Source organism: Anneissia japonica, unplaced genomic scaffold (genome assembly GCF_011630105.1).
Source record: "Anneissia japonica isolate Jap-2015-1 unplaced genomic scaffold, ASM1163010v1 scaffold288206_len369265_cov204, whole genome shotgun sequence".
NCBI classification, from domain to species: Eukaryota; Metazoa; Echinodermata; class Crinoidea; order Comatulida; family Comatulidae; genus Anneissia; species Anneissia japonica.
In genome coordinates, this window is record NW_022696227.1 from 278561 (window position 1) to 345553 (window position 66993).

A 66993-nucleotide genomic window follows, 5' to 3' on the forward strand; every position below is an offset into this window, starting at 1 on the left:
ACTGTACAATAGATACTCAACGTTACATAGGACAATTAACAATTGTAAATATAACTTAAAAACATTTTTCCCAGTGAAGGAAAATAAATAGGAAATATACCTGTACCCAATAATGTTTCTAATCAGGTAATTATTATTCTAATGAAAAGAGATAAGTTTTTTAAAATATTATACTAAAATAAATAATAATTGGAATTGGTTTGAGTTCAAACACTATGCCAGGAGTTGGATCTTCAGGAATGCCAACATTTTTTTTTTTTTTGGAGCGTTTACGCAAATGCTAACATGTACAGTGAAGAACTGTAAGGTACTTCTAGGCCTGCTACAACAATAATGGCTGAATGTAGATCTACTGTAACTTCTCACCCAATATTGGCCTACTGTTACATACACCTGGACAGTGGTTACATACAGAAGGCATTTCAGGGCTAGTTCTTGGATGGCATGCTTGTTTGTCAACATTGAGAGGTGGCTTCAATCAACACCTGCCTGACATTTTATGAGATGATAACGAGGCAAAGGTTGTCCTGATAACGCTTCAAGTTGTTTTACTACAGTAGTACATGGTAAATCTAACAATGGAAGAGATACTTTCTGTTAAAGGTTGTGTAGTGCTATAGAATATGAAAAAAATAAGATCCCTTTCTTTGAATGTAAAGTTATTAGCTTAAATTAATTTTTGCATAAACCATAGAATTTACTAATGGTAATCAGTTATAGATTTGTTTATAAAAAGTCTATCAGCAAACACTTTTTATCAATCTTTATCAAATGAAACTAAATAATTTATTTGGTCCTTTTTGAAATTAATTTTAACATAATTTTTGTTGTCTATCATGTAGCAAAGTACATTTAATTTTAGTCTAGGTGATTGGAGTATTTAATAGAAATAACCAAAAGTATAGTACTGTAGGCTAATTCAGAATAATCAATGCTTTGTTAATTAATACTGTATAGATTCTTGGGTCTTTGTTCCTCTTCTTACTGTACATCACCTTTATTTGTATTTTCTATCAACGTATAATATAGGCCATTCTTGTTTGTCATATGGATAGTCCTACAATTTGATTTGAAAACCCACTGTTTGATCTCTTTCTTGAATTTAAAGCAATCAATATTCAAAATTCCTGCATTAACAATAAGCCTACATATATGAATTCTATTGAGTAACATGAAAAAGTAGCTCGGGCCTAGAAGTTATTAAATGGTTGTTGATTCTCTAAAGACTGATCAGAATATAATTCAATGGAAATGAATGCAGTAAATTACATGGGGGTTTGACAAAAGATTAGCATCTATCAATAGTAGTGTAATTGTAAGTATTGTAGATCTTGCGATTCCTTCAGATGCTTTCAACACCATAACAGGAACCAATGTTGAGACGGAAAAGGATACTTTACCATATGTGACAGACTGGCTCTGGCAAAACCCGCCATTTGTCGCAATTTATAATTTTGCACAGATACCCAAAACGTTCAAGAATCAAAATTTTAAACTTTTTCGGGTTTTTGCATTTTTTATAAAGGAAGATATATATATATATTTTTTTTATTCTGCAAAGTATTAGCATAACATAACATAAAAATATATTAAAATTATTTTTAAAATACAAATATTGATTTTGGAATCTTTGGAAGCTGTTTCCTTAAAACCTACATGGCTGATATCTAATGTAAATATTCATATTTTCGCTTTACTGAACCAGTTTCCATCAAATAAACACTGTTTCTAAAAAGAATTCATGCAGAATCTAAAAATACCAAAAACTCAATTGAATTGAATTTTACCACAAATGGCTGGTTTTGCCATGGAGCCGGTCGCATTTTATCGTAAAAATAACTAAAGTGATAACCGTTATATCAGTGATTGAAAGTGGAATGTATACTAACGAATACTTGAGGTGTCATTGATTTGAGTGAGTCATCATATAGGTTTATTAATTTGAGCTAATTAACATTGTAATCAATGCCTTTATCTTGGTAATCAATATCATGTTTGTTGAGTATGCCGGCAAATTATTCTGTGTGGTTTTTTCTTTTTACTCATTATTTTCACATTAGAAAACTATTATTTTTCTTTCCTTCACTTATTAATTCAGAATTATCTAAGCAAAGCATCTATTCAATGCAATAAACTTTTTTACCTAATGTGAAGAAAAACAGCTTTATTACTGGTACTTTTCCTGCTCAACAAAGCCAGCATTGCAATTAAAAAAATTAATAATTTACAAAAATAATCATCCCTAGAGCAAAATCCACTTTCATATAAATGTTTCAATTTTAATTTCATATATTTCACAGAGAAGACTTGATAACTAACCAGTCTGCATTTTCTTCCTACCCATTTCCCTTAGACATAATATAATAGGCCCTATATATACTTTTATTCATAATTAGAAAATCCTATATTTCAATATTGTTGCTAAGGTCCTGTTAAAACTACAGTGTAAATGCATGAAAATTTAAGGGACATGTGCATTAAATTTAACTAGCAGTCAGGAATAGTCCATTGTTTGCAAGATTAACATGTCTTTGTGTATAATTAGTGTACAGGCTATTATTCATCTTTCATACCATAGTCATAACACTGGATGTGGATAGGATCATTTCATAAATATTTGACCAGCGAACATGATGGACGTAAATAATAAACAATCCTAATTGGTTTACATAAAATCAGTTGAGGCAGGTCAAGTAAATCAATTACTTTAGATCATGAAGATAAAGTCAGCTGTTTCATTAAATATAAATCTTTACACTGTGGAAACACATTATGAAGGCTTATAAATCTAAACTACAAACAAATAAATAATTGTTATCAATTATAATTTATTGTCCCTTGAAAAAAATCATAGCAAATAGTTTTGAAATTAACTTGTCCAGTTTGCAGTAACATACAAATTTATAAATTGAGCATAGAAATTATTGAATTTTAAAAATGTGTACCTTGATTTTTAAAGTTGATAATTGTAAAAATAATAAAACACCTCCAGTGATTGCAAGTGTTTATATCATTTTCCACTGTACTAATTGGTAAACATTTTTTAAATACACTAATTACTATGTTCAAGTTGACAATTTCAGAAGAGATTTTTTGGGGTACTTTGCAAGGCACATTATTTAGTTTGATTCATACTATTAGAAGCTTTCAGTGGTGCCTGTACATGCCAACCAACATTGATTTTAAAACCAATGGGAAAGGTGTCTTTGTTTTTTGTTTAATCATAATTTCTCCTTGTGGGATATTATTTGATTGTTAGCTTTTATACCGGAACCTCATAACGCGCTTTCCTGCTTCCTTGGTGTGCGATAATTTCCATGTTTGTCATGTTGGCGAAATAAAAAATTATGAAAGGAAATAACCAAGAAGATAGGATACAGTAGATTACAGCCTTAGCCTATGTTGTCAAATACTGTACACCTTAAAGCCTGGTTTCCATAAAATCGCTACACTGTAGTTAATGTAGTGACTAATCAGTACACTGAGTAGCTGTCCCAATCGTAATCAGGAACAGTTGAGCTTCAACTGACCAATCAGCATTGCCAAAAAATGGTCAACGATAGTGTGTAGTGATTTTATAGAAGCCAGACTTACGATCTAAAGTGTCAGTCAGTATGGATTTTAAGGAATATTTATGTTGTATTGTATAAGCTCTAAACCAAAAGGAATAAATAAATAATGCGACTTTATGGTGAAGTGTGTTTGCTTTATGGTGCCTCAGTCTGTCAACAACTGCAGACAAACAACCTAAATGTTTAACCATAGATAGATAGTTGTATGAACTTTCCTCTTATGTGGAACACAAGTTAATATCAAATTATTATTTACAACTGATATAGTATTTTTTATTTGTGAGCTTTTTTTAAAGTATAATAATACCACAAACCTTTGTCTGGGACACTTGACAAGGATCTTTTAGGTGTGTTATAAAACAATAATGAATGTTTTGTATTCGTGCAATGGAAGGAATATTTTCATTTTTTGAACGATTGACTATTCCATTCAACTCGGCTCCGCCTCAATGAATGGAACAGCCATCTTTTAACTCACGAAAATATTCTTCCCATTGCACTCATCAACATTCATTATTTGTATACTATTGACATTCCACTAAATTTTATGATTATCCATTACTAATAGTTTTTGCATGATCTTGCTGACAGCAGAGACAGCGGTGAATACATCCTTCTTGGCTGAGGTAATAATTAATAATTGTTTTGATCATATCTACAGTATAACAGTTGTGCAGCTTACTTGTATAGTGTCATTGCTTTAACCTCGTAAATAAATCTGTATGGACAGATAGTTGGAATTACTGAGAAGTATACTATGACGTATTTTGTACTGCAGATTCTTCCATTATAATTAATCATCACCTTAAGTATTCTTGGTACCGTGGTTCCTTTATTGGAGTGTTTCACCTGATCTTGCTTGATTAAATCTATTATGTTGGCCAAGTTATTGGCAGCAGTCATTCATCACAATTATAATGATGACTCAGGTACTGATGAAAGTGGTTGGAGGAGAGATGATCGCATCTTCATCCCCAAGGCCAGCGGCGAAGTCTTTAGGGTGAAATTTTATCGACCTGTTTAATGCTAAAATTGGACCATTATGAAACAGATAGGCCTAATGCAGTGTGACTTAACTATTGAATTGCTTATGAAATGAACTCCCTAAGTTTAAAAGTGCCAGTATATATTTTGTTCACTATCTAATAGCTTTTCCCCTTTTTTGTCAAGGTGGAATGTTAACACAAACTTTTACATTATTGATTATGCATATTGATGTGATGTGATTTTGTTTTGTGTGTTGTGTGTGTTTTTTTTAAATTTTTTAAAAATTTACTTGGTATAAAACACATAGAAATAAAAATACAAAAACATATCAAAATATGCCTACCATAGAGAAAACAGGCACGAAACAAGCAAAAGACAATACAGTTGAACTTGCCTAAGTCGACTTTGCCCTTTGCCTAACTCGTATAATTATTAGTTGATCTAATTTTACATGCCAAATTTTTGTTTTAAATTAATTAACAAGATCTGCAAGTCGAACAATTTTTCAATGTGATTTTGGATTTGACTTACCGTAGGCAAATCCAAGTGTACAATCAAAAGTAAAGCCTACAGTAAATTATTGGGAAATAACTATTTTAAAAATGCAGTATTTACAATTATATAAGAATATATTATATTTTATTATTATAAAATATATATTATTTTATATATTACACAGCAAATTGATTATTAATGAAGCTTGTTCTTTTGTTTTCTTCCATTGGTTGTAGTTGAGCTTTGAAAACAGTGATAATATCCCTTTTCTTCCAAATGAGTATGTTAACATAAAAAAGTCATTCAAGTTGTGTGGATCGCTTTTGGGAATAGCCTAAGCTTTGCTTTTTGTCATTAGAAGCATTGTATTCTAAAGCCTGTATTGATTCATCCACTAACCAATAGAATACTTTAGAATAATAACAAGTATCACATTAGTGCAACTGCCGCTTATAAGTTTAAGTATTACTGTAGTTGCTTTTAGTGCGTGGGGGTCTGTACTTAATTTAAAGGTGTGATGATGTTTCTATTGGTCTCATTGATAGTAGATAATGTCTTTGTGATCAAGAGGTTTTTGACTTGAATCTTTTTCTCCATATCCTAAAGGGATCTCAATAGACAGAGCTAGTACGTATGTTACTGCATGGAAGTGTACTGTAGGTTACTGCAATATTGTGAGAATATTCCCGACATTCCCTTCATTTATCAGCATAAGCCTATAGTGCTGTGTTTGCTTCTGAACAAAGACCTCTCCCAAAACATGTATTGTCGCCAGTCTCTGTCTTTTGTCAGTCTTTTTCATGGTGTCATTTTCGTTTCCCTTGCCTGCTCATCTCTCCATCTTCATCACTTTAGTCTTCCCATTTTTTTTCTATTTAGGCCTACAGTATGTTAATAACCATTCTGTTGTTATCAACCTTACTTGTCATACTTTTTTTAAGGAAGATTTCTAGCCAATCCGCTTTTATTTACCCATCTCTAATAGCTTGCCTATTTCCTGATACGTTTATTTGTTTTTTGGTTAATGTATCCTGCTGGCCATTGTTCTTTCCCAGTGGAATATTAATAACTATCAGAAAAAAAAGTATTTCTATTTTTTAGAATGAAATAGTACTTTCAGAGTTTATTTTTGCAGTTTCTAGGTCTACAGTGTAAACACATCAGGCTCAGTGTATGTGTTAGCTTTAATACGAAAGTGTTAATAATATACAAAACTAGAGTGCAGAAAAACAATGAATGTAACTATTTATGGTTTTGTTATTTATTTATCTACAAAATATAGGCCTAGTGTAATAATTACTGAAAAAATAGAAACTCAAAGCAAGATTGTCTAATGTGCTATTGATGAGGTATTAATTTAATGTTAATTATAATTTAAAAGCAATATTGCCACCAGGCCCTGTGGGTAGTTTTCACTCCTTTGTATAATACTAATTACCTTCTAGTGTATGGAATATGAATACTACTTGCTTATAGATTTGTGAAAAAAAAAATTGAAAGTCAAGGAATTATTGTTGAACTCTTATAATTATCGAAATTCTGAAGTCTATGGTAATGGACAATTAAAATCAGTTTGATTTACATCATATAAGGTATTCTTTTCCTGGCTTCTTAAATAAATGAGTTTGGAAATAGATGTTTACCATAAAGATATTTGTGAGGGTCAAAACATGAGTCATCAAATATTGATTATATAAAACACTGGTGATTATGTGTGAAATTAAAATGCATTTGAAACATAGACATGCAGTTTTAATTATTATTTTGAGTAAGCATTTTGTACAGTAAACATTTTATTATAACTTATACGGCTTTGTTGCAATGAAATTAGTGTAAGAAAGCTGGAACATATTGTAGGCAGAGCTCTCATATCTGATTAAGTACCCCAGACATAAAACATTCTGAGCAGTTGATAAAACAGGAATTAATTTTTATTTATCCCAGACAAACTCACAACACTGTAGCATTACTGTTAATATTTTAAATCCCAGAGTTAATAACTTCCAACATTGTGATGGCATCTTGAATTTAAACCAAGTAAATGCGAAGTAGTCACATTGGTAGATACCAAGTTGTAATAGCATTATGTACATCGCTGTATACTGTATGATTTATTGAAGTTGGCTATGTTTGTGTGTGTTTGACAGGTAAAATATTTAGGGATTATTATTGCATTCTTAAAAGGCTTAAGCACTCCTGTAGTATAGCACTAATACTATACCTACTTCACAGATGCTGTAGGGTAATTATAGATATTTTTGTTAAAATTGATAAAATGAACTTAAATTGTCAGTAACAAAATCGTGATAGTATTTTTGTGCAAATGAACAATCTGGAAAATTGTTATCTAGTATAGAATTAACTTTTTTTGTTGTTGTGTTTATGGTGTTATTCTACCGTACACTACCAGACAGTATCATGTTTTATCTGCAATTCTATAACAGCAGATCCTATATAAAAGCTGTGGCAAATGAAAGAAAATGGATATTGGTAGTCGGGACCCCAGGGCCCCTTAATGGGGGGAATTTGCCCTCCTATTGAGAGATAGAACACAAGAAGGAAGAACTTAGAAGGAAGAAACAAAATTTTATGATTTTTATAGCATATGAGACTCAAAGAATCAAAAATGTTTTAAATCACGTTTCGAACCTATGGGTCGCGACCCAGTGTTTGGTTCGCGAAAAAAAATTGATGGGTCGCATAATCTCTTCAGATCGTGAAAAATTTAATTAACACGAACGAAGACAAATGGAATTAAATAACAGTAAGCGAAAGTGCAATTTTCGTATGTCAGTTTACTTTTGTTATGCTTGCGTAGTATCACAGTTTCATGTTAAAAATATACTTATCAAAACATTTGTACTTCAGGTATGACAACTTTTAAGTATTATTGTTCATTTCAATGTATTAGGCTTTCAGCTGCAAATTATATTGAGAAAACATTTTTAAATTTAACGCATAACCCATAAATCTCTGCAGCACTGGAATTTATAATAAAATGTCTGTAGATCATTAATTTTTAAAATCCTTTAAATTATTGAAAAATTTGGTAACTTGTGTGGTTTTGTTAAATAAGTACTTCAAAGTTTGTTTTTTTTTTCATATTTTGGGTGATTATATCTTTTAATAAATTCACAAAAGAATCGGGTGGACAGACGTTTTATTGAAATTGGGTTCGATGGGTCGCGTCTGAGTGCTTGACATATAATTTGGGTCGTGGAATAAAAAGGTTGCGGAACGGGGTTTTAAATCAATAAATTGTCAAAAGTTTTCTAAGGCTTCACCCCCCCCCCCGGATCCCCTCTGGTGGGCTTTCTCCTGTTCATGGGTCCCGCCTACTACTTCCATGGGAAAAATTGTCTCGCTTCTCCCCTCCTTTCCCCTCTTGTCTGAGACATTGGAACCCAGATGGCCAAAACCTGGAACCACCTCTGAGAATGAGATTTTTTTTCTTTCACAAACGTAAGATGGCAAATTTACGTGTCTGAATGTAGACTTGGGCCACAGTTTTTCTAGACACACAAAGATAGTCCTACACATTATTATAATGATTAGATTTTTACAAAATCTATATAGTACTAGGGATTTGTGAGTTGCTGTATAATTTAAATGTAAACAAAGGCTCTAGGCAGGAGGCAAGTCTTAACTCTAAACTGAAGCCTTGTAGTTGTAGACATTGGTGTTAAACTGTTTGGATAAACTCTTAAATTCCCTAAAGGAGTTGAGCTCTGTCAATAAATGCTTTGCATACCAATTATAATATTGGCACATACTAGTTGCTGAAAAAATACTCCCAAAAAATTTGTTAACCATGACAACAATTGTATTACCAGGAATCTAGAATGGATTTTTCTCTTTTTGTTAGAGATATTAATAATGCTTTCCAAATTGGGCAAAATTACAGTCACGATATACAAATACCAGGATACAGTAGGCATGCTAGAACGGACTAGGAAGAAATGATAACCAGATAACTTCACTGCTAGTAGAAATTCAAGTAGGCCTTCAATATAGGGCTGTTTTGAATAATATGGCATCTGTTTTATGCAGTTGATATTAAAATAAATTTCAGTGGCCTAAAGATACAGGTCAATTAGGATATGATTTCATGCACACCACCTAGCCTGCTTGTAGGCGTTGGATGCCTTGGGCTCCAGTCGTGCAATTCCTGAATCATGGGCAGTTTTTTCGTTCTCTTGTTAATTTCCACAGTGTTCGAATTCCTATGGTTTTACTAAACACCAAATCCTTTGGTTGAGTCAGTTTGTAAAATGACTCAACCAAAGGATTTGGTTGAGAAAGGATTTGGTTTCAGATAGAAACAAATAACAAAAAATTTGTTGATATAATTTTTATTTTATAAAAGTTTTGCTGTCAGAGACTTGCTGACTACATTACATAATTTTGTTAACTAATTTTATGCAAGTATTTCCTTGTGGTTAACCTATAGACTGTTATTTTTGTTATAAAATTTAGGTAGTGCTGCCTGATTGATTTACGTCTGTCCTGTTTGTTTTTGTTGTATTTTGTATCTGTAATGAAAAGGCGAGATATATGATATATATATATATATATATAATATGATATGAATCATTTCATATTAAATCCATGTTTTGAATAAGTGCTCAGCTAAAAAATAGACAAACTTCAAAAATGTTATTTTAAATGCTATTTAATTACCAAACTTTAAAAAATTAATGTACTTTTACTCTGGGTTTGTTATACTTTTTGCATTAGTTAAGTTACTATCATTTGATTTTATTTACTTTTGTTTTAACTAATAAACAGTGTGTTTGTATTGAAAGTGTGTTTCAGTATAAAGAATCAATAATATTGATAGTAAAAGACAATGAAGAACTTTTGTCAAAAAAGTTTATTTGTGTTCTAGCAAGCAGTTATCAATTAAAGTTGTCAATTCAGCCTGAAACTTCTAATCATATACTAATTTGAGAAAGGAGAAATGTTTGTGACGATTTACCATCCATCCTCCGTGCACATTTATGGAAGAAATATATCGTACCACCATTCTTTTAAATGTCTTATCTTTATTGGCTCTCTTGAGTTCCTATTTATGCCCATTAAAATATTGCAAAAAAATAATTTTACAATAACACCAGTCTACAAAATATATATATTGGACAAGGCTTATCATGCTACAAAGTAACACGTGAGAATTCATTATTCCAATTACGTTAGTACAGTAACAGTGAAAGGAGTACACAGTATAAGTAAGTGGAACGTACCACTTCAGCGATTGCGGCTGATACAAACTCGTATATGTTCACTAAGTAATGGAATAAAAATATTATAAATTGACCTTGTTAATCACTAAAAAAATATAAGTCAATACATGAGGAATAAGGAATGTTTACATCCATCACATTTTAACATGTATTGTATAATCCATTTTTTACTATATTCTTTACAATCCCGTAGCCAGGATTTTCAAACAGTGCGGGACAATATCAGGGTGGACCCACTTTATGCGTAAATTCAAACAATGTAAACCCATTTTATGCAAAAATATGAAAAATCTGGACCTATTTTCTTAAATTTTGCCCATTTAAGGCTAGATATGAGAAATCTGGACCCATTTGTCAAAAAGTGGAACCATTTTATGCATAAAATTACATAATTTGGACCCATTTTTTTAAATGTGGACCCATTCTTTGTGGACCTATTAGAAAATTGTGTGAGAAAGTCCCATCTGTCCCAATAGCTGGCTACGGCATCGATTCTTTACCAGTACAGTATGCCTGCCTATATTGCCTACTTTAACATTATAAACAAAGTATTTATTGGTTCATGGTCTTCTTTACTTAAAAGGTAATTTGACTTTCATTTGCAAAGGTCCTGAAAATTATAGTTAAAGACGTAGGAGTATTCAATATTATGTTTAGAATATTCTGATACACATGGCAATACTTGCAGAATTTGGTCGACTGGGCTTTACTGGATGAGCTTTTTTTCTTTAGGGGTGGGGTCATTTATGAGAATAATTTTGAGGCTAATATTATTGTTGAATTTAAGTCTCTCGAAAGGTGGGAGGGTGACAAGACAGAAGACGGCTCCCCAATTCATTTTAACTTACATTATTTATACAGGAATTCCCCTCTCTGCACCCCCCTCCTGCAAATATCTGGACCCATCCCAATCAGGGGGTCTGGGTTCAAATTTAGGGTGTGGGGATCAAAATGTTTCCCAAAAACCTAACAAAGGAAGGGGATCCAGGGGTTCCCCTTCCTACCGGTTCCCCTTCCTAGATTGTGTGAAATAAGCTTTTTCGACTTATTCTTTTCTTATTCTTATTACAGTAAAATAGGCCTATTATGTGTAAACCGGTATACATACTTTGCATATGTATTCTTTTTTTCATGATTCGATGAACCCCAAAAAGTAAAAGGTGGTCGGTGGTCCTCCCCCGAGAAAATTTTAATTCCTAGATAGCGAGAAATGAGCTTTTAGGACTTCTAATTTTCTTATTGTAACAAAAAAAGTTCAGCTCACGTGTCCTGAAAAGGTAGGTCTAGATTTCTTTAAATTTTTTTTTAAATTTTTTTTTTGATTTTTTGCCCAAGGCCCCAGATCCGCCAATGAGAATTGCGAAAAAATGTAACTCGGTCGGGAACTGGATAAACACTCTTTTCCCTCCCTCTCTCTCCTCCTTCCCTCTTTCTTTTCTTGCATTTCTTTCCGATTATACAAAAATCTCCATACATATATTTTCTGACAAAAAGTTGATTGGCCCCAGTTTGCGCCGGCCATGTATAGTATGTCTGTTATACTTAGAAATTACTCCGGAAATAAACATACTTTATGTGCCTACAGCTCTTTACATAGGCAACTAATTGGCATTACTAATTATGTTAACACTACGGATAGTGTGTAGGATGGTTCTAACAGATTCAATTAATCATGACGGTCCCGCATATCAAAGTCTTTTTGGATGAAACACGAATTTTGCAGAAACACATGCGTGATCATAAATTTGTCATGCATTTACCACAAGTTTATGTGTGATAATGAATTATCACGAATTCAGGGGAAAATGTATTAAAAATTAGAAGAAATTGGTGTTATTAAAGACTTAAACATGGTCATGCAGTAACTTGGTCATTAAAGAATCAATTTAACGAAAAAATTTCTTTTTCCTGTTTAAACATTTGTGTAGGCCTACATACAGTAGTTCAGGTGCTTAAATTAGACATAGGCCTACATTGAAACTTGAATCGTACGTTGCTTTATTAAAAATATTTTTGTTTATGTATACAGTGTACCCGGTCAATAAACACTCCCTGAAATTGTTTTAAAATGCTTAAAAATGCTCAGGATCCCAGTGCTGGCCTGGCTGACACCGTGCCCCCTTCCCTCTCCCCGGCCAACTGATAGTCACTCACGCATTTCAAATCTCTCAGGTTGGTAAATATGGCACATCATGACTATATTTGGGCATACAACAGTTTTTTGTCAAAGAAGATTTGAGAGTGTGGACAGGGCCTTAAACCACAACCTTTTCTCATAGTTCATTCAGACTCAATTTTGTTTGTCCAGTATCGAAATAGCAATATGGAATTCCTACTGCTAGTGTACTCAAACAGTTGGTGAAAATAATGTTCTTCGTCGGCACATCATCATTAATCAAGAATATCCTGTTGTTCAAATCAAATAATAATGGTATAATTGTGATCAACTTTTTTTTTTTGCATGGTCTAATTAAAATTTTAAAAGTCAATGTAAAACTGAATTGTGTCAGTCTGTCATAAATTATTTAAACCTTTTATATGACGGTGTGAAGGTTTTCAAATTTTAATGGCAACATCATCATCATTACCATAATACAAAAATACCACAGTATATTATATGGTGCCACTTTGTTGACCAACAAAGCTTTTCCTACATGTATCAGTTTTTGAAGTATATATCATTCATGCTTACAAAGGTACTGTATTAAGATGCCACCTTCAAATAAGGTGTACTCTAGTGTTTTGTGAAAATGTAAAGTAAACAACATCAATCACAGCCTAGTTGAGATGTCTGTGGATTGTTATTGTCATCAGGAAAGTATTTCCCCTTAAACTGAACCCATTACTATGAAATTGGATATTGTAGGCCTATCCTAATACTGTACATACTAAACGCAACAAATTTCCTTTAATACCAGGAATTATATAGCTGTTTTTTATTGGCTTATTGAGATCGTCGTATAATATACTCATATATAAATTCATAACTGATTTATTATATTTTTTTAGTGTTTATTAATTTTGTTACATTTTTTAAATATTTTGATACTGTATCCTGTATACTAATGAAAGTTGGTTGAATAAAAAAAATTTATTGCATTGTTTTGGCTCTGGGGCACATGCAGGGGGTGGGGGAGGGAGTGCAGATGGTATGATTGCACCCACTAAATTGTATCGAGATAAATAATCTCTGTATTATATAATACTGATATATTATTTTTATAATTATGAACATTTACAGGTAAGATTTAAGTATAGAGTGCAATTTTCAGGCACCCACAGATCCATATTCTCTAAATGTTTACACCTCAGCCCCAACCATGAACTCTACCGCACCTACCACCAAATCCTGCATCCACCTCGGGCTAACTATCACAACTCAAATAAACTCGGTGTGTTAAGAATATATCTCTTTGAATTAGTAGAGTTGCACAAACATTGAACATTGAAAGGTAACTTTCTTCTAAATGTTCCATGGTGGAGTTTAAACTAGCTACAATAGGTATCCTGGAGTATACCAGCTACGTAACAGTATGTTTAGAGAGGTCATACAAAATTCATATTATTATAAAATGTCAATGATATTAAATTTGTGTCACTTTGTTGATAACTGCTAGTATAATTATATAGTCCATTAAGAAATTGTTATTGCTTTCCTTACAATAGATATAAAGCAGTTATCAATGTGATTACTGAACTGAATACGTCACAATGTTGCATTGGTGAATAGTAATTTTGGGAGCAGACGGCTCTAGTATTGCTTTTTTAACCTAACAGGCATTTATGTTTAAACTTTATTTTTCCATTTTGCTAAGTCATAAAATAAACTTTATTATTGTTATTATTTATTCCCATCTCCTCTGACAATAAAATTTGTGCTATTAGTATTAAACAAGGTAAAAATACACTTTTTTTAATTATAAGAACACCAAGGATGAAATTGCTTAAAAATGAAGAACTAAATAAGAACAAAATTGAAGCTGAGGTAAAATGTTAAATCAGAAAAACCAACAAGTCTTTGTCAGTGTGCCTACCTTACTGTATGTGCAGTAGGAATGACTATGTAATACCCTCTATAATATAGTACAGTAATATACTGTGCTGTGTTTCAAATATGTGTGTAAAAACAAAAACATCATAAGAAAATTTTGAGCCTTAAATTGGCAAAAAAAAAAAAAAAAAAAAAACCATCTGGTTCTTAAAAAATAAAATGTAAAGCCTTCAGTTGTATATTTTCCTTGTCTGTCGCAAGTTCTTTGTTTATAATGTAGAATGAGGATTTCTGAGATTGTGTAATCAAAGAGATAAAAATTCCATATGTATTTTTGAGTCAGCAAATCTAGTTAAGCAGGTACATGTTCTTGTCTTACCATTTAATCACTTCCAAGAAATGATATATTGCCTGGCTTCTAATTTTTATGTCCTCTCCGGAGACCACTCAACAATTCTTCACCAGTGCTTTAAATAATTAATCTTAATCCACTGGTAAATGACAGTTCTCTTTATGGCCTTGCATCGCTCCTCTTTCTCGTGTGTATACAATTTTAATTTTGTTTTTTAGTGTAAATTATCTCAAATGATCATAATTATATTAATAATTAAATCTTAATAGCTAAAAAAATTAATACTTGCTTATCAAATAGTTTTAGTTTATCAATTTCAATAAATATTCAAAGTGTAGTTTACCTTTTTAATGTTTTTTTATTGTGAAATATTAAAAAAAAAATTCCTTTCATTTAGTTAAAATTAATTTAATTTAATTATCAAAACTAAATCACACAAAACTTTATTTAAAAATTTGTCTAAATTTAATATTGATATCTAAAATTAGAGTAATGTTATTTTATTGTGAATTTTTTTTTAATAGGCCTAATTACAGTATTTACATTTAAGTGAAATTTAATTAATTTAATTTTAAAAAACTTTTTTAAATTTGTCTCATTTTAATGTTATTTAATTTGATATTTTTAAATGATTAATTCATTATTTCAATTTATTTATTCAAATATTCAGGGATTTCAGTTAAAGGATGATTTAATGATGATGCCTCAAATCTTGTATCTCATGAATAACTAATGATTCTTAAATTACCTTTTCCCCATGAGACTTTGCAGTGAACGTCTCCATGAGTCTAGAGATACGCATTGCTATTATTGTGAGTATATGAAGTGTGAAAGTTAACGCTGTAAAGTTGTGAACCGTATAATGGATTTTTAAGTAACATTTTTCATAGTATAATATTGAGGCATAGTGAGGTTGGTTGTAGTAAGCAACTGTACCAAACTTTCTTGACTATGTTATGATACCTACTAAATTTGATTTAATTTTTTATAATGACGGATAAATAATGATGGCACTGTCCTTATTCTGAATGTTTTGCTGTCATTGTTTCTATGTTTTATAATGTTTTTAATATTGATTGGTTACTGTATTTGTAAACTTCGATTCTGTTTTCAAAATTGCAATTAAGAATAGAAAGAAAATTTTAAATTGTATGAAGTACCTTTGCTGTGTGTGATTGTATGCTTTTGCCATTTGTTATTTTGCTTTCATGTTGTGAAGTTTTGTCATTGGTTTCATCCTCATCTTGTATTTAAGGCAATAATATATATTATTATGGTTCCTACTACTTGACACTTTTAGAATATTATTTTAATTATCAATATTCTTATTTTCATCTCACATTATGCTATTTAAATTGTCTTTGCATTCACTTTATATCCCCTGGAAAAGTGTGATATTAAATAACTAGTTAATAAATAATTTTTTAGATGAAGAAATTCTTTAAAGATGTACTGTCCCTTGAAAATGACTAAAATTATAAAAAATAATTTTAAAAATAACTTGCTCATTTTGCACTAACATACAAATATATTAACTTGAGCATAGAAATTATTAAATTAAAAAAATGATTTTTTAACTGGATAATTATAATAAAGATAATAAAATGCTTCCAGTGACTGGAAGTGTTTCTATCATTTTTTTCACTGTAAAATGGTTTTTATGGGTAAGCGAACTGTTATGGTTCATCTTAAAATAAAGTCAGCCTAAAAATGTTATCCCTTTTTGTAATAGGCATATTATTTTTGTATTTGTGAATTATAATTATAATAGCTCTTATTAAAAAATTTCATCTGGTTTCAATAATGTAATTTACCTGGACATTTCAATCACCATCAAAACTCTTTGTCACAACCAAAAAAAATACACATACAGTAATTAGTTGACAAAGATTGGTGATTGTGATCGAAATTCCAGATAAATGTTGATGTTAATTTGGTTCGATCAAAAATAATTTTAAAATCTTTTACAACAGAAGCATTTTTTCCAAACGAGGTCTTCTTCCACTAAGCCGTATTGTACAGTATCTTTTATACATCGTGAAGCAAACTTACTATAAAATGTACAACTAAATAAGAACTCACTTCTTTAGTATGATTATGATTATGGTTATTGTTAAATGACTCTTCAATACATAACTTCCAATAAACATAAAATATCTTCCTTCTTCCGTCTATTTTTTCCTGCCCTTCCAAAAATACAAACTTAAAGGAAAAATACAAAAACTAAAAATTTAAAATACAAGAAATTACTAAATAAGCTGTACTTAAAGTTATTAAATTTATATTGAAGTTATTCTTTTAAAAATGTAGTACTATATGTTATTTGTTATCTCATTAAGATTGCAATTAGTTATAATTGTAATCTGTTTTCCAGGTCTTTAGTATGATTATGGTTATTGTTAAATGACTCTTCACCTATTTTGATCTGTTTGGTCTTTCTTTTTAATCTAATACATAACTTCCAATAAACATAAAATATCTTCCTTCTTCCGCCTATTTTTTCCTGCCCTTCCAATTCTTTCTTTTTCGTTATTACTTCCTTCTATAAACATATTTTCTCTTAATACATTCTTACCTTTTATGAAGTGTCAGACCTATAGTATTTATATATTAAATCATTTTTAATTGATAAAACTGTTTTATTTTGTTATATATAGGTTGCAATCAGTCATTGTAAATCTACTTGTGTTATATTATTTGTTGTTTTGTTTACAAGTGAATTTACCTTTAAAACCCTCAATCCTGACTCATTGTGATGTTTTCACCTTTTAACTGATTCCAGGAATTTATAGCGATTGAACCCAGAAAACTGTACATTCCAAGTTCGACTAATTTGTAGGCGCAAGAACCCTTCCCCTAGGGGGTGTCCGGGACAAAATTGTATCTGACATGATTTACTCTGCCAGAAAACTGTAACACGTACAATGTGGCTGGCCTGCAATATTGTAGGCAGCTCCATTTGATTGGATCAGTGGTGGCGCTAGGACCTGCCTGACGGAGGGGCTAAAGGCCCCGATGGGGGGGGGGCTAGTGGAGCGAATCGAGTCTTGCTTGGCTGGGGGCCAGGGGGCCGCCTAGGGCCCACGGGAAGCCACAGATATTTGATGAATTATGGCGAATTTTTATTACTTAGGCCTATTTGATAGGCATCGAGTTACTATAATATGACTTCATGTAGGCTATAGTACTTTCTGATGTTGAGTTGAAATCAGCTTCCAAAACCAAAACATTTTGAATAAAGCAAGAAACAAAGAGTATGCAATGTAACCATCTAATTTATTTTCAAATCCTCATTCTTGAAAGTGAAATTCTATATTTTGGAAATTTTGCATGAAATCTGTCAACCACGCTCTCATGGTCGAGGTATGCTTCCCCAACGGGGGGGTTGTAGTCCCCAGCCCCCCTCCCCCCTCTGGCGCCACCACTGGATTGGATGGGAGCGTTACTTAGAATAGAAAGCCAACCCAATTATAAATATAGGGAATATTACATTTATGCGCAAGATTTCAATCCTTAAGCATGAGAGCGTGAGACAGACCTAGAATGCGCAAGTCTCATGCCGAATGCGTGAACCTTGGCGTGTATGGAAAACTTGAATTAAGGTGGAAACCTAAACTAATAATTGGTCAAACTATGCATCTTTATTGGTATTTAAAATGTTTGGTTATGTAATTAAGTTGGTAAAATATACAGAACGAAAAAAATTCCAGTACTGTACTGTAAGTCTAAGCTATCAAATTTTATTTGACAAAAACATGTGACATGCCTAATATGGATATGATGATGTCACATCATGACCATATATAGGCACATCATGACCATATATAGGCACATCATGACCATATATAGGCACATCATGACTATGGGCATACAACAGTTTTTTTCATAGAAAATTTGTAGACAGAACAACTACAGTCTTAACTGGAGAGAAAGAAAAGAATGTAGATTGCAGTGACTGACGTGCAGAATTTTATCAACATATTTGGGCAACTGAATGTAGATTAACAGATATTTTTAAACGTGCACAGGCAACTCATAATCACCAATGGCAATCAGTTTAATGTACAGCCAGCCTTAGAATGTAATTTCATAATGCGACTTGCCAAACAATAACCATTATTTTGATATTGTATGACTAGAGAACAAAGATAGTTGAAATGAAATAAAAGAACAGCAATGAGAATAAAAGAAAAGGGAACAATAAGATTAAGGGAAAAAAACAAGATACTTGAAACGAAGAACAATGAAAATAAAATGAATCATATGATTAAAGAAGAAAGAACTTTTCTTTAATAATATAATAATAATAATAGTAATAATAATAATAATAATAATATGTGTATATTACTATGTATTATTATTACTATGTATAATAATAATAATACATAGTAATATACACATAATGCACGAAATTATATGCTCTTCACATCATAACAAAATATATACAGTATATAATAAAGAAAATACATTTTCAGGCTAATGGCAAATCTTTCTCATCTTTTTTTTTTTTTTTAAACTGACAATCCTTGTTGAGCATTTATGCAAAGCATTATAAAGTACAACATGAAGTATTTTGAAAAACGCAATCTTCCTTTTAAAAATTACTGTTTGCTAGCCGTTGACCCAGACAAGAAACACCAGATAGAACATTCTGCAGGAATAAAGTCCTGGTACATTTGTGCGGAGTTGGGAAGGGTGTGTACTGTAGTGGTAAAAGGTTTTAAAACTAAAATTGTAATATCCTTTTGTTATAATTTTTCCCATGCAAATTTGTAATTGGAATTTGATAGGGCATAACCAAATGACATTGATATTTGGAGAATCTTGGGTTCAATTGAGGACAAATGTTTATTATTTATATTTAATACATTGTGCTATAATTAAACATTAGGTACTGGATGGACTGGTTGTTACAGTATCAAGATATCTGGAAATAAAATTCAAGATGATCATATCATGGGCTCGGGATTGTCAAGGAGTAAATGTTTTCCAATAGTGGGTAGGCCAGCCTCACCTACTGTGCTTCTACTACTCAATAGGAAATGCTTGAACCTCCTTCAGTACCGTAGTTCTACTTTTTTTTTTAATATAAAAATTATTATTGCAAATATGGAAATTGCAGGGAAAATACTTCTACAGTTGAACCTTGTTTTTACCTACCCCAGTTATAAGAACCCTCTGTTTTACGTACGCCTCGTACCGATGATGACGTCATCAAAACCCTGAAAATATTCAAAACAAACGGCCATTTTCAGTGCCACAATAAGTAAAAAGAGATTTTTTACTTTCTGTCTGCTTATTATTTCAATACTATATAACAATAAACAAAGCGTGCAAAGTATATGCATTTAACAGCATGTTGATTGAGTCTTATACCGGGCTGTTATAATCTAAAACCATGTGAACTGCGCGAGGTTTAGAATAGCCATGAAGGGGAATTCCCAAGTTATACTTTTGTCGTATAGGTAATCTTACGATATTTTCATGTTCTTTAGTTAAATAAAAGATATAAAGTAATGAATTAATACACTAGACACATAGTGTTATTTGAACGCTTTAATGCAAAGCATTATAAAGTACAACATGAAGTATTGACATCATCAAGTGATGAATAAAAACACTAATAACACATGGGTTTATTCGTAGGCCCAGGTCTACAGTACAGTTGTAGGTCTAGCCTATGCCTAGGTAACATCGTTCGTTCATAGCATACGTTTATTCAGTGTTACATACGTATTAGGAAAGGTCACCACAAATTTAATCCAACCTCAATTCCCCCCAATTTACAGTAGGTCCCGTACCATACATAAAATCGAGATTCTGCTGTATAACTATGTACTGGCATGAATGAACATTGAAGATTACAAAAATAACAAATGACAATGCAACATGTTTTGCAAGTGGCCTTCTGCACATTTTTTGCATCAATAGTTATCAAACTGAAATTTATTTGAAGTAAGATTTCTTTGGCAGTACATATACAGGGCAATTTTAATACATTGACCTTCCTGTCTATTGTAAACAAATGTTAATAAAAACTAATTAATATCTCCCCCAAAATTTTTCATGTAAAGATTTAACAAAAATATAAGTATATGCCTTCATGTTTTTTTTTTTTTGTGAATCAGTAAGAATCAGAAAATGATGATTATATATTAATTATACATACAAACTACAACTTTTTTTCCTGTTTTTTTTTTTTTATATTTCAAGTGTGATTTTTTTATTTTATTAATTTTTTAGTGTGTCACTGTTTCAAAAGTGTAGTATCCAAATAAATTATTATTATTTTAATATAAGTGATTTTGCTTTTGTGAATAAATTGATATTATACTACAGTATCATGGTACCCGCAAAAACTGCATTACTTCTCTTGCATCATGGGCTCAAACATAGAGATCCCAGCTTTCAAATTTCTGATTACAGGAAGAAAGATCACAAAAATAATGATCATTGTAAGGCCCAATAAAAAAAATTATTAGTTTATCGCTCTCGCGCGCATGTCTTTTATGGTACTGGAAAAAATTTTCTTTTGAAAAAATTTTTTTTTTTGGACATTTTTTAAATTTTTTAAATTTATTTTTTTCATTTATTTTATTAAATAGTTAGTAGATATTGTTTGCATTATCTAAATCATGTTTTACTTTGAATATCAATGTACCAGCAAACAACCCAAGGGTGATATTTGGCTTTAGCAAAATAAAAAATAAAAAAAAAAAAAACCTCCCTCCCTCATCACTTTTCCTGCCCAGATAGGGTGATAAACTAATAATATTTTTTATAGGGCCTAATATCTGATTGGATGTTTCATGTGTAAAAACTTGTCTGAGGCTTATCAGTTTCAGAGTCCACCAGACAGGTGAAACGTGATGTTTGAATTTGATGTTTGCTTCGTTTGATCTGACCTACCTTAAAGGCACCACTTGTGGAGGGTGTATGGTGGTTATCTGCAGACCTTGAGTCATGTTGGGCTTAGTCTTTTCGTTGTTCTGTTGACTAATTCTAGAACAAACAAAACGACTGCATCTATGTTGTTGAGCTGTATTGACATAAAAAAAAATGTCCTTGATAACATTCTGTATGTACTAATGTTGAACCGCCATATAAGACCACCTCTTGTAGGCGACCATCTCTCTTAAGCGACCACTTGCCAAAAGCTCATTCTGTTTTCTATTTATTGATTTTTTAAAATTTATTTTTATTTATATATTTATTTATTTATTTATTTATTATTTTTATTATGGATTTAAAAGCCTTCTATTTCAGGTACAGCTAGGCACATTAGTTAAAACTAATTCACAATCAAAATTCAAGATGTCTTGAAATAAACACAATCAATTAAAACATTGAAGTTTATTTATTTATTTTATATTTTTTAAATTATTTATTTATATTACCATTCAATCAATGGTACTTTTCTTGGCTCATATGTAGACTATACAGTAGTGATGATGACTATGTGGTAGTGAGTGCAGGTTGTCATCTATTTGTTAACAAACAGATGATGAGCACTTGCAATAATATGTAGTTAGCAGAAAAGCATGATTAAATGATAAGGAATGAGTGTACTGTATGAGTAACAACTTAGGTGTGTCACCACATCCGTCATCCATATTTGGATAGTTCACAATTTCTACCTAGTGGCCATATATATATTATAAAAAATGTAATTCAGATAATTAAATAACAATCAAAATAGAAAAAATTATATTTACAGGCATCCAAAAATTAAAGTTTAAAGTATTGTTAATGAAATTGATTTCATTTACAATAGTATTCTGATTTGAAGCAACATTTCAATAAAGACATTCAGTGATCTGCAGTACTGGTCTTGGGCAGTGCGTTTTGCTGTGGGCAAACCAACGTCAAAAATTTCACTGCCCATGTAATATGTTATTTTGCCCATTTAATGTGTTATTTTTTTTAAATTCAAATTTTCATACCAAGATAAAAGAAAGACTGTCAATTAAACATCAAATACTACATAGATAAAACATGCAACATATACAACACAAAAAATAGATAAATAAAATTTAAATAAAGTAATAAATACATAGGCCTGTTTATAAGCTTAAACATCCCAAACATTTTTGACTTAAAATATTTTCAAAAAAATGCCAATATCAGTCATACAGAACTAAACTGATCATGTACAGTATCGCACAAACTAAATCAAAATAAAAATTCAAGATAGTCTTGAAATATAACACAATCAATTAAAACATTGAAGTTCACGTTTAACATGATCCAATATCAAAGATGTCGACCATTTCCAAATTTTACCACAGACGTTTCTTAGGTTCAGTACAGTACATGCATGAGTGAATTTCCTTGCAAAGCTGTTGGACAAGACGTTCTCATCTTACAGGCCTATTTGAAAATGTTGAAATAATCTACTGTCCACTCTCATTGTCATGAAGTAAACATATTTGAAAATCCCATGTGTAATTTAATTTAAAGTTCAAGACTTTAGATTAAATTAACGAGCTCGTCTTAATCCAATAAAATCTTTAAAAGCATTTTAACAAAGATTTCTACTCTATAGCAATTTGATTGTTAGGTAATGGCCATTGTGGGACTGAGGACACAGAAGAAGTCTGATTCAATTATTAGACATTTCACATGTAAACACCACTCATAGGCTTCAAATATTTTGACATCATCATCATCATATTTATCTTCTCAGTAATCATCATTATCATTATCATCCTCCTTATCATAATCATCATCATATTTATTATCATCATCTTTGTCATCATCTTTATAACCATATTTATCATCATCACCACCATCATCATCTTGTATCATCATCATTATAATCTTTATTATCATCATTATTTTATAATTAGGCCTATCCCCTTTATCATTATAATCTTTATCATCATCATCTTTATCATCAACCTTTTTATCAACATCAGAAATGCTATTTATTATGTTCACTTCAACTTGATTATATGTCATTTTTCAGCTCCTGTTTGCTATATTTTGAGTGTAGGCCAGAATAAATTAAATAATTCAAAAATTAATTATTTATTTATAATATGCGATTAAGAAAAACATTTTTACAGCATCCATGTACAAACATGATACTATTGATTGACCATACAATATTGATAAATGTTGAAGGTGTTACGTGATATGAAGTAATAATTGATTGAGCAGTTTGTATATATCTCATTATGGTATTGAATAATTCAATGAATTTTGTACAACTATAATTAATTTAATTCAACTTAATTCAATGATTTACTTAACAAAAACATCAATCTTTCAGTACTTGGACAACTGAGGGAAGGTACGTTTTGTTCAAATTCTAAGTGTTTCTTTAACTTGATCCAAAACTCTACCCAGCAGTAGCGCCAGCGTCTGAAATTGGGGAGGTAGGAGAGTCAAAGTCAAGTAACGGGCGATGTAAACATGATATGATGTAATAATTGATTGAGCAGTTTGTATACATCTCATTACGGTATTGAATAATTCAATGAAGTTTGTACAACTACAATTAATTTAATTCAACTTAATTCAATAATTTACTTAACAAAAACATCAATCTTTTAGTACTTGGACAACTGAGGGAAGGTACGTTTTGTTCAAATTCTAAATGTTTCTTTAACTTCATCCAAAACTCTGCCCAGCAGCAGCGCCAGGGTCTGAAATCTGGTGGAGGTGGGAGAGGCAAATAAAGGGCGATGTAAAATTTTATGGGGGAGGGGGGAGAAATATGCTGAGGGTGGCCCAAAGTCGGCATGGTGGGGCATTGCTCAAAATGTTTTGAAAGTGGTCCAGGTAGCCTAGTTTGGGTGGGAAAACTGGGGGAGAAAGAAAATTATCTGTATAAGAGACTGGAATTAATACACCTCAGGCCGAAACCAAGGTCCTGTTATATATGTGAGCCAAATCCTTCTTTTCAGAGTGAACTCCTCTAACAAACCGAACTGAAATTCACCATTTCCTTTGTAGAGAAAGCAGCAATCCCAGAGATCCACTAAGCTCTTCTGGATTGAACCAGAAACTAGATATCTCCAGGAGTGTACTACTCAAGCCCTCTCAGGATACCCCTCCTTTACTACATAGAATCCTGCTTCATGGCCTACTGTAGTACAGCATTTTAGATATATGAATTATTTGTTGGTCTGTGTTTCACTAATAATGACCTGGTGTATACAGTATGTAGCAAATAGAATTTTAATTGAATTTTGAATGAAAATTGTCTGCCAAAACATATGGAAAACTTATTTTAAGCATGCACTGAACTGAAAGCATTGCAGCTTTTAAAGCTAGGCTGTTGAGGGAAAAATGACATAAAAAGGGTGTTTGTGATGGAAAACTTGGGTACGGTTAATGACATACAGATTTTTAAAGATTTAAAAACTGGTGTGGAGGGGAGGGGGAATGGTGGAAAAAAGGTGGTTACATTCCTTTTCCATCATCTCCCCCTCTCCCCTCCCCCAATAGTTTTTAAAATATTCAAAAATCTACATGTCATTAATCATTCCCAAGTTTTTCATCCCAAGTTTTTCATCAAAAAAGCAGCTTATTGTCAAAAATAAGTTTGTCTTCAAAAAATGAGTTGCTCAACACATCAAAGCATTATTTTTCCAATGGAGCGTTACTTTAATGTGAGCCAACTAAAAATATGAAGACAGGTTGCTAGACATGTGCTGTAGGGAAGCAAGGCGATATTAACTACCTGGATGGGAAGACACATGTGTATGATATCAGAGAGTTTTAATAAGTTTTCTACTGTGGATAATCATTACCACTGGAACCCTCCGGGGACGTACATCAAAAGCCAATGGTGTAGTAATAAGCAATGTATTATAGAGAAGCCTGCCAGAGGGTTAATCGTCCTTTTTTTGTAGTGTTAGCCAACCAACCTGAATCAACATTTAACTGAGAGGGATGAACAGATGGCTGTTCTCCAGGGAGGCTTATCTGAGCCTAGTAATTTTGATGACAATTAAAAAAAAAAAAAATCTTCATGTTGTTTCTATAGCTTTAATGTGATATTTGACCATATATGGATGGGATGACATCATATCCCAATATGTCGGCATATCACAGATATTTGTCACAGAAAATTTAGTATAGTAGTGTGGAATTTAAAGAGATTTTTATTATTTGTTATATTTTACATTTTCTGGACATCTTTTATAACTTTTTAATATATTTTTCAATATTTATATCAATAAGTTAATGTCTGCATTTGATAATGAATTAATTTGTTATGGAATATTCATTTTGTAATACTATTTTTATGGAGATTTAAATTAAATTTAGAATCTCATTTTCACGGAAGTTTGAATATAATTAAAAGCTTAAATTTTTTATTTATTTATTACAAGAATAATGCATCTTACCTGTATATTTATGGCTTGTTATTTGTTTATTGAAATTTGAATTTAATTTTTAATAATATTCTGTGTAAGCTTTTAGCTGGTTAGTTTTGCATAATTTGTTCATTGTGAACAGCCCAGGAAACTTTCCTCTCACTAGTGAAACTAATAAGACAAGCAGTTAGTTTAACGAATGCCTAGTAAAACTGATCAGGTTAGTTTTACTGAGCCGAAAATTCCAATGCAAACACGTTGAACTTCCCGAGTCATTCAAGCGTTGCTAAATGGATTATATCAGAGATCTACGGCCCTGGATTATGTCTTGGATTAGTACCCCTTGATACCACTTTTTTTTTTTTTATAAGAACACACTTTTTTTTTTTATAAGAACACATTTTATAAGAACACTGAGGCTAAAATTGCTTAAAAATTAAGAACAAAATAAGAACAAATTGAGGCTGTGGTCAAATGAGACTTTTATTTAAGAACAAAAATAGAAAACCAAAAACAAAAAATGATATCTGTACTTTATGTGCAGTAGTGACTATGTAATAACCTCTATAATACAGTACATTAGGTGTGCCTACTTCATTTGGGCCATTTTTACTGGGGCCTTCTTTCTGGGGCCATCCTTTCTAGGGCCTTTTTTCAGGGGCGATTTTTCCTGGTCCTACATTTCAGTACAGTGTATACTGCTATAAAATTATAATTTTCTATGTTTGAAAATTGTGTAAAATAAGAACAAAATAAGAAAATTTTGAGCCTGAAATCAGCCAAAAAATAAGAACAGTGAGCCTGGGCAAAATTTACTGGTTCTTATTTTTTAAAAAGGTGTGGACAGCGGTAAGGTTCACCCTTTGGAATATTACCCACAGTCGCTGTAAAATCTTCCCTTTTTTAGTTTAGTGCGATTGCAGCTTAGTCATTAAAATATAATATAATATTCTAGCAATAGTGCTTCCAATGTGGAACTCCAGACATAAAAATCCGATGAGTCCAAGTGAAATATAACATTGGTTGCAATCTCATACAGTGTTGAAGTTGCCTGAAATGTCATGCTATCCTTGGGCATATGCACCTGCTCAGGAAATTCAAGCAAGATTGACTTGGGTAGAAACAATTTAAAACAATGCATGCTTTTTAAATGTGCGATATTGTAATAACAATGCACTGGTAGTGTGTCCAGTTGCTTAATAAAAGTACAGTTGACCCCAGAGATAACTAATTATTTTTTACGGGAAGATTGAAGTGATTCTGTGCCTACAGGATTTAGAACATAATAAGAATTTTTGCCACTGTAAATTTTAAATTTGAATAATTATTTAAGTTTGATTACAAAGAACACATATCCCCATTATTCCATCATTGTCCCCACCATTAATTTAAAATTTCCTACCATCTTTTACTCTGTTATACAAAGTCTCCAACCATACCACTTTAAGTATTGATTGTAGGTGATGTGAATAAGCTTTTTGGTTGGTCATGGCATTAGTTTAACATAATTATTTGTTGATTTTGTGATCTTAATGGATTCTGAATTTATTATAAATGTACTGTTAATACATTATGTGTGATTTGCATAAAGGGTTATAAGCTGCTTTTTGCTTCCATTTTAATGCTAGTCACACATTGACAGTCTGTACAATGCATGTACAGTACTTGTAAGAGATGATTTTTAGATGAGATTAGCTATTGATACAGCACAAAGGTAAACTTAATTTCACCTACTACCCCCAGGTCTTTATATCTACCTTATAGTAGTAGTAGTGCTGTTTTTCCCTTTGGCTTCTTTTGATTGCACTTCATTTATTTATTTTCCTGTAAATTTTAGTAGGAAAAACTGAAGTTCATCCATTTTTAACATTATAATAACTTTAATAAATCAATGCATCAACACAGACACCCTAATGCTCTTTTCTAATGTAGAACTGGAGACAGACGAACTAAAACCTACAATAAAGGTTGTCACGGCACAGTGGAAACTCATTTAAGGTTTGGGAAAGTTTCATCTGAGCGAGGATGATAATGATATCCATATAAAACTATATGGCTGTTGCACCTCTTTGTTGTAAAAAATTCAAAAAGTTTTCATGGCATAGGAGAACTTGCAACCACCAGCACTAATGCCGTCAAGGTGTAGCTTAGTAGAGTGGTCAATAGTTACGTATTTTTATAGCACCTTCCACAGTAAAAACCGTCTCAAGGCGTTTTGTAGCCACAAGAAACTAAAATTTAATAGATATACACGCGCAAATGCGAAAGGGAGGAAGAAGGTGCACACCCCCGATTTTGAGATGTCATCGCCATCACTACTGTGTACGCGCAGGTAATTCGGTGTCAGTATGCTGGGCTCTCGGTAGCGTCCACCTCTGGCTCTACTACTGTGCACTGCTAAGTTGGCAGTGACACCTCAAGTAAGGTGCAACTTTTTCAGGGTGAAATAATTAACTAAAAGGTACCCCAGCATGGTCTGAGACCATGCTGGGGGCCCGAGACAAAAATGTACAGTTTTTTGCAGATCTAATTTTGATAGTAATCATTTAAATTAAGTATAGGAAAGTTTCTAGCTGTGGGGAATTAGCCCATATTCCCATCGGGACTCTGCCCATGGGCCTCTGAACCCCATCATTAGGGCTTTGGTAGGTGGCTACACTGCCCCAGGGCCCAGGGACATTTTTGGCAGTCCCGACTTTTGAACATGTAAGAATTAAAATATTTTTTTACAGATTGCATCTGATACCAAATTTCTACATGTGTGGTTAGGAGCATTATGATAGAGTAGTCATCTATTCTATTTCTATAGCTTAAGAATGTGTGCATCATTATAATTGATGACAGTATTTTTGTTCATTGAACCAATTAACTGGATGGATAGTGCTAGAAATAGATTTATCTGTTTAAATAATTCAGGAATTCCATATATTTGTATGCACTCTGGGGGGGAAAAAATCAGCTTTTTGGATTTATGTGTATCAAATGTCTACCCCTTAACCCTTTTGCTGCGTGCCCTCGGTTACTACCAGGGATAATTAGACGTCGTTGAACCTGTCTCTTATACACATCTGGGGTGGAATCAAAATAATTCTTTAAAAATACTTGTACTAACATCTGCCCTCTATAGTTTTTCTATCAACTGGAATATTTTTCCTTATTGATAATTGTGTTTACCAGCAATATGGTGGGTACACAACTTCGAAAGAATCCATACAATGTGAATGAAGTTGTGGATCAGATTTTGCTGATACAGATAGTGAGGACGACTTTGATTTGGACAGTTCAGTGAATATGTGTTCATCAGCTGACTATAGTTCCAATAGTGATTCAATAGCTGAATTTGTGGATTTGGAGGTCCTTGCACAAGCATTTTTTTTTCCAGGCCTGGTAATTCGTGACGTTTCTATAACATTTTTTCATGTGCTATAGAATTGTAAGTAAAATAATCAGTGTTTTACCAGTTTAGCGAAAGTTATAATAAGGTATTGATGCCTTAAGGTGACAGGATTACATTATTTGACTGATTTTGGAAAAGTAAACAAATGAGTGTTGCTGTTGGGTTTGCCACCCATCGGTTAAAATATGGAGTTGTTGCATTCTTAGCATTCAGACAACAATTTCTATAAAAAGTGGTATGCTGTTTCTACAGAATACAATAAATTTGTTTGAAATATCCAAATTCAAGTGGGCCACACAGTTAGTATTCTCTTTTTCACAGTCAGTTGTTTTTTTCAATAATATAGGTTTGAATATCTTGTAAGAATGTGTATTGTAACCCTATTTAACCATTATGTTCCCAGATACTTTTGGGGAAAAAAATTACAAATTTTTTGGGTAGGAATTTAACCCACGAGTCAGATAACTAGCGTGGTGTCATAACCACTAGAGAGCCTAACTTGATTTTAGTGACTATAGTGTTGAATCCGATTCCCAATTAGCAGGTACTGCAATGCAATTTTGATGCTATTTCAGTATTGTCAGTGGCGGATCCAGGGGTTTCAGGGGGTTTGGATGAAAACCCACCCCTATGTGGGGAAAAAAAAAATACTACTGGGTCTTTTCCTACCATTGGCATGCTAACCTAGGCATAGGTTGGCAGATGGGACAAACTCGACTTAGCCCAGCCTAACTAGCCTTCAAATAAATGATGTACCCATATATAGTCATGGTATGCCTATATATGGTCATGATGTGATCATCATGACCATATTTAGGCATGTCACATGTGTTTGTCAAACAACATTTGAAAAGCCTATACAGGGCTTAACATCGGTCTATTCGCTTTAATGTTATTTTCAATACTTAATATTATTGAACAGAAAGTGTGAATTTTCTTCTTGATCATTCACATATTCCTAATAAAATGATTCAAAGCTGTCTTCAACTCCTTGGTGAAAACCAAACAGTATGGATAATTGCAAATGCACTGTTTTAGGTGTTTTGAAGAATAATTACTACATGATTTACTATTTGATATATTGATAATTTAGTAAATTATTAAATCAAAGAGACGGTTATTAAACTAGAATTTCTATGGTATCGAAATAATTAACGGTAAATGTATGTGTATCTTGTAACAGCTTCATTAACAAAAACATACTTCAAGAAGGCTGTGAGGACACATTTATTAAAAAATTTTCTTTCTCTCCTATTTTAGACTTTTAGTTGGTGCACCAATTTATGATGGCCATAAGGTTGAAAATGTAACAAAGCCTGGAGAAGTCTTTAGATGTCCATATACAACTCTTTCAGAGGATTGTGTGTCCTTAAATCTAGATAATACAGGTTGGTAATTCAAGACAACTAGTTTCTATATTTCAAACAGAATATGCACTGTGGCCTACATGAAAAATAAGTTGGTAAATAAAAATCTAGGAAATAAACGGAATTTGTGACATTGATATCATCCCTCTCTTTAACTACCAAAACATTTAAAATCACATTTAAACTGTATTTTTAACATTGTAAATAACAGAACCGCAATCCTTATTGTTTAAATTATAACTATTTTTTAAATACCATATAATTACTGAATTATATAACAATAATAAAGCTTTTTTGATCATTTTTATTTTAATGAATTTAAACAATAATTTTATAAATTGTTTTTAATTTAAGTAATTTTTCCAATCGTTTGATTTTAATGTCGCAATTAATTTAAATGGATTTGTTTTTTCTTTAAATTTTTATAAAATAAATTTTTATAATCTGAATTTTTAATTACTTTTTTAAATTGAAAATTTTACTGTTATTCCTTAAAATTTCTTTGATGTGCTGCATCCTTTCATTTGTTTGACTTTCTTTTGTAAAGTGTAATTTTAATGTAATTTAAATTATTGGTGAGATTTTTTTAGTGGTTAGGGTTTAAGTTAGTGCAATTTTCAATTTTTTCTTTCTGTTTTGAGGAACCCAATGGAAATAAGTTTACTTGTAAATTTTCTTGGGTATATTGCTGAGTTCATTCAGTTGATATTGTACTTTGTACTTTTTATCTGTTTCTGTGCTTTTGTAATGTTTTTCTTTTTTTTATCTCTTTGAATGAACTGAATAAATTAAAATGAAGTTTTACCTTTTGCCGCAGGTAATAGTCCATTAGAGAACAAAACTGACCAATGGCTGGGGGTGAACGTCCGCAGTGAGGGGCCAGAAGGACGAGTTGTGGTAAGTCATCGATGACTGTCAAATTCTAAACTGTGATGATTATTTTTATCTTTTTAAAAATTATTGTGATGGCGATCATAGAGAGGCTATAGATTTTACTGTTCCCCGACTCTAGAGCAGTCAATATTTGTTTTATATACCTCATACATAGATTCTACAAGTCCTAAAAAAGTAATGAAAATAGTACACACCACGTAAGCCTAGCTACTTCCAAAGCCTAGGCGATCAAAGGGCCAATCTCCCTCAGCGTTGTAGAAGTCGTGTCTCCTTTACCATTCATACGTGTCCTAAATTACATAGCAACAAGGCCTGGACATTGCATATCGCGCGGCAGGGCAAAAAAAGTACTATCATTTAGGGTGATTCTATTGCCTGCTTCTTAACCAATCGTATGCCTAGAATCTATGTATGCAGTATATAATACTTTTTATTGCCCGCTTCTTAACCAATCAGATGCCTAGAATCTATGTATATGGTATTAAATACTGTATAGTATCATGGTAACATTATTTAAGTCAAATTTAATGTAGTTCGTCCTCAAAATCAAGACCAGCTTTGGGACCTGAAAATTTGTGCTCTTTTTTTTTCGTTTAAAAAGATTGTTCTTTGAAAAATAGTGGTCTCGAATTAGAGGGGTCTTAATTTTGGAGGGTGCACTGTAGTAATTAAATATACTACCCATATACCTTTGTATTATTTATGAAGGAATGAATGATTATTACTAATTAATCAATGTATTAATTTGCTGTGATTCGCAGGTGTGTGCTCATAGGTACCGTATAGCGCAACCAGGAGGTGGCATTAAGTGGGGCCTAGGCAAGTGCTACATAATCAATCAGAACGTTTATGATCTAAGCTTTGTTGAGTCTCGGGATCCTAAGGGCAAAGAGTGGATCCCCTGCTACACTGAACAAATGGATTTGGATTGGTATGGATATTGCCAGGCAGGAACAGGCCTTGGCTTGAATACAATTGATAGTATGGTATGTAAAATTTTTTTTGACTTAGCTCATGTATTTCTGTGGTTTTCTTGATAAAAGGAGAGCTAGCTGGCAAGAAGGTTATATGAAGTGATTTAAGAGACTGCTTAAATTTAATTGTTTGTTCAACAAATTTCCAGTGAGGGTTGGAGGAGGACCTGGGAGACACAAGTGTATTCCTTCAACTATTTATGTATTTTGTTTTCTTTTTAAATGATCTTTCAGCTTCCCACGGGTGGAGATTTGGAAGTACTAATTGGAGCTCCAGGATCTGTTTACTTTACTGGAACTACATTCAAAATTACCAGTTTAGAGGAGGGTAATTTCCCTGAAATCATCAGAAGTTCTTATACAGATTCCAAAGTCGCAGATACAACTGCAAGTTATAGTGGTAAGTATCAATTAACAATAATAATTAATAATAAGAATAATACTGTAATAATAATAGAATTTTTTGAATTTTTCAATTAAAAAAAAATAGGCCTATATATTGTAAAAGAATAAGGGAGGGAGAATTTTTATGTTTTTCTTCTTCTTCTACTGGGTGTAGGGCCAACTCCACAGTTGAAGGCTTCGGCCCGAAGGATGTGGACTACTCATTCCTACAACTTGCTTCTCCCCTAAGGGTCCTGTCGTGTCATGCGCAGGCCAAGAAGGCATGCCGTCTAGTCCACAGTGGGAGGGGCTGTGAGAATTGCCAGTACGTCTGGGTAGCCCTCTACTTGTTTCGAAAGATGTACTGGGTTCTTTATGTCGTGGTTCGGGAAGCCTCAGTATTGATTTAGTCCGGATTCGACCACTGAGGCTTGGTGGATGAGACCAAATACCCATTCAGAAGAACAAAATACGTTTTGAGACCAGACTGCAATTACTATCTTTTCTTTTATTCCGACGTACACCGTAACGCATATACACACAGTAACGCAGGTATTCACCATCCGATACAAACAAAAAAAACCCTATAATATATAATAGCATATTCATAAATATAATTATTATAAATATATCATTATCACAATAATTAACAATTGCAACAATTGACTAATTAATTATAACATAAGCATTCACAATTCAAATGCACTCACTATAACATTGTCACTTAAATGTCATAAAGCTACCGTATTACATTATGATGTGTATAAGAGACAGGTAACGAGCTCAATACCTGGATCAGTAACACCAAATTCATAGAACTAATTTCATGGCATAGCAAACACTCTTAATACCACATGTCACCACAGGACGAAACTAGACGTATTAAAACAAAGGTTAATTAAATCATTGTAAACGCATACATTGTACCGATTTTTAACAGTAGATTCCGTCTGTAGGCCTATTCTGATAAGCAAGACCAGAATACCAACTAGGCATGCATTACTCATCAGTACTATTATTAATTACAAATTAAATATATAATATCAATTTAACTAGTCATTATAATCAATAATATTACTGTATATAATCGCACACTATTATTAGGAATATATCAAGTTACTCACAGTATCGATAGTATCAGACAAGATTCATCTTAACAAAAAACAACGTCTTACTTCGACATAAACCAAAAACCTTCTGTCGATACAACGCTCACGCAGCCAATGCATTATATTCCCCACCTGGTATGCAAATGTACACACGAATACCAATAAAACAAAAGAAATAGCAATGCAATGCGCCACCAATAACGATAAAGAAAAAAAAAAAGAAATAACGGAAAACTTTCCGATCCATCACATTTATAGTGCACAAGAGCCGAAGGTGTACACTGGGGTTATGGTTTACCCTTATCCGAGAAGACTTAGAACCATAGGCGAGTGTGCCATTCGAACCAGCGCCAATATTATGACTAGGTTGCGATGCCCCTGCTTTAACTGCTTGACCATTCTACTCGCTCGCCAAATATTACCTGCATTGTTTGCAGGTGCAATGATGTTCAAAGTAAAATACATGATTGAGATAATACATACAATATCTACTACAGTAACTATTTGATAAAAATGGGCAAAAAAAATCAGAGGAGGAAAGAGAGGTAAGAAAGAGGAGAAATAATAGGAGGAAGAGGAGCTCTTATAGTGGGTATGGTAGCCACAAGTTGAGTTTGTAAATGAGTTGAAAATAGGGAGGTTTTGCATGCGAACGCATACAGTTAGTGTGACGTATACAGTACGTCGTCATTTGTGATGTCATACGCCGGTGGCTATCCGCATATGATGACACACGCATATCTCGCTCACTACACGTACGTGAAAAAAGCATGAAAACAATTTGTATTTCTAGTATGATATTTTTTTTTTTTCACATTTTAAAAATAAATGTATCTTTATAATACACACGTGCCATTTTTGTGCAGGTTACGATAGAATGTGTCTCATTTTGGGGTATTAAAAACGTTGGTGCTTGGTGGTGTCTGGATTTTCTTGTAGGCTTCGCTAGGGCCTCCCTAGCCAGGCATTTTGGGGTTACTAAATAATCAACTCTTCTGGCAAACAAGGTAAACCTTAGGACATGCCAAAAGCGGAATAGCCTAGGTAGGCCCTAGGCTAGGCCTAAGGCCCAACGCTTAAATTTCACTGTCATTGCGAAAAGCACAGCATGGCTACAAACTTTTACGGATAGCTAAACGTGTGCATACACATATTTGTTTGCGAATGAAACTTCCCTATTCATAAATTTGTATACATTCCGTTTACAAGGGTGTCGATCCATGGTTGAAAGAGTAGAAACAAATTGCAAAATAAGGAAGTCTGGGGATCAATGCCGTAGCCAGGATTATCAAACCAGGGAGATGTAAACATCTCCCTGATCAAACAGTGCAGGACAGTGTCAGGGTGGACCCACTTTATGCGTTAATTCACACAATGTGGACCTATTTTACGCAAAAATATGAAAAATCTGGACCCATTTTCTTAAATTTTGCCGATGTTAGGCTATATATGAGAAATCTGGACCCATTTATCAAAAAGTGGACCCATTTTATGTATAAAATTACATAATTTGGACCGATTTTTAAAAATGTGGACCCATTCTTTGTGGATGCATTAGAAAAATTGTGTGGGACTGTCCCAATAGCTGGCTAAGGCATTGCTGGATATGTAGACCTAGTCTTTGTGTGAGGGCCAGGGAGCTGTCTAGAGTCCCAGAGGGGTCAAGGGGAAAAATCCTGGGGAGGTCCAGAGGGTCACGTATCTGTGTCATCGTCTGTATATTGTGCAATAGAAGCTATATAAAATAATATAAAATTCAATTAACTATTAAAATTAAGTTTATAATGCATTTTGGTTTGGCTATAATGATTTTTTTTATTAGGAAAAATAGAATTGCTTTATATGTAGGTAAATGTAGATAATGTTGAACACTATATGGGTCTTCATAAAATATAAAAGAAATAAATCATTTATAGTAGAAATTATTTTATTTTTATTTTATTTTATTTCATTTCACAATCAACAGCGGAGAGCCCGCCACTTACAGAATGGAATAACATAAAACAAAGAGAACAATAATGAACAATCCAGTTACAATACACACAAAAAAGCAGTCAAAAATCTAAATATATAACTTAATTTTACCTTTAAACGTTCTAAATGAATCATAATAAATGTGACCCAAGCTCACAAACGGGCTGTAAACTCGTCCTCAGCCAAAATGAGTTTTTGTTATAGTGGCATAGAACATATCATTTACTTTAAAATGACAGTTAAATGAACTCAATCGGGTGTCTGGAAGCAAAGTTATGACTGTTTGAATAATTGTTATCTTATCAACTTTCTTAAATCAAGTTTTGAGGAAAATGCTTTTATTTTCAGCAGGGTTCTATTCATTTTTCATTAGCTCCCATCCGAAAATGGCTAAATTGAGGCTTGTTTCTCAATACAGTGCAGGGCGAGTTTACAGCCCGTTTGTGAGCTTGGGTCACAAATATCAATAGAATTATCTTTATCAACAAGAGAATTATACAATTTTGGTAATTGAACAACAAAACTAAATTTAGTAGCATTAACACAAGAAAATTTAACATTGAATAAGGAAAAACATTGATAAGTTTTAACAGATAAACCAAAAACGGAAATAAGAACCATAAACTCCATTAAAACAATTATATAAAAAAAGAGAGAATCAAGATAATTTAGAAATTAAAGTAGGAAGAATGATATAATATGCTCTTTTGCATTTGTAAAAAAGTAGGCCTACTGTATTAGGTAGATGTAACCCTGTTAAATAAGTTTACATCCTTCCAAAATGTTAAATGCAAAGAACCAGTAATAACCATTAAACTCATCAAAAAAAATAAAAATCATGTAGTGGTTACTAAGATGTAGGAAAAAAAATGTTTTTTCTTCCCCCCTCTCCCCTGGTTTTGGTTTGGGAATGTGCATCGCACAGGCAACAGACAAATTCATGACAGTCATGCATAATTGTTTTTTCCATTTGCTTTGAAGACAATTAATGTGATATCTCGTCCCTGCCTTTCCCCCCGCCGCCCCCCCCCCCCTTTTTACTTTGAAAATTGTGGGGGATGTGTCGCCTGTCCCCTTCCAATACAACAACCATGTTTACAACATACATCTTTTTTTTTTATTTTAGGGTTTTCTATCTCTGTTGGGAAACTCAATGCTCAAGTAGCTGGAAGAGATGCAGAATTTGTAGTATCAGGAGCACCAAGATGGAATGGCACTGGTGGTGTACTCGTATTGAAGTATGACGTTAACTCTAACTATCTAAAGATTCATCAGGGATTATTGGGTGTCAGCTTAACCGAATCTTTTGGCTACGAAACAGTTGTCATTGATATAAATGGAGATGGGTAAGAGTGGAATTTATTACTATGCTACTTTGCCCAAGATTTACTTTGCCAATCTATAGAATCCATATGTGTTGCCAGGTATTGCAAAGCCCTTATATTTTTGCGGCCCTTTATTTTCGCAATTTTACAATTTGAAATATTTTATTTTCTACAATATGATATATAACATATTGTTCTGACTTGTTTTTCCTATTTGGCTTTTCTTCAAAGCTTTGATGATATAGTTGTTGGAGCGCCCATGCATTATGATCGGAAGGATTTAATTGGTGGACGAATATACATATTCCTGAACAGTGGATCGGTAGGAGTTTAAAAAAAAATTTAATGTTGATTTTCAAAACTTTTCCCTAGTATTTAGCTATTATTATTCATTTAAACAGAATATTTTCTACAATTTTAGTTTAATGCAGATTATTTTTTTAAGCATGAGTGAGAGATGAGGTGGAAATATTTTTCTGTTATTAAAATCTCTGTTTTATGAATTAGTATAGGTGTTTTATCACTGTTAAAAAAAAATTATGCATGAAGGAGCAAATTAATGCAAGAAAATAAATATTGGCTGAGCTTGTGATAAATTTTTCTAAACAACTGTATAGAAGCCACTATTTGCTATATACTGTAAATGAGGTCAATTCCTTTCGCTCTTATTTAATCAACCTGGTGTGAGCAATCTCAGCTAGACATGGATCCTACAGACTTAATCGACTTCTGTCAACCCACACGTTCACGCCCAGCTTGAGACCTGCACTAGGCTTGAATGCTGTCTTAATGTAGCCAGAGATTGGTGTAAACATTTTAAAGCAAAAAGTTGTAAGCATATCAAAATGGCTAAGTCATCATATAGACAGATGTCAGACCAGAACACTAAATGTACATAAGTGGATATTATTGGACGGGATACACCAACAATAACCGACGAAAGTCTGAAAAAGTTATAATTCCAGAGGGTCCTTCTGGTGGTGAGAGACAATCTCCTACTGTTTTCTGAAGAGTGCAGTAAAATCTTCAACAAGCACACAAGGCCAATGGCTTAAATGTCTCATCTGAAAGACTGTGCACTTTTCTATACTTGCATTTCAACTTGCTTCCTGGAACACAAGGAAAACATCAGATGGAATTGAACTTGGGTACCAAAGGATTTCCCTTCTTTAGCGTACACAGTGTCTACCACTAGTTTAGCCGGCTGAGCTATGTTGCTCAGTGCATGAAATGGGATTGGAAAAACAGAATAATGATTGACTTTACAACCAAATGTCATAATAATGACTTTTATTTGCATACCAGAAATGGTATATCAAACAACTTACAAAAAAAAGTAGTCCCGTATTTATTACTGAACGTAGGCGTACGAGCTGTTAGCCCATCATAATAAGCCTCAGCATTGTGTGGTAGGGTGGCCAGTTACTTTCCACGCCACCTTTTTTTCGTTCCCATTTATACTCCTAGGTGGATGGAGACAAACGTAGATAAAGTGCTTTGTCCAAGAACACAAGAAAAATGCACAGTGAAGGTTCAAACTTGTGATCTCGAGGAAACAAAACTGCTGCGCCAATCACTCTGCATAAAAACTATATATATACATACAACACTGATAAAGTGGTTGATCTAGTGCCCATGACTTCCTCTAATTCACTTGCCTAATAATCATGTAACAGATTTTTTCTGTAAGTTGTGGTAAAAGTGCTATTCAAACTATCAAATTTTTATTTGAAAAATATTTTTTATAGATATGATAAGTGTTTGCAGGGCTAAACATAATGTCTAATATATTATGCAAATATTGGCTGCTCTAGATTCGGGGAATGGTGAAATCTATTGCCCTGAGGTGATGTGCAGACTGTAGCCAAGATAGGCTATGGTCTCCACATCAACTCGGGGCAATAGATTTTACCATTCCCCAAATCTAGAGCAGTCAATATTTGTTGTATATACATCATACATAAATTCTGCGAAGCCTAAAAATGTACTTCCTAGATTAGCCAAGGCTGGCTAGAGACCTACTACTAGTACATGATCAAAGAGTGTGTCTAGTTTTTGTTGCTTGCTTCTTAACACCAATCAAATGCCTAGAATCTATGTATGATTGATATATTTTATTTCACATTGAAAATACAGCTTACACATTTAATTTGGTCTAAATAATGAATTTTTCCTGATTAGGATGAAACATACTTCGGGAAAGCAGCGTACGGCAAATACGATCAGATTATTAATGGTCCATTGGATTCTATGTTTGGATTGGCTTTGGCCAATCTTGGAGACATGAATGGTGACAAAGCACAAGGTATTTAATTAATTACTATTTAAATGTTTTATATTTTTTTCCTAATAAAATACAGGTAGTCAATGGTTTTCATTCTCCCAGATTTCTATTTAACTATATAAGCAAATTACTATAGTGCACAAGTGGAAATTATTATACAAAGGTTAATGCATAGAACAACTAGGCCTATGATTACAGTAATCATGAATGAAGTTAGTAGGCTCAAGTGGCACATTTTGGCTCACGCATTTGAAAGAACCCAGGATATATTTCAAGACGAGTAGGGGGGTGCCCCGGTGTACTGGTCCATTCAGCCCCTGTTGTGAGAGCTAGTCCACACCCTGAGCACCTCGAGACCACTTCAGTGTAAAGCGCTATATAAATCTAACTACATAAAAGATTTAAAAAAAATTTTTATAAAAAATAATACAATTTTTTTTTAATTGCCAATGAATTCTGTACTGTAGAATTAGTTGTAGGAGCTCCATTTGAAAATAAGGGCGAAGGAGCAGTGTACATATATATGGGTAGGGAAGAAGGAAAGATAGGAAAACCGATACAGAAAATCACCCCTCAGACCCTAAATACAGACTTGAAAGGAGTGCAGCTTCCAAACATGACATTTGGCTATTCACTCTCTGCTGGTATGGATATGGATGAGAATGAGTTTCCTGACCTTTTGATTGGTGCATTTGAATCTGATTCAGTCATTTTGGTGAGGTAAGTTTGATAGATTTTATTGAAGGTTTCAATTGTAATATCGTTGGCGATTCTCAGATCTACAAATAAACAAATAGGAGGGTTACACCTTACTCCCCCCCCCCCACTCCTGCAAGTGTGTGCTTCTACGTTTTGTTGTAAATTGAATTTTCAGTCCACCTGATTTAGCCACTTTTGGTTTCGCCATATCTAGGCTTTTTTAATTTTGGTCTTCCACTGCGTTGCTTATTCTAAGCCACCATATTACCCCCACATGTCAGTGTAGGCCTTTTTCCATTCTGGCCTGTACATTAGTGATGTCAGTGCTTCCCTGGTTGGTCCATTATTTCCGAACAATTTGGCCCCAACAAACTCAGCCCCACCATTGCTGGAGCTGGGGTTTAAAAACATTCATTATCCCACCTCTAGATGCTTGAGAATGGAACTCTCAGGCCAACTACCTCCTGGCTTCAAAATTTGTAATTAATTTTACCTCCAGATTTTAACCTGATAGCTAGGTTGGTGTCACCCCTCCTAGTATTATCCCTGCCAGTGTTTCCCCCCTCGGGCTTGTAGCAATATGGCATTATTAATTGACAGTGTGGTGACTAATGTTTGATTGTAGATCGAGACCTATTATAAAGCCAGAGTTTGAAATCATTACTAAACCTGAAAATCTAACAGCACAAAGCCTCGATTGTCCTGTACAAGGCATTGACAAACAATGGTGAGTTTTAATGATATTGTTCTGTTTGATTTTGTTACTTAGTTAAAGATACAATTGTTATGACATTGCTATTAAATCTACTACTACTGTACTTGGGAATGGGATTTAACAAAGTGCAAGCTCAGTAGTTAAATCACCAGGCTAGCTGTCTCAAGGTTGTAGGTTCGATTCTCACCCGAATCACTTGTATTTAGTACGATAACACATCAGGTAGGGCAAAACATCGTTCCTATTAAATCTCATGACCAAACACAATCAGAATAGCATTGCAGTACCCGCTGCTACTTGGGAATTGGATTTAATACTAGCCACAAAGGTCTATTGGTTAAGACACCAGGCTAACTATCTGGAGGCTGTGGGTTCAATTCTCACCTGCATCACTTGCATTTAGTATGATAACACATCAGGTAGGACAAACATCATTCCTATTAAATCTCCTCTGACACAAACACAATCAGAATAGCATTGCAGTACCCGCTGCTACTTGGAGATGGGACTTAATAGCCACAAAGTGCAAGCTCGGTGGTCTAGTAGTTAAGACACCAGACTAGCTATCTGGAGCACATACACCGGCCGTTGAAATTGCTACCGTTACTACTGCTGCTGCTAATGCTACTATTCTACTATTTTTCTTTTTGTTGTTACATTATAAAGTATGTATGCCCATATATAGTGATGATGTGCCTATATATGGTCATGATGTGATGTCATCATGACCATATTTAGGCATGTCACATGTTTTTGTCAAATAAAATTTAATAGTCTGGACAGGCCTTTAGGTACTGTATTTATTTTATTTTAATTATAGTCGGCCAGTTGTTGTTTTTAAGAGATTATCCCTTTCATTTGTAAATGCACTTTTATTTGCTAGTTTGCCAAATTTTAATAATAATATTGTCACATATAGTATACATTTTATATTTTCAGTATAACAATAAAAATTGATATTACTTACTACTGTGCGGCATTGTACGAAGATATTCTCAGTAAGTAACATTGAATTATATACTGTATGCATGTGTGTTATATATTGGTAATAAATTTTATTAAATCAGTACAAATGTTGTGAATAATTTGTTTTTTTTCAGCACTGAACTTGATTCTTGAAGCAGATGTTACACGATTGGAAAATGATTTGCCCCCACGAGTTGCGTTTAAAAAAACTAAAGAAGATGGCCAACCATCATACATGCTAACGACTAATGTTGAAATTCACCAACAAGAGTCATATGTTTCAACTGGTGAATATATTTTAGTATTTGAGGTAAAGTTTATTATTTTTGTTTTTTTATTTGTGGTCTTTGTATGCATGATTCTGTATTTTAATTTCATTTCTGAACATTTTGATTTTTTATATCTGCCATAATAAACAGGGAAAATATTGGGGCTACTGGAAGCTTGTTCAATATGTAGTGAAAATGGTTAACATGAAATTTTTTGAGAAATAGATTTGCAATGATTGATTTTAAATGACATTACAGTATTTTTTTAAAAGTTCTTTAGTGCTTTTTATTTTAAGATTTGTTAAGTTCAGTACATTTTTATATCTGCCATAATAAACAGGGAAAATATTGGGGCTACTGGAAGCTTGTTCAATATGTAGTGAAAATGGTTAACATGAAATTTTTTGAGAAATAGATTTCCAATGATTAAATTTAAATGACATTACAGTATTCTTTAAAAAGTTCTTTAGTGTTTTTTATTTTAAGATTTGTTAAGTTCAGGACAAATTTTATATATGTTTTTCAAGTGACTCATTTAGATAATGTTATGAAAAGTACCACACAGCAAGTTTGGTTTTTCATACTGCGCAGTAGCAGTTAAGTGGTGATAGAGAGCCATGTTACCATATAATCTTGCGTACAGCATAAGACGTGGCTTAAATAGCAAATGACGATCGTAAAACAGCCTGGTGGTCGTTTTACACGTGCAACACATACAAATTTTTAAATTTTAAATCATGTTTGTCTAATGTGTGGATGATCTGTAACACGTAAATGTACTACTGAAATGAATATATTAATGTTCTTCTCCAGTAGAAATTCATTTTTGCTATCCTGGTTAGGATCAATAAGGCTTTATGATTACACAGTAACACATTTTGACGGTTAATTATGTGTTGCAGTTCCCCATTTACAGTGAAATTAAGGGGCATTTTTTTGAGTATATACAGTATGTATCCATTTTACACCAACAAAAATAAACACCTCCCTCAAATATCACCCTCAAAAAACCTTCTCAACAATAAATGCTCTGGGGATGTTTATTTGAATATACGGTAACTTGTGCTATTGCAATCTTTAAAATGTTATTTTCTTAATAGATATTTTTTCTGTTTTCTTTCCACAGAAACCACCAACAGACATCTATTCTTCTGTTGTTATCCGTGTGTCAGTAAGCCTGCCGGAGGTCAATGCTACAATGCCGGAACCAGGGGAAGATGTGCCTTCTGTAAATCCCTTTCCAATCCTGGATCCTAATGCTGCAGCCACAAAATTAGCCGTGGTAATTAATGTCAGATTCAGTTTATTCAGTCTAATAAAATGGAAATTACATGAGTACATTTTTCATTTAATATTTAAAATACTTTACATAAAAATACAATAAAATAAAATATGCACTACAAGATACATAATGCAATACAAGATAATACACCCAAACACAATCAATACGCCAACAGGGTACATTTCATTTAAATATTTAGAATACTAGAAAAAGACAATACAGTACAATATAAAAATACAAGATCCAAAAAAAAAAAACAACAAAAAACACCAAAACAATATAACAACACCTAAAACTTCCAATTAGGTTAAAATTAGATAGTAAAAGTAAATGAAATTATTAAACTGTACCGTGATTACTTTACTAGAACTTTGCTAGATTTATATCATTTTGATTATTTTATATTTATGATGATTTATATTGATAATTATGATGATCTTGGTTATACAAGATATAACTACTGTAGAAGATATTTTTTATTGTCTTTCAAAAAAAGATATTATCTGTTTCACAATATGAAAATGCCTAACTGTTGGTAACCCAGGCAGCATAAGCAGAATATTGATTAAATATAATGATATTTGTAAAATCTGTTTCTGATAGATTAATTTTACCAAAAGATGTGATCAAGATGATGGTAAATGCGAGACTGATTTGCGAGTTAATGCATCTTTGGAATTACCTAAGTAAGTTGTGAGATTTATCCACAATCACAATATACAGTACCATATATTGATTTATCCATAAAAATAACCTTACCAATCATGGTGGGACTGAGGTGGTCTGCCCCCTGTATCTGTCAAAATCCCCCCATAAGTCCTATCTATTTCAAATTCCTAGATCCGCCACTGAATGTATATAGTCAAGGAGGCTCATAATTGTAAGTTTAAGTTATTTTCATCATTTATTGTAACTTGTCCAAATTTAACCCTGTTTACGTTGTTTAGAGGTTCCGATGGAATACCAGTTTTTACGCACGGCATTCATTCGTCAATCAAACTGAAGCTAAATGTCGAAAACCTTGGGGAGGATGCGTACGATGCTAAAGTTATGATAGAAGTATCCGATGTGCTGATGTTCGATGGGGTATGTCGCTTATATTTCACTTTTTTTTTCAATCTCTTAGGACCAACTGAGACAGCATTGTACGACGCATCCTAGGGACAGTCTTGAGGTCATCTTGAGATTATTAATCAAGTTTGATATTACAACGTGATTGTCCCTGATGCAGACCTGTTGTCTTACTGTTTTACTTGATTCAGTTTTTAATGCTTCTGATTTCTTTAATTAAGCAATTCGTTGATTTTTTCATTTGTTAACCATGTATAGTAGTTTTTTTGTTTTTTTTTACATGTTCCTTAAATATGATGTATTTAGTAATTCTCTTATTGAATTTATACTTTTGGTTTCTAATTACTTTATGAATTGAATACAATCACTTTTCTCTTTACTGAAATGACTACATTTTTTCTTTACTATATCTTTATTTTTATTGGTATTTATCATGTATACCGCGTGTTTTACCTTATATACTGTATATACTATATTTTGTTTTAAACTAATTCTTTTCTTCTGACAGAGTACTGTGCAATTTTGTACTTTCCTTATTTTCGAAGATTTTAATATTTATAATTTGCCCTTTAATTGTAACCTGTGGTGGTTTTGTTTTTTTCTGATCTTGTGTGTGTGTTGCATGTTTGTATTTTTTCACAAGACTTTAGATGGCAATTTCTTTTTGCTGCTGGTTATAGTATAAGTTAATAAATGTTAAAATCGGTAGTTTATCATTAATTTTAAAATAATGTATATTTTTTTGTAGGACTCATCATCCCTTTGCGAACAAGATCCAGAAAACCCCTCCCGAGCAGTATGTAAACTTGGAAATCCATTTGAGGAGAGAGATCAGGTGGGACCACATAATTTACTTGATTTACCATGTTTTATTTTTCGAGCGATGATATTACTGTACATTCTCACGTGGCCATTAATATTTCTGGAAGTACAGTAATTGCTCTTGAAGCTTCTGTTTTCTATACAGCACCCTCAAAACTGGAATATAATTATATATTGGATAGAATCATTTTATTAAAGCCAGTAATAACTCTACCAAATATATTTATTAATACTTGGAAATTATTTAACATTTTTGTTTCGTTGTTTTGTTTTGATATTGATAATTGAATTAAATAAAATTCAAAATTCATTCAATTTTTTTTTTAACTAACATTTCTTGTATTTCATATTTTAAATTACCAAAGGGAGAGAATAAAGATGCACCAGAAAATATTATATGAATATGATTTTTATCATTATCCCCTTCTATTTTATGCAGAAAATGACTACAATAACTTTAACGAAAGGAGAGATTAATGCTAATCAAGGATTTCTTGATTTCAATATCACGGCTACTACGTAAGTTTATGTAATTTTAACAATCATTTTATAATATTAATTTATAAAAAAAATGGAATTAAGGGAAACAGTTTGGTGCAGCTAAAATAATTTGGTTTTCTTTAGGGTGTGTTCACACATATGGTGTAAGGCTAGCGCATGGCGTAAGCTAATCAATGAATTGAAATTCCAAAGTGTTTACACGAACGATGTTCCTGTATTAACGCTGGCATTAAAAACGTCAGCAACCTCTTTTGGTACATGCTAAAGACTATTATGAACCAGGAGCGTTACTGTTTGTACACGCTGTTGATGATGCTGTAATAAGTAATGTCACTGCCTAGTTCACACGCAATAAGCTGTATGTTACGCCCGCCTTACACCGTGTATGAACTTGCATCTTTGGCCGTGTTTCCGCAGCACTTGTCATCCCATAAATTAATGGAGAATGGCCATTTTGTTATTTTTTGCTGCGAAAACAGGTCCCAAATTATCCGATTAATTTTCGAATGAGAATCAGATAATTTGTCAGAAAAAGCTCTGAATAACGGTCATGAAAAAATTATTCTAGGTAGTTAGTTTCAAAGGAAACTAGTAGTTAGTTGGCCTAGGCCTAGGGCCCAGCTCTAGGCTAGTAATTTAAACCCTTGATAATAATAAAGTGAGTAAATTTTCCAAGCTTATTAAATATAAAAAAGCCTACAGTGGCTGCGTTCGTCGACGATGCCTGTCTGTACCCAGCGGCCTACAGTAGGTCTATCCCTACCATGATCGTTTACTGTACTGTAAAGCACATTAAACAAAGCAAGCATTCTCTTCATCTTCTTTTCAATCCCTATATATATTTAGAAGTCAAACACCATTGTGATAGAACATTTCCTAGGGTGAATAGTACCGAACGGTTTCGTTCTTAGCCTAGGCCCAGGCCTATCCATCTCGCGCAAAATAGGAGTCGCCTACTAGGTCAACAGAATGGATGTTTTGATGTTAAACACATTGTATTGCTGTAATTGTGCATGATGGGATAACAAATTTTAAGGGAATTTTAAGATAATTTATCGGAGAATTTATCGAAAAAATTACAAGTGCTGCCTTTGATGCCCTGATTGAACCCTGTCAGACGTTAACTCTAGTCCCTGGCAGCAAAACTTGTTAACAGCAAGTTTCACTGTGAACCTTAGGCATTTAAACAGGATTTAGACCACAGTACCAGTCTTTCATCTGGTTATCCACATTACAAGCTCATCGTGCTTCTTGAGAAATGTTAGCAAGATGCATAGGAATATTATCGAGTAGAGTTTAATTATACTTCATTTTACTAAAATGGATGAAGTATTTCTAAAAAATTTCTATATACATGTTTCTTTTCAAACATTTTCCATGTGTTTCCCCCCAGCACAACAAATGAAACAAAACCTGCTGATAACAGCTTGTTTTTAACAGCAAGAGTGGAAAGCTTAACAGATCTTATATTGGATGCGTAAGTAGCTGTTTTTGGGGTTACCAGGGAAACCGTTATAATGGGGATGTTTTTGACAATGATAGTTGGCGGTGGAGGTGACATTGGTGATGATGGTTACCTTGATGGTGGTGAAAGTTACAATGATAATGATAAGTGATACAGATGATATGGGGATGTATCAGTAGAAAGGTGAGGTTTGTAGATGAGGGAGGATGATGATAAAGTGTATGGAAAGTGGTATCTAGGAGGATGAAAACAATTCTTATGTTGGTAATGCAGAAATGATGTGTAGGATGTTGTGTGGAGGATGGGGAAGACGAAAGTAGTAATTATGACTATGTTGAGGATGGTGGTGGTAGAAGTACAGTATTAAGAATACCATGATGAAATATGTATAACTACTTTTGTTATTCAGGATACCTGACAAGCCACAGTATGAGGTTGGAGGTCAGGTCAGAGGTGAATGTGCAATGGAAAATTTGGAAATGATAGGAAGCCTTGTACAACAGAATTGGACGGTAGGTCACTCACAACATTTCAAGAGGTCAAGTAATAACATTTTGTCAAGAGGTCATGTTCTTGCTTCTTGCACTGTAGATTCCAGCCCCTATCTTACCGCTCGACCACTCAACATGACTCAACCCCTTTTTTGGTAGAGCAACCAAAAGGTAGTGTTGTATTTGATGTAATACTCTGCATGTCTTTGGGGCAAAGCCCATTTATCTTGTTCTTTCGATTCAGTGGAAGATCCAGAATTTTTCAAACAGGGAGGGGGGAGAGGCGGGGCGGTGGCACAACAGTTTCAGAATAGATAAATGAGTAGCATTTACATGCATTGAAATTTTTATAATTAAGTGGCAAAACGGATCCACGCCTGTTGTCACCACCCAGATAGGTGAATGGTAAGTTTGGATTCTGGTGTGCTGGTTACTTGCTGCAATATATGGAATGCGGCCCTGCGGAGTCTAGTACTGTATGTGTTTCATAGATCCTTGATATATTGACTAGAGTAATAGTAACATGGAGTGCATAGAGAAAGCTTATGTTAAAAAATGTCAAATAATTTAGGTTCTGTTTATAGAGAGTAGAAGCAGTTGGCACATTGGTTGTGGCTTGGACTCCCAACCTTGAGGTCACGGGTTCAAAACTCTCGTTGTGCAAGTCGCTTGTGTCCTTGGGCAAGGCACTTTATCTACGTTTGTCTCTCTCTACCCAGGAGTATAAATGGATACTCAGTGGTTCATTACTGGGGAAGAAAAACAGGCGGCGTGGAAAGGAACTGGCCACCCTACCACACAATGCCGAGGCTTTGTATGATGGGCTAACAGCTCATTCCCCTACATTCAACAATGAATATGGGACTACCTTTACCTTTATAGGGAACAATAAACAGCCTTATTTTTGTTTTTGTTGCTATCATTTTAACTGTTTTTATATTATTACTATTTTTTCTTTTGGCCTACAGTATTTTTTCTTTGGCCATTAATGCTAATAATTTTGATTTAGATTTAATTTTTTATCATGTAGATGGGTGACAGATATTGTGTAACCTGGATACTTTGTGACTTGTAATTTGTTTTTTGTCTCTGCTGCAGGTTTTCCAAAGCATTTCAGGTCTCAAAGTGTCCGAGTCGTGAGGTATCCTGGTAGAGTCGCCAGGGAGTGTGGGTTTTTGGAGGGTCCTGGTTACAAAATGTCGACATTTCCATATACTAAGAATAATTGTTGTATATTATGGTTTTTGGATTTCTTTATAGTTGTTAAGTGAATGTTAGCCTTACAGTACTGGTTTTGCTTTCAAATTTGTTTAATTTAACATTTTGGTTCTTTCCAACACAGACTTGTAGAAGAACAACTTAAGTTTTCTGATGTTAAAAAAAAGCTAATTATTATTAATATTATAAAATTGTTCTTCCTCTCATTTATTCCAGATACATAATGACGGACCCGGAATAGTCCCTCAAATGTTAGTCACTATCAGCTTTCCTTATGAGACCTTATCGGGCAAGTGGTTGCTGTACTTAACAGAAAAGCCCATTCTAAGCGGGGGATCTTCAAGTTACTGTGTTTTGCCTGACAATTCTGTTGATGTTCTAAATCTGACAGTAAGTACAAACCTCAACCAGCAACCAAGGTTTTAATTTATTCAGTCATATACAAAAATACATGAAATGCATCTTCCCGGGTAATTAACATAGAGTATAAGCACATACTTAAAAAAGAAGAACAGAAAAACCATACCCTTATTTCATAGATGAGCAAAGTGGCCATTAAATTTGGCCCTCCAACCCATTTCTATGCCCACTTCTGCATTTTGTCACACCATACAATGCTTCTACTTACGCCATACTTGGCCATACTGTGATAATAATAATACTAATACACATACCATTTGATGAGTTTTAGCAAAAGCATATACTTAATTTAATTACTGTGTAAAACACCAGACCGCTTAAGTTTGTTTTGGTTTTGGAGTATCAGTGTACGTCCCACTAGCTTTTGTGACGAGTTCAATCTATTTCTTGCTGATGTAAAATGCTTTAATTCTTGCTTTTTATACTTAGTATCCAAGAGGCAAAGATGAAAATGGACAGGTAAAAACATGCTTCCCAAGAAGTCGTCGCAACCGACGAGAGGTTGAGGCTTTCCCAACACCACAAGCACAGTCTAAAGAAAAGATAAAACTGGTAAGGATGCAGGGTTGCTAAAAGCCTAGGCATGACCTTAATGTTTGACAAATGAATTATGAACATAGACAGTGGCATATGTTAACATGGGGAAGCACTTTTATTCATCAGAACATCCACATTAAATGTGGTCACAATTTGTGGCCCGAAGGCCTATTTTTATGCGAGCCTTACAATTTTAAATAAAATTGTAAAGAAAAGTATTATATGCAATATATAAACCATTAAAAATTGAAAAAACAGCCATATAAATATAGAAAACAATGAAACACAATGCAAAATTCTTTGCTTATATATATTTATATATATATATTTATACATAAAAATGTCTATATATATATATACGGTATTTATATATAAGCAAAGAAGCAAGACCTCCCAAACAGCAGCAACTCAAACAGCAGTGACAAAAGGTTTGCTTATATATATGTTTATATGCACATAAAAATGCCCATACACATACCTATTAGCAAAGAAGCAAACGCCTCCCAAAAAAACAGTGTCAATCGGTGAATGCACAATTCTTTGCCTGTACACTAATTTGATAGTGCCAGCTAATTTTTGTGTCTTGTGTGCAGAAAGCTCAAAGCTGCTGCGCAAAACATTGCGATGAATATTTTGCACACAGCGAACCTAAAAAATCTCCATGACAGGCCAAAAGATACATTAAGTCTATTTTGTGAATGCTGACCTGGATAAACTGACTAATTGCTTGCATAATATTGAATGCCGATATGCTTGATATGTCACGATAGTCCAAAAGATGCATGAAATTCGGGATCAACATGCATTTTGTAAAATTAAAGAGAGATACTGTAGGAACACTGATACAGGATGTGGAACAAGCAAACCTGAATACATGGGAAATTGTGATGCAGTCACAAACTGAAAGGTTTCAGTTCATTCATATTTGTCTTAAAAACATAGTAATTTATAAGAAAAGAATTAGCAAAGAAACAAGCACAAACGAATATTTTCCGATTTATATTTAAAAAATTCAAACTATACTGTTTAACTTATTTCAAAGTACGTTGTTGCACAAGTTATTAATTTTGTAATGATAGACTTAGTGTTAATAAATTTTATTTTTTTTTTTAAACTTTTTCAGGATTGCAAATCTAATACTGCTAATTGCTTTTTAATTAAATGTTACTTCAATCAAGTCCAAAATGGTGATACATGTAGGATTGTCATCAATTCACGGCTATGGAATAGTACCTTTCTGGAGGTAAGGCTTAAGGGAAAACATTTTCTTACAGGATGGAACCATTATGTAGTCTATATGAAACTGAGAAAGAATTAGTATTGATTGAATGCTTAGGTTTGATTTGTGGATGTTCACTTACATGTACATTTTATTTTTTGCTTATCAGTTTTCAGATCTGAGACCAATCCATTGGTTTCCAAAGCATTTTTTCCTTTGTGTGTGTATATGTGGCAGAGCTAAGCCAAAGGAGGGTTTTCAAAATTGAGTTTTATACATATTATGAAACTAGACAGTATTATCTTCAAAATGTAAAAAAGGCTTTGAAAATCAGATTTTATGTCTATGCTAGGAAAAGCTCTGGTAAATACCATTTTTAGAGCATTTATCGATTATAAATCAGAGAAAGGTAATTGTAGGATGAAAGTTAAATGTTTAATATGTATGATTTAGAGATTTAAAAAATCGAAAAAAATTACCGATTTCACGTTTGTGTATTTATTGGAAATCTGCCTGTGCGACCTATCCCTCCTTTGGTTTGGCTCTGCCACATATACTGTATTGTTCTTTTGTCTGTCATATTTTTGACTTCTTGTGGAGGGCGCTTCAAAAGTTTTCATTATTATTATTATTATTATGATATATATGTGTGTGTGTGTGTGTGTGCGTGCGTGCGCGCGCCCGCGCGCGGCGATGATGATGATATATATTATATATATAATAGAATAACACTGCAGTTGTTAAAATAAACACCACACACTTTGACATAGTTTGAGACAAGATTCCAATTAATGACAGCAAAATGATAGCTTTATCGATATTGAAAGTGTTTTGACACAATAAATCATACATTACTACTAGGAAAAATGTAAAAGTATGGGTGCAAAGGAAACGAGTTTGTGGTTCCAAAATTACTTGGCTGGAAGAAAGCAAATAGTTATATGTTACAATAATTGCTTTATTAGATTTTTTATGGGGAAGGGCCCTTATAGATCGGGGCCCTGGAGCTTGGGGGCCCAGGTTTAATGGACCTGCTGAACCTACGCCAAAGGTTCCACAACATTCTTTTACACAAACATGGATAAATTACCTTAAAATACTCATTTATCCCTCTTGTGCTTTGTCCAAGTACACAATAAGACTTAGAATCCACAATTGCTCATTACATCATGGGGCTACAATTCAGAGTTAAATATTTATGCTTCCATCCTTTTTCTGGTTTAAGTGAATTTCAATAGCCTAGTAATTGGCCTAATAATAATAACAACAACAAGAGCACTCAGTAAAGAGCATATCTCGACCCACTGCTAATCTCTTTCTATTAAAAATTCCTCAACAATATGTACTTTCCAACCACCAACCACAATATCTTTTAAAAAAATTACACCAACACAAAAGTTTTATTTACATGAGTTGTTTAGTTTTGAGGTAACTGATCCGCGACGTTTTGCTTTGAATGATCCGTAATCGACACAAGAGATCTGTACAGCTGTTTTTGAGATATTTTGAACACCAAAAACACCCAAGACCTTAAAAATTTAAATGACCCTCCGAATTTGGATCGTGACCAACACTTGATAATTCCTTCCTTGTAACTTAGTTAAATTTTCACGAAAATTTACATTCATATCAGTTGATAAGTTTTTGAAATATAATATATAATATATATATATATATATATATAATATTTTCATTTAAATGGTCCTCATATCCATACCTTACTCCAGACTGTCACCAAAAGTTAATCATTTCTTTATTGTATTATACCTAACACTCCCTGTAATTTTCAGTTATGTCTGTGCAGCCGTTTTTGAGATATGTCGTACACAAAAAAACCACACTAAAACACTAATACACACACACACGCACAAACTTATATGACTGAAAACATATATTTTGGTGGAGATGATGGTAATAATAATAATAATGATAATAATAATAATGATAATGATAATATTATTATTATAATTATTATTATTATTATAGCAGTAGTATTAGACATCAACGATAATAATAATAATAATAATAATAATAATAATATAATAATAATAATAATAATAATCATAAAAATAATAATAATAAGAATAATAATAGCACTCAGTAGAGAGCATATTTCCGCCCATCATCAATCTCTTTCTATAAAACAAATCCTTAAAAAAAAAAATTAGACTAACACGAAAGTTTCATTTAGATGAGTTGTCCCTACTCCGGATTGTGACAAAAATTTAATCATTTATTTACTGTACCTTGACCAACTCTTATACAATGTTTAAATTATACCTATTGATTTTTTAAAGAGATGTTTAAGTCTGGGACTTCAACAATTTAAATGACCCCTTAAATTTACACCCTTAACTATATCATCCCCAACACATAATGATTTCTTCCTTGTAACTTTCATTCAGGTTGATTGACCTGTTTTGGAAATATCTGGTGTAGATTGTTTGCCCTTAAATCACTTTAATTGGTCCTCACATGCACCCCACCCTAGATTGATACTAAATATTAGGAGGCCCATCCTTGATATGGTCTATTCTTCGGCAAAGCATGGAAAAGTTCCTAGCATGGGAAGTGACCAAAGTGCCGGCCGGAAAAACCCAGTGCACAAAGATAGGGAAAATGACAACAGAAACAATTGCTTTTCCAGTAACTGCTGGGAAAAGCCAATAATAATACTGATAAAAATTATAATAATAGAAAATATAGATAACGTGACTGAAATGCACTGATATTTGTATCAGGTTTGTTTATTTGGTGTTTATGGTCGATTTAACCATAACAAATATTTTTATTAAAACACATTTGAAAAAAAACAACTTTAATTTATGTTTCCTGATGGTCATCGCAAGATTGTACTAATTTATGTCACCGACAGATTGAATTATGTACATAATTTGGCCCATGTTGAGAATGGAGGCTCTATATTGAAGGATGGCAAATGTTAAGCAAATTTAAATGATGTTTCTCCTTGTAAAATATGGAAACTGAAAACAAGCAATTCATTTATTGAAAATAATGCATTATTGTATTTGGATAAATATATCAGTTAAAAAAAAATATCCTTGTTTTTTTAGGATTATATAGATCAACAAGATATAGATGTAATAGTGCGGGGAGGAGTGGAAATAAGCAATGGTTCTTATATAAAACAAATAGACACAAAAAATGATTATTATCCGGTAAGTATTGGAATGTGTTTATAAGACTGAAAAAAGTTTTTGAAAATGAAAGATCATTTATAACTCGGAGGTGGTCCAGTGGTTGCATCTAAAATTACCCGATGATCTTTCAAGGTCCCTGACAAATGGGCCAAATTTTCCGACGGAGCCAATTCTCAGTCTTAGTAAATTTTAAGAATAGGCAACTCGGATGGCCGGAAATGTTACACTTAGACTGTAAAATACTTTCTTAAAGCAGTTTTCCATCACAAAGTAATTGGCTTCTCCCCCAATTAGTGCTGTGCCCCTGGCCCCCTCTGTTGGCACCGCTACTGAGCTGGTCTTGTATAGATATATATGTAGACAATTAATCAGGATGAAAGAATGCATTATATGAAGCAGAAATCTAAATCATAACAATGAAATTGCAGAAATATATAAATACAATAAATAAACAAATCTTTAAAAAATATATAAATAAAATAAGAGAGAAATGTAAAATGGATTGGTTTTTTTTGGTTTTTTTTTTGCAGTTGACTATTAACGTAGTTAGAGATTTCTCATCTGTTATCACCCCACCCCCTATAAAATGGTGGATCATACTTCTAGCTGTGATTGGTGGCCTGCTGGTTCTTATTTTAATTGTTCTCTGCTTGTGGAAGGTAAGGCAATTGTTTATTAATGTTATCAATGTTGTTGAAGTGATAATTTGAAAGCTTTCCCAACAAGTTTAGACATTTTTCTAGACACATATACAGTCCTAGTACATATCACTTGTACTATACCTCGCATGGACTTGTAAGAGATAATCAAGACAAATGTTGGTATTGTGTGAAATATGGAATGTGCATGTTGCAGGGGCGGATCCAGAGATGTCTGAAATTGAGGGTTGAAAGGTGGGACCAATCGAGATAACACTACCCTAGGGGTCCAGGGCTTTCCCCGAGAAATTGTTGTTTTGTAGATGCCCGAAAAAAAACAATTATTTCTTTTTCCTTCCTTTTTTTCTCTCTTTTTTTCTACATTCCAAAAGGGGTGGAGCAGGTGCAGGGGCTGGCCCGGCCGCACCCCAATATCCGCCCCTGTGATATATAACGCATTGCATATTTCGGAATTGAATAGAGTCTCCTGGTTTGCTGTCACACTGATCCAAACCTAAGTTTACTTAAAATGAAAAAAATGTAAGATCTTGATAATCAATTAGGAACTACAGAAAAGAGAGGTTCATCCAAGACTATTTTGATTGACTTTTACAGTAACTTTCTTATGAATGGTCGATTGATTCATGTTGTTTACAGTTTGGAATTGAGGCTTCACCTGAAGTCGCTTGCTGCCAGAAGATTGATGTAATAAGACCTCCATAAGTGGTGAAGGTCACATTTCCAGGCATCTTTCCCCCTGAACCTATGCAAAGCGTTCTTTCAAAAAAATTGTTGTGCCTATTTATTTGTCTGTGTTAAGCTCTGTCCAGACCTTAAAATTATGTTTGACAAAAATGTTTATGTACAAGAGTACAGTTTATTCAGGGAGAAACTTTTCTGCATGCTTCAGTTAATCAGTACTGTATTTCTGTATATTTGTGACTCTTTCGTTTTCACTCTCACTCCACTCCTCTCTTTCTCCTCTCTTACTACCTTTGTCTCCCTTATTTAACTAAGCCTGGTTTCCATGAAATTGCTACACTCTCACTACAATGTTTTCAACATGTAGCAGTCTCTGACTAATCAAGAAAGCTCGCCAATTTTGACTGACCAATCAGGGATGCCAAAAATTGTTAGCAATAATGTGTAACAATTTTATGCCTCACTCTTTTTCCTTTCTCTTCTTTTTTTTTTTCCTTCCTAATTTTGCCTTGCCGTCTACTTTCTGAATATATTCTTTGTATATCCCTCTTATCTCTGATTTCAAGGTTACGTTCTCGATCACTTATTTCATTTTGTTGGGTTTATCCACTGACAAGGGTTAACGCAGTAAAGTTTAGTTTTCGGTGAGAAAGACCAAAAAAAAAAAAAACCCGACAAGTTACCCTTGTGTGTGGGGGGAAAAAAGAAAACAACTTCCAAGGGCAACACAGTAAAGTAAAAAAAAAATCAATAGAAATCATAATAATTTGTTTCTATAAAAAAAATATTATGTATATAGATACATTAAAGTAAATCTTCATAAACAAAACACATCAAACAATCAAATATTGCAAGAAACCGACCAATCACTGTAGGATTTAAACATGGATTTTAAGCTTTTGCTTATGTTTGCAGGTTGGATTTTTTGAAAGACACGGCAATTCACCAGTAGGTTTGCGTGTTGTTAAATGTTCCACATATGTTTTTTGCACAAAACTACCATTTTTATTGGATGATGTAATTGTTTTGCATATCTTTACTCAACTATATATTAAAAAGGTCTGGGAGAAAATGGTTGTGCATGTAACCATGAGAATTGTCTTCATAAATATGCTTCCAGTACAAAAGGTTATCTGTCGATTGCTTACCAAATTATTTAATTAAATGCCTTCGGGTGATATGCCACTAAATTGCAGGTTATGTAACAATACATACACATTAACAATAAATTATAGATAACTTGATGGCAGAAATTATCTATTTATTGTTACTAATACACATTATTAACAATGAATAGATAAAAATCTGTCCATGTGTTTGTGTGTATTTATTTATTGTTACAAATACACATTATTATCAATAAATAGATAAAACTGTGTCATCATTTATTTGTGTTTATTTTGGATGGTCGCCAAAACAAACCCAATGTTGCTGCAAAAGTTCCTCTACAGCAATCAAGTTGATTGATTTATTGCTGATAATGTTAAGATATGTAAATCAACTAGTGCATTTTATGTCAGGTGTTAGTATGGTGATGCAAGTAAACTTGTCTTAAAAGACCAAATTAGTTCACGCAACAAGGCTATGCAAACATGTTCAAGATTTCCATCAGGTTATTTCACTCCATTTCCGATGTTTATTAAATAAATATTTACCAAGGCTTTTTGATAAGTCACTCTAGGATAAAATGTACAAGGAAATAAATTAGTGTTTTAAAACTTTCAAAATTTATTTGAGCAGAGACAATATTATTGTGCGAAAAAAACTGCCACCTACAGTAGCAGTTTGTTTTACTGTTGTGTTATACCCACTATAACCACAATGTGTTGGTGACTAATTTGGTCTATTGTACACTTTCAGTGGTGTCAGCCTTAAATAATGTTATGTATAGTATATATCTATTGTTTGTTTTATTTGGATTGTCACCATAACAACAAGATATTGAAGGCAAAAATACCTCTGTGACAATACAATGCACATTCATTTATTATCTTGTTTTTCTTTCTGTATTTTGTACGTGAACTCACCAAATTTTTGTGTGCTGCTAAAATAAAAGTGTATGTTCAGTTGAATAATCAGATCATCTTACTATAATGCAACAATACACAGTCCAATTATTATGAGGTCATGTTACTATTATCAGTGGATTAGTCACTGAACTAAAATGTTTTTTTTAATATATAAAATTATGATATTGCGTTACCCATACAATTAAAGATATATTTTTTATCTAAACTAACATTTTATTCCTGAATAATATTAAATATTCAATTAACATTTTTAATTTGTGCATGTCAATGGCCTAACTTATGATACCACATAAAATTACAATATTTAATAATTTCATTATAAAATATTAACAATAATTAAATGCTTGCAATACACCACATAGATGGATAGTTCTGTAAGGAACTGTTGTTTTGTTGAGAGTGTTTCGCATCAATGTTTCGATGAGTTGCTTCAATTGTCATTAGCAGTGGTGGCACCAGCGTCTGAAATCTGGTGGGGGTGGGGAGGGCAAGTGAGGTGAGGGCAAGTGAGGTGAAAAGTAAAATTTAGGGGAGAAATATTCTGGGGTGGCCCGAGGCTCCTGAAAAATATGACAAATTAGGGTTTTAGAGGCATATTTAATTAATTTTGGCAAGACTTCCCAATGGTTTTTATTTGTTTTTGGAGGTGGGGGGGGGGGAAAGCCAAACTCAAACTTTAACAAAACTGTACTATTTTGAAAAGCGGTACTGCGCTACTGAAAATTCTATACAGTCGTAAGAAAGAATAAATAAAATATATAAAGTGGCCGAGATTGGCACAAGACCAGAACTACCTTCAGCTTTGAATATAGGAAGATGGAAATGTATTAATAGAGCATACAATGTACACAGAATGTCTAGGAAATTTATATTAAGCAAATTAGTATTATTAATAATACTAATTGCTTAGAATTTAAATAAAAAATTTAAATCAAAAACTTTTTAAACATTAATAAGTTATAAAAAAAATTAGTGTATAAATATAAAAAGAATGAAGGAAGAATAGGAAAGATACTCATAGCGACTCAAATTGGTATGGACAAGTATTTAACAATGATATTCGCTCATTATTATATTTTATGTGTTTGTAATGAATTTTAGGCACTAATCATAGGTCAAAGTGCCTAGCCTATCACATTTCATACATTCGATATTTATCTATTCTTCTGATCAAGTGTATGTTTTTTTTTTTTTTGTATTTAAAAAAAAGGAAATTGTAGTTGATAAAAGATTCAATTTTTTGTCTAAAATAACAATGAGTGTATTTTTCAATTATGTTGTGGTTTTTATTTTCAGTGTGGATTTTTTGAAAGGAAAACCATGAACTATCAGTATGCCACGGTTGAACAAAAGTCTTCTGGTCGTAAAGGAAAGAAGGATAAAACATATATGGCCGATGATGTTCATTATACTGGTGTGGGTGGGTATGAGTAATGACCAAGCAAATAAGGAAAATCCACTTTCTATTGGTACTTGACAATGCAATGCAATCTGTCAATTTTCTGGGAATTGTCAGTATTAGTACCAATTGATTACATTCTCTACGGAATTGCTTCGGGTGACAGTTGTGGGCACAGTGTGTGCTGACTTTCTGTTTACATGCCACGGCAGTGCCTTAGACTTTCAGCTAGATGAATTGTGATCCTGGCTCTGGCTGTCTCATAGAAACCCTGAAAAAGTGTAAACTTAATCAGTGTGTAAAATCAATTAGATTTATACGAGTTCAAAAATCGTCCCCATTATCTTGTCATTAGCTGAAATGTAAAGTGTATGAGAAATTTGAAGTTAGCCAAAGATAAGATTTGTTTTATAAATTAAGATTGTATTTTGTTCTCATTTTTAGAAAATCATTGCAAATTGATTGCCACAGTCATTGTCATTATCATCATTATTATCATCTGCATCATCATCATCATCATCATCATCATCATCAGCAGCATCAGCAGCAGCAGTGGTGGATTCAGGAATTTGAAATAGAGGGTGCCCAGGGAAGGACTTTCACAAATAGGGGTAAATACCACCTCAGCCCCACCATGGTTGGGGAGATAAAACAAATTATGATTATGCGACCTCTAGGTGGGTCGGAAATGGCACTCTCAGACTTAAATTTGAATATAATTTTCATTTTTTTCCATTTTCTTTATAATATTCATAAATTTAAGGAGACTGGTCTGGCTGAAGCCCCTTGAATCCATCACTGATCATCATCTCCAACATCCTTATCTCAATTTCCATCAACAGTGCCACAATCATATCCATCATTATCATTTCTTTATTAACATCACCATGATCATATCTATTAATGTTTCACACCCCATCATCTGCATCATTATTTTCACCATAATCACCAGTATACAGTGAATGTGAATCATTGTCAAAGTATACTTTCACCATTGCTGCTTCGGTAACTGCCCTCATTTCACAAAAATACTTTCTGGTTGGTGGGGGTGGGGGAGCCAAACTCAAACTTTGTTAACAAAACTGTACTATTTTGAAAAGCAGTACTGCGCTACTGAAAATTCTATCCAGTCGAAAGAAAGAATAAATAAAATATATAAAGTGGCCGAGATTGGCACAAGACCAGAACTACCTTCAGCTTTGAATATAGGAAGATGGAAATGTATTAATAGAGCATACAATGTGAATCATTGTCAAAGTATACTTTCACCATTGCTGCTTCGGTAACTGCCCTCATTTCACAAAAATACTTTTGTCATTTTCTTGATAACCAAAGCAAAAAAAAAAGCCTGTAAAAAAGATTTTTATAATTAAATTAGTGTTTGAAATTTTGATTTTGATAAAAGTAGTTTTAGAGTTTTGTTTATGTTCATGGTTGATACATTTGTGAACTGACACTCCTGATGCTCAAGCATACACTATCAGAGATGGTTTAATCAAATATAATTATTTGAGTCTGACAGATGAATATCTGATGGTGTATGCCTGGCTTTAATGGAAATCAAAATCTCTCAATGATGTTTATAGAAATGGTGTAAGATATATGTTAAATAAAAGGAAATATCATCCATAATTATTATTTTTAAATAGTAATATTTGGATTTTTATAAAATTAAGTTATACTGCCACCCTATAAAAAATGACTTGCTCAATTATCAGAACCACATAAGCTACCAAATTAATAACTTCCAGATGTGAAAAAAAAATTATGTTTTACTATTACAGTATTTATAGTATTTATGAGCATTCATAAGTTCTCTCCCAAAAAAATGTAATAGTACATACTAAATCACAGACCCTAGAAATGGTATTATTTAAGCTTCAGATAATTAATAAATAAAATCCCCTCCCTGTTTCTTAGTGGGCCTATAAAGCTAACAACTAATTTAAATATGCAAATTAAGCAATTCATTTTTTTAAACAATATTTAATTTTATATTTGATTTAGGTGGTAGTATGATTATTAATAAACATCCTATGCAACAATTATTTCAATCTAAAAAAGTTCTTAATGCATTTATTACCCCTGAAGACAAGACTTTAAGTGCTCCTGACTTCAGTATTTTAGAAACTTTATCATGTTTAACAAGTTTTAATGTGTATATTTAGTGTGCAAATCTTTAATCTCTCTGTATTAGTTGTTTATAATATGAATATAGGATATAAATTGATACATAAATGTGATTTAATCAAAACTAACCCACTTATTATTTTTGTTGTTTACATTATTAATAATAATTTCATATTTTGTATGTGTTTGCTTCAAAATAGAAGTGAATGTAAACACTAAAGTAACTTGTTCCCATAGTAATACAGTAGTATATTCCCAGTTTCCCATTCCCAGTCAATTACACTGTATTAAATTGATGGCCATTTTAAGTCAGCAGTGCTGTTCAGGGCTACATTTGTTTAATATTGTTTAATAAATAAATATATGAACCACATGCTATGATAAACTATATAGATGACATCATAACTGAGGGGGTGGATAATAGCGTTCAATTCTCGTCTTGATATATGTACAAAAGTCAATATTGAGATAATTAATCACAAGAATGCAAGTATCTCTATTGAAATCCACTTTGGCTGACAATTGTTGGCACAGCTTTTGGATTGAACCCACGGCAGGTTGATGGACTTTGTTTGAATTTGGCTGTATCAGAAAAAGTATAATCATTGTTTAAAATCTTAGAATTAATTGAGGTTCAAAAATCGTCCCCATTCTTCTGTAATTAGCTGAAATGTAAAGTGTTTGAGAAAAGTCAAAGTTAGCCAAAGATAACTTTTTTTAATTAGTTAATTGTACAATACAGTATTTTGTTTTCATCTTAAAAGAAAACATTGCTAATCGATTGCCACAGTCAGTATCATCTGCATCATCATCATCTGCAGTGGCGGATCCAGGAATTTGAAACAGAGGAGGCCCAGGGAAGGACTTTCACAAATACAGGGTCCATACCACCTCAGCCCCACCTTGGTTGGGGCTGAGAATATGTATGATTATGGCACATCCAAATGGTGGAAATGGCACTCTCAGACTTAATATTTAATTTAATTTTTTTCCATTTGCTTTACTAATGCTTAAACATTTAGGGGGCCCTTGATCGGCTGGTGTCTCTCAAACCCCATCCCCATTCCTTTAAATCCACCACTGATCATCATCACCTTATTCTCCATCATCTTCATCAACAGTGATCCACAATCATATACATCATCATTTCATTGAGGACCTTTTTATATTGTTGAATACATAAACCACATGTTATCAAATCAAATCATTTATTGACTCTATACAGACACCATTTACATCAGTGGCACTCAGGAGATGCATCAATCATAACAAATAACTTAAAAGAAAACAACTAAACTAAAAAAATACATTAAAAAGCACTTTAAAACTGTTTGAATATGCATATAAAATTACTAAATATACAAATACAAATTTACTGTATACATATATATATACACACATACAGTATATAAATATACACATGCATACACACATATGTACATACACATGATATTAATAATGTTATGATATTCTATATAGATGAACAGTTGAGATGTACAGTAACCACACAAATCCTGATCCTCCCTGTGCAGCCCATTAAAAATCGGAGCAAATAATTAGAAGTGGTAAAAATCACCTTATTTTTCTACTTTTTCCCTATATCACACCCCTCCCACTTTTACTGACCCATCAGTCAATCAACCCCCCCCCCCGACATCAATACGTATACTACATATACCACAGCCTTATTTAGTTTAGATTTAGTAGGTGTGTGTTCCTTGTATGTGTTGTATATAGCTAAGAAACTAGCAATATGTTAAAGTACTACATCATAAAATTAGCAAGCATTCATGTACATATTATGTACATTATTAACATTGATTTTTTTACAAAATGAAAATTAATAACATTTAATCACAATGTTTTAGTGTTCATATTTAGCTATTTCTGCTTATTTTGTAATTTGTTGTTAAAATTTAACATTGATTTTTTACAAAATTAATAACATTTAATCTCAATGTTTTAGTGTTCATATTCAGCTATTTTGGCTTATTTTGTAATTTGTTGTTAAACTGTGTTTGTTTTTTTTTGTTTTTTGTTTTTTGTTTTTTGTTTTTTTTTTTGCTTAATTTATTTTTTTATGTCGTGCTTGTTCGTGCCAGTGGGTACAATTTCAAATATAAATCTTATATTTTGTAATCCAGACAATAATTTTCAAAAGCACCATGCCCCATGTGGGATGAATAAAGGTTTTACTGTATTCTATGTATTGATACTGTCTTTGATGTAAGTCCCATGTGAATCGGTGGTAATAATTCCTTTGATCACAAGCTCTGAATCACTCACAATATATGTTTAGTATTTTTTTTTGTAGGACCCTGTTTTTTTTTGTTTTTTTTTATTAATCTCCACCGGGTTGAAAGCAATCTTTATACACCTACGATAGGTCTATTGATGATTGCAACATTGTGTAAACAGGTATGACAACGATCGCCAAATGACTTTTCATTAAAAAATCAACACTGATTTAATAAATAAAAAAATAACATGACATTACATCTGTTGAATAAATAGGGGCACGTTGCAAAACCAGCCAGAAAAATAGGTCTAGTGTTAACGGAATATTTCAGCGATTTTGCATCATTTCACAAATTCGGGCCGGATTTGGATTTGATTTGGTTCCTATAAACATACATACAGATAAAATACAGTGATAAAAGATGCAGAAACAAGAAAAACGTAAAAAAAAAAAGTGTAATGGGCTTTTCTCCATTACATATCCACTTTCAAAAATAAAATATATGTACGGAGGGACTTTTACAGATGGATGGTAGACAACCTCAGCTCCACCATGGTTTGAGATGACGTAAGAAAATTTATGATTATAGCCCCTTCATGGTTCTTCATTAATAGACCTTTCTGGAGTGTCAATCAAATTTAGCAACTGACCAATCAGAACAGCGCTAGGAATACGCACGCGTCTCACAAACGCACGTGCTCGTCTGTTTTCACACTCAAATTTTCTTTGACAAAAACAATGTGACAAGCCTATATATAGTAATGCTATGCCTATATATGGTCATGCTGTGATGTCATCATGCTCATATATGGGTTATATCACACTTTTTTGTCACACAAAATTTGATAGTGTAGACAGAGCTTTACACTGCCGTCTTGTGGGACCTTAGCAACAATATCCAAGGAGCTTAGCGGAAAGGTCCATTTGTTTGAAGGGCCAAATTATTTTTCGAGTTGACCTCGCGGGCCAAGATAATCCCCGGCATGTTAAATGCAATCGTTATCGTTATGTTATGTCTATTTAAAGGGGTTTTTGGCAATTTCAAATTATACTCTAAATTGTACTAGAAGTGACCGGCTTGCGCCATAAGTTTGACAGTTGTTAGTCAAATTTGGTGTGTCGCTTTACCAATGTATTTGATTACAATACCAAAGCCTACGCAAAATTGTTTAGACATATTTTTTCTTTAAATACAAACGTTTTCTGCATTTGTGGTTCACCAACTTTTTATTATCCATGTAAATTAAATAACTATTGAAGAAGAAAACACTGAGACGGAACTTGACGGCACAAACGTTGGTATAATGCTATATTGTATGATTTGAAAAGAAGGCTATTGATGAAATACAGTACAGTGATCAGAACAACAGAAATTACACTTGGCCACACAGAAGAGTCTTGATGACTTGCATTATTTGTAGGACAATCGAGATGAATTTTTATGAGCACTTCTTTGGTTAAATCATTTGCTGAAGTACGAATGTTATTGACGATACAACCCAATAGGCGTATTCAAAAGTCGCCTATTGGCGCAATTCAGTCTTGTTGATGCTATGTATGTTTTTTATATTGAATTTTGAATTTATAATTAATATACCTAAAATAAATAACCAACGTTTAGTATTTCCCTCTGTGATTCTACCATAAGTCTCAAATCATGCATAAGGACTCTGTAATCATTACATATAAAACATCCCCTAAGTTGCTATGTTGAATCTAGCGGCGCCAATAAGAATACCAATTTTGGGATCATCATAACGCGTTTTCACTTTTTTAAAATCTTGTTTGAAGTGAAGAATCGGACCACGGAAAGCTCCCAGTGATCAATTTTCTTGGTGTACTGTCTTTCAAAGATAATTTATTTTACTACAATGTTCCGTCTTTCCAAGTCAAGTTATTAAGTATTCAACGGTTGTAAACCAAAAGTGTTTTATTTATTTACTTTTACTGAATTCATTTTCAATGTAGTAGAGTACAGTAGTAATTGTTTTTATCACTTTACATTAAAGCCCTTCACGTAACAGTTTGTAAAGTAATGCACTACTTTACTTGACTGATTGTATATTAGCTCTTTAACACTATACATATAACATGTATTTATATATATTATACGGTTGTAGTATTTTTATATTATATGCAATATGGTTTACATTACAGACATAATAATAGGTTTATGTTTGTAATATTATCGTGTACGTTTCTACTTTGTGTAATCGTATTTATTTTATAATAGTATGTTTGTATATTTACTTACTGAATTCATTTTCAATGCGGTAGAGTGCAGTGGTAATTGTTTTTATTCATTTACATTCCTGATGATGACATACAGTAGAACCTCCTTTTGGGAACCCCTATTCTGGGGACACCCCTATTAAGGGGGAACTTTTCCGTGAAACGAGGGGAAATATATCTTTTAACACAACAGATGACCCCTATTAAAGGGACACCCCTATTAAGGGGACAGGAACACTTTCTGAGTGTGCCAAATGGTCAAATAACCCCTATTAAGGGGACATTTTATCATTGTGCCACAACTACAGCATTCAACTTCATATTGTAATACATTTTGAGCAATAAACCAGAATTTTCTCCACTTAGAATAAACGTCGGTATAGGCCTACTAAACCGTACTGTGTTACTTCATATAAGCCAGACATCCACCATTAATTCTTAGTCGTTACTCTATTAATGCTACCCATCCAATAGAAAGGATGAATAAAAAAAGGAATATTTAGTCGATTGCCACAGTCAGTATCATCTGCATCATCATCATCTGCAGTGGCGGATCCAGGAATTTGAAACAGAGGAGGCCCAGGGAAGGACTTTCACAAATACAGGGTCCATAGCACCTCAGCCCCACCTTGGTTGGGGCTGAGAAAATGTATGATTATGGCACCTCCAAATGGTCGGAAATGGCACTCAGACTTAATATTTAATTTATTTTTTTTTCCATTTGCTTTACTAATGCTTAAACATTCATTCTCTCCAACCCCATCCCCATTCCTTTAAATCCACCACTGATCATCATCACCTTATTCTCCATCATCTTCATCAACAGTGATCCACAATCATATACATCATCATTTCATTGAGGACCTTTTTATATTGTTGAATACATAAACCACATGTTATCAAATCAAATCCTTTATTGACTCTATACAGACACCATTTACATCAGCGGCACTCAGGAGATGCATCAATCATAACAAATAACTTAAAAGAAAACAACTTAACTAAAAAAAATACATTAAAAAGCACTTTAAAACTGTTTGAATATGCATATAAAATTACTAAATATACAAATACAAATGTACTGTATACATATATATATACACACATAC

General features: G+C 32.9%; 1 protein-coding gene across 1 annotated transcript; it reads left to right on the forward strand.

The window, feature by feature from the left end:
* Positions 1 to 27655: 27655 nt before the first annotated feature.
* On the forward strand, positions 27656 to 59702 carry LOC117101757 (integrin alpha-7-like). Its single transcript, XM_033241811.1, has 26 exons — positions 27656 to 27684; positions 30628 to 30755; positions 31552 to 31631; positions 32390 to 32614; positions 32837 to 33002; positions 37196 to 37415; positions 37626 to 37716; positions 39576 to 39699; positions 40146 to 40398; positions 41003 to 41104; positions 42032 to 42090; positions 42193 to 42368; positions 43454 to 43609; positions 44213 to 44295; positions 44557 to 44695; positions 45429 to 45515; positions 45942 to 46021; positions 47397 to 47480; positions 47878 to 47980; positions 49394 to 49567; positions 50027 to 50149; positions 51258 to 51377; positions 54428 to 54532; positions 55045 to 55173; positions 56770 to 56802; positions 59181 to 59702. Exons 1-26 carry the CDS (start codon positions 27656 to 27658, stop codon positions 59316 to 59318), a joined length of 3207 nt encoding a protein of 1068 aa, XP_033097702.1. The 3' UTR covers positions 59319 to 59702.
* The last annotated feature ends 7291 nt before the right edge of the window (positions 59703 to 66993 follow it).

Bases quoted from the DNA above. Each gene is read 5' to 3' on its own strand.
- LOC117101757 (XM_033241811.1), top strand. From the start codon at position 27,656: ATGAGATTAGCTATTGATACAGCACAAAG. The intron at 41,105-42,031 runs GTGAGTTTTAAT...TTATATTTTCAG, and splicing joins CAAGGCATTGACAAACAATG to TATAACAATAAAAATTGATA. The intron at 47,481-47,877 runs GTAAGTAGCTGT...TTTGTTATTCAG, and splicing joins ACAGATCTTATATTGGATGC to GATACCTGACAAGCCACAGT.